General features: G+C 45.9%; 2 protein-coding genes and 1 long non-coding RNA gene across 4 annotated transcripts; 2 read left to right on the top strand and 1 right to left on the bottom strand.

Annotated features, from left to right (window-relative positions):
* Window positions 1–22,311: 22,311 nt before the first annotated feature.
* Window positions 22,312–26,073, top strand: LOC123115620 (uncharacterized). 2 transcript variants are annotated; one of them, XM_044536736.1, is made up of 3 exons: window positions 22,312–23,777; window positions 24,808–24,890; window positions 25,891–26,073. In XM_044536736.1, the coding sequence occupies exons 1-2, from the start codon at window positions 22,369–22,371 to the stop codon at window positions 24,860–24,862; spliced, it is 1,464 nt and encodes a 487-aa protein (XP_044392671.1). In that variant the 5' UTR covers window positions 22,312–22,368; the 3' UTR covers window positions 24,863–24,890; window positions 25,891–26,073. The 2 variants fall into 2 exon arrangements, with proteins under 2 accessions (XP_044392671.1, XP_044392670.1); XM_044536735.1 differs by having other exon boundaries at window positions 22,313–23,777; window positions 25,871–26,073.
* Window positions 26,074–35,510: 9,437 nt separating this feature from the next.
* Window positions 35,511–38,056, top strand: LOC123115619 (peptide-N4-(N-acetyl-beta-glucosaminyl)asparagine amidase A). Its single transcript, XM_044536734.1, has one exon. The coding sequence runs from the start codon at window positions 35,669–35,671 to the stop codon at window positions 37,307–37,309; it is 1,641 nt and encodes a 546-aa protein (XP_044392669.1). The 5' UTR covers window positions 35,511–35,668; the 3' UTR covers window positions 37,310–38,056.
* Window positions 38,057–44,460: 6,404 nt separating this feature from the next.
* LOC123110331 (uncharacterized) lies at window positions 44,461–46,639 on the bottom strand. The gene is made up of 2 exons (XR_006453306.1): window positions 45,825–46,639; window positions 44,461–44,652 (listed from the first exon to the last, which is right to left on the bottom strand). It is a non-coding gene; the product is annotated as an uncharacterized lncRNA (long non-coding RNA).
* Between the last annotated feature and the right edge of the window lie 25,450 nt (window positions 46,640–72,089).

Genomic DNA, 72,089 nt, shown 5'->3' with positions numbered 1-72,089 from the left:
GCGCCAGGAACGCCGAACAGCCACGACGAGCACGGCCTAGACCTGCTGTCGGACAATGCCCGGGACATCATCTCCGAAGCAGCCTTGGATCTAAATCCAGGGTAGGTTGTGTTGCCTATGGACGGAGGGCTGGACCCCGCTCCGCAGGCCGCACACTTATCGGCGGTAGAGCCGAACACGGGTCCCACCGCTGTGGAGGCCTGTAATCCCGGACCCCCGGACTCATATCCGGCTGTTGGTCCTGGTCCGCTCACTCTCGAGCCGGTCGAGCCAGGTTGGGCTCCGGTAATGGAGTTTACCGCTGCGGACATCTTTCAGCACTCACCCTTTGGTGACATGCTGAACTCATTGAAGTCTCTCTCTTTGTCAGGAGACTCTGGGCCGAACTATGTCCGGCTGGAGTGGGAAGCAGGCGACGAAGGAATTCGCTGCCCACCCACCACCCACTTTGTCGCCACGATCGATGATTTAACCGACGTGCCCAACTTTGACTTCGAAGACATCGACGGTATGGACGAGGATGTAGGAGACATACAGGAGCCACCGCTCACAGGGCGGTGGACAGCCACCTCTTCAAATGATATATACATGGTGGACAATCCGAAAGAAACCAATGGCAATGAGGCAGTGGAGGACAACCCCTCGGGAGGAAAAGCAAAACATGGGTGTCTCCGACGCCACTCCAAGCCCCGCCACATCAATACTGGTCCCGGAGATGATCCGGATAGTACCGAAGAGGAATACAGTCCTGATCAGCCGACCATCAAGCAGGCCGTACAGGCCACGGTGGGATACTTGGAGAGGAACAACTATACACCCCCCTCCGAAGACAAGGTAAGCCTCGACAATGATGAATTCGGCGTGCCTAAAGACCCAGTGGAACAAGTTCGCTTTAGGCGACGACTCATAGCCACTGCAAAGAGTTTGCAAAGGAAGCAAGAGCAGCTTAAGGCTGAACAGGATTTGCTAATAGAACGGTGGACCAAGATCCTGGCTGCCGAGAAGTACGGACTCGACCGCCCTAACAAAGGGCACACGCGGCACAATTGGCTACCCCAACCTAAGCAGGAAAATCAAAGGCACACAACCCGACGTCCGCACACCAGTACAGTCCAAACCAGCAAGAAGGATACACGAAGAAGCAGCCTCAAGCCCCGGTGCAACGGTCATAAACGGCAAATCAGGGAAGCTGGTATTAAGTTTAGCAAATCCCAGTCCGGTCAACGGACAAGGAACAGCTCAAGCCTATTCAGCCCAAGCCACAAACTCGATCAGCCGTGCGAAATTCACGGTACTCCAAAGAGAACGGCAAAACATACTAATAGAGAATGTCGGATCTCCAAAGTAAAGCAACCGGGCGTGTGCCGGAAACATTGAGGGGAGGCGCTTAGTCAAAAGCCCCCCCCCCAGCACAACAGTACGGCCGATCGCCCCCTACCATAAAAACCATAGCAATTCAATTGCATACCCCCAGACCTAACAATCCAGGGGCTCCTCAAACAATAAAAGCCCGCCCAAGCGAGCGTACAAATAAACACCTTCTACAAGGTGCCAGGCACAAAGGCCAGGATCATTGGCCCGCCGCCCTAACGGTTGTTTTCAGATAACCAAATAAGGCCGCGCCATCGGCGCATTCCCCCTATACGGTATCACACCGTATGCTAACAAGATGAACCATGTTGGCTAGATTCCACGTGGTAAATCATCAGGCCGACACCGGTAATACACTCACGCCTACGTGCAGAGCCAAACCCCGCCCTCAGAAGGGGGGATCATACAGCTGCAAGAGTAGCAAGTCACGCATGCCTGTCAATATTTTGATATGACGGCCAACTATCCGGACACCAACCGAGGAGTCCGGGATGCTTCTCGAATAGCGGCTGGGGTCACCAGGGTCCAATCAGGAACCTTTGGACCAACCACAGGAGGACGTTCGACGCCCTCCGCTCACTTACCTTCACAAACTAACTCTTATGCAGAACAGGTTTGGCGGCGTGAAGTCGGCCCGGACACACAAGGACAGGACCATGCAGGTAGACGGCAATTCGGATTCACTTTCGATCCATTCACAGCCCCCTCCAGTCCGGCCACCACAGGTTCCGCCAGAAAACCATCTCTTTTTCATAATCATAAATCACATTCATATGCATGGACATATCATATTAATGCAATGTGTAGACTTAACTAAACATGCACCGGTCGTCGTTTATCATCGACACCTCTTTGCCATAAAAGTGGCAGCCACGGTTCGCGTTACGCCCGGTTATGCCAGGGGCTCCACAGTACGGCAATAAAGTCCGACCACCTTCTCGGTCGCTCGGCACCCCGAACTTATAGCACCATATGCATCAGCTCCGAATCATGTCTTGGGTCATTGGTTGGGTTTGCCCGGCTCCCATGTTTTGGTACCTTACGTTCCGTTCCATCGGCTAAGGTAGCACTGGGAGAACTACTGTGATTGTGTCCCGGATCTGCCGGACGAGCACCTCAGTAGAGAAAGCCGAAAATCGACTGTCATGATGCGGCAAGAGCTAGTCAGCTGTTCGAGAGGTTGCAAAATCCTTAAAGATTCATTCCGCATAACGCCACTATAAAATGCAGATTGCGACGGATTGGTCTACCGATCAGGCGTCAATAAAGCCCCTAGTCCGGTCTTCCGGACACTAGGGGCTGCGCTGACCATACTCGTATTCCTATGGCTAAGTGAGAGTAGTAAAGCCCTATAGTCCGATTGCCTGGTTCGTGGTGAGAAACGCCTCCTTATAAGGACCCAACAATGGGATAAAGAGTGTTCATAAATACCCCGAACACCCTCGTACTTCTCTCGTGGGGGCTGAAGCCGACGACTGGCCAACTCTCAGAATTTATATACAATAAACACCCGCAAAGGAAGAACACATGTTCAAACCAAATAGGCAACATATAATAAAAGTGCCATTATCCCATATTACAAATGATGGCAAAAACGCCCTCGGGGAAATATAATGTCTTTGGTGCACTTGTCCGCCACCAGGCGGGCACCCTTCATTACACCTTCATAATACAGTTTGGGCTTGCGATGCTCCTTACCCTCTAGTGGCCCCTCAGTTATCAGCTTTTCTGCATCAAGCTTCCCCCAATGCACTTTTGCATGGGCAAGCGCCATTCGTGCACCTTCTATACAGACTGATCGCTTGATAATATCAAGACAAGGACAGGCGCCCACAATCCGCTTGACGAGTACGAAGAAACTGTTGGGAATTGGCTTGGCAGGCCACATCCGGATGACCAAGTCCTTCATGGCTAGTTCGGCCGCCTCGTGCAGTTCGACCAGCTGTTTCAGCTGATCGATAAAAGGCACCGGATAGTTCGACGCTAGATATTGCGACCAGAAGTTCCTCCCCGCAGACTCCCTCTCCTCGGACCGGTAAAATTGGGCCGCATCTGATATGCTATGAGGCAGATCCACAAATGCCCCTGCAAAATCAAGAATTCAGCTTGCCGCTTAGAGTTCTCCATATTATAACATCATAACGGCCATAGATACAACAGGCCTTACCAGCCACAACTTTCCGGGCCTCCTGAAAGTCCCGTACAGCACCTCGGGCTTCTTCCCGAGCATCTTCCGCGGCTTGGAGAGCTTGGGCGAGTTCGGATTCTTTCCCTACTAAATTCTGCTCAAGATCCTGCTCAGCCATGACGACCCTGGCCTCGTGTTTTTCACACAGAGCCTGTTCGGCGGCAGCCTTCTCTTGGGCATCAGCGCCTCATATTCGACACTCGCTCCTAGGACGCATAACATAAATACTTTTCAAATAGGCACACTTATTGATTTGTGCCCAACGCAAGACAATGTCCAAACATACCTTGCCTCTCCTCCAATTGCTTCTTCACACGGCCAAGTTCTTCTTCGGCCCGTCTCAGGCTCTCTTTCAGCTCGGACACTTCCGCATCATGAGCGGCCGTCCTCTCCACAGACGCGTGTTTTCAAAAACATGGGTATACATCATTAAAAGGTTCCCATTACAACTGAGGATTTGATCCCCTACCCAGCTTTCTTTTTCCGGACAGTGCATCAGGGGCTACTCCTCATATCATACTAATTCTTTAAGGTTCCTTAGAAACCATACCTCAAAGGCCTTTATAAGGCCAAGACAGGACTCATTCAGCCCGCTTTTGGCAGCCTGAATCTTTCCAACCACCGCACACATAAGGGCCCGATGTTCATCAATGACGGATGCGTTCCTTAATGATGTCAACAGACCGCCCGACAGCTCGGCATATACTGAGGTGGCCGGCGGAGTAGGCAAACCTCCCTCCATGGAGGATGGCCGCTGGCCCGATCCTGGAGCCTTAGGGGCCTCCAGAACTTTATCCGGCCCCGAGTCTCTTTGAGACGACACCTCAGTGTCGTGCCCGGACTTCGGAAAAGGAATCCCCGAAGGCGTCTCGATCGCCACAGCATTCGAGCTCAACGAATCCTCCGATGAGAATTGTCCGGCAGGAGACCTTGTCGGGTTGTGTGAGATGTGGCGACAGTTAAAACTACAACACCCGGACAACCCTTGATACATAGGCATATTTGGATTTCGGTTACTTATGATTTTCCCAGGGGCTGGGCCTCGAGATCCCACTCTGGGCTGTTATCGGCAGCCGAGGTGGATGCCTCTGGAGGGGAACCTCGCCTTCTCTTGGGCGACTCAGCCTCCAGGGATGGGGAAGTTGCACGCTTCTTCCCGCTGGCAGAGCGAGGCTCGTCCTCCTCTGCCTCCTCCTCTTCGTCTTTGGAAGAAGGAGCTTCACTAGAGCCTTAGGACCGGGTGTCCGGAGCCTCGCGACAATGGAGGCCACTCCGGGTCTTCTTGACCTACTTGGGGGCCTCCTTCTTGGGCGCCTTGTAAGGTGCAGGGACCAGCATCTTCATCAGAATAGGTCCGGCCGGTTCCTCCGGCAATGGGGCCGGACATTGTATCCGCTCCACTCTCTTTATCCATCCCTAAAGACATAATGAAGCACGATTAAAATGCCCCCCCCCCTCATGATATGCCGGCTGAAGCCTGGACGGACGGGACGTGGCTATAACTTACCGGGCTTGCAGAATGGGATAATTGATACCCCCGGTCCTCAGAAGAGTCCGGCCATGATTTGCTGGACTTAAAGAGCACCTTCTAGATATCCTCGTGGGAGGAATCATGGAGCTCCCGGAGGGTTTGGTGCTCGGATGGGTCGAATTCCCATAAAGTACAGGCTCGACGCTGGCAAGGGAGAACAAGGCGAACTAGCATCACTTGGACCACGTCAACAAGCTTGACGTCCTTGTCGACCGTATTCCGAACACGCGTCAGGAGCAATGACAACTCATCGGACGAGCACCAGTTCGGGCCCTTCTTGGGCCAGGACGTAAGCCGCAGCGGAGCTCCGGATCTGAACTCAGGAGCTGCTGCCCATTCTTCGCCGTGTGGTTCGGTGATATAAAACCACTGCTGCTGCCATTCCTTGACGGAGTCGTTAAAAGTGCCCTTCGGCCAAACGACCTTGGGCATCTTGCTCACCATTGCGCCGCCGCACTCGGCGTGTTCGCCACTCACCACCTTGGGCTTCACATTGAAAATCTTCAACCACAGGCCAAAGTGAGGCGGAATCTGGAGGAAGGCCTCACATGCGACGATGAACGTAGAGATATTGAGAATGGAGTTGGGGGAAAGATCATGAAAATCAACCCCATAGTAATACATGACTCCACGTACAAATGGGTGGAGGGGAAACCCGAGCCCGCGGACAAAATGGGGAAGGAACACGACTCTCTCGTGGGGCTCCAGAGTAGGGACAACCTGTCCCGCCGGTGGGAGACGGTGGCCAATCTCCTTGGCTAGATACCCGGCTTCCCGGAGCTTCTTGATATCCTTCTCCCGGATGGTAGAGGCCATCCATTTGCCTCCTACTCGGGATCCGGACATCTTTGTAAACCCTCTCTTTGATGGAAAAGAAAGGCGCTCGGGCGTTAGGGCTCGAGCAGAGGGAAGTGAGTTAGCGGAAGGAGAAGGCGTGGGTAAAAGAGGAAGATGCCCTATCTCTTTATAAGAGAAGGTAAGGGCTTTTTGCGCCTCCCCACTTGCCTGGTGGAACCCGCTCACCTCCCGCTTGCCGTGCTTAGCAGTACGGTTGGATTACCCATACCCGTATTGATGAGAATCCCGTGATAAGGGGACACGATCTTCGCTTCGACAAGACGTGCTCAGGAAACCGCCTCACAGTATACGCTATGGCTGGTTGTGGGAAAAACGGTTCGAATAATAACCCGACCGTAATGACATATCCCGTCGTCTAAAAAGTTGTCAGCTGAAGTATCATTCTCTCTACGGTGGTATGTGAAGATCATTTTGCAGATCCGGACACGGTCTATGTGTTTGATGATAACCTTGGAGTATTCGGAAGGAGGAACCCGCCTTGCCGAAGACAAGACTGCGTGCCGGACTCATCGTCATTGAAGCCTGGTTCAGGGGCTACTGAGGGAGTCCTGGATAAGGGGGTATCCGGACAGCCGGACTATATACATCGTCTGGACTATAGAAGCGTCAAGATACAAGACTCAAGACTTCGGCTCGTGTCCGGATGGGACTCTGCTTTGCGTGGAAGACAAGCTTGGCGATCCAGATATTATGTTTCCTTCCTTGTAAACCAACTCCATGTAAACCCTAGCTCTCCGGTGTCTATATAAACCGGAGAGCATGGTCCTTAGAAGGCCGATCACAATTACAATCATACCATCATAGGCTAGCTCTTAGGGTTTAGCCTCTACGATCTCGTGGTAGATCTACTCTTGTATTCCACATATCTTCAATATTAATCAAGTAGGAAGTAGGGTTTTACCTCCATCGAGAGGGACCGAACTTGGGTAAACATTGTGTCCCTTGCTTCCTGTTACCATTAGCCTAAGACGCACAGATCAGGACCCCCTACCCGAGATCCGTCGGTTTTGACACCGATAGCGGGGCTTGGAGCGGCGCTGGCCACACCCATGCTTTGCCTTCTTCTTGGAGGGGTTTTCCTCCGTTGCCTCATCGCCATTCGTTTCTTTCAGAGTGTCCACCATATATATATATATATATATATATATATATATATATATATATATATATATATATATATATATCGTATGAAGAGGTGGTTGTCCACCGTCCTGTGAGCGGTGGCTCCTATATGTCTCCTGCATCGTTGTCCATACCGTCGATGTCTTCAAAGTCAAAGTCGAGCACGTCGGTTAAATCATCGATCGTGGCGACAAAGTGGGTGGTGGGTGGGCAGCGAATTCCTTCATCGCCTGCTTCGCACTCCAGCCGGACATAGTTCGGCCCAGAGTCTCCTGACAAAGAGAGAGACTTCAATGAGTTCAGCATGTCGCCAAAGGGTGAGTGCTGAAAGATGTCCGCAGCTGTAAACTCCATTACCGGAGCCCAACCTGGATCGACTGGCTCGAGAGTGAGCGGACCAGGACAAACAGCCGGATATGAGTCCGGGGGTCCAGGATTACAGGCCTCCACAGCGGTGGGACCCGTGTTCGGCTCTACCGCCGATAAGTGTGCGGCCTGCAGAGTGGGGTCCAGCCCTCCATCCACAGGCAACGCAACCTGCCCTAGATTTAGATCCAAGGCTGCTTCGGGGATGATGTCCCAGGCACTGTCTGACAGCAGGTCTCGGCCGTGCTCGTTGTGGTTGTCCGGCGCTCCTGGCGCAGGCTCAAATCCGTCGAAGATCAAGTCTCCGCAGATATCCGTCATGTAGTTCAAGTTTCCGAACCTAATCTGGTGGCTAGGGGCGAAGCTGTCGATCTGCTCCAATTGGCCAAGCGAATTGGCCCGCAGTGCGAAGCCGCCGAACACAAAGATCTGTCCGGGGAGAAAAGTCTCACGCTAGACCGTGTTGTTGACGATTGAAGACGCCATCAAGCCTCGAAGTGACGACACAGAGGAACTCTCAATGAAAGCACCAATGTCGGTGTCAAAACCGGCGGATCTCGGGTAGGGGGTCCCGATCTGTCCGTCTTGGGCTGATGGTAACAGGAAGCAAGGGACACAATGTTTACCCAGGTTCGGGTCCTCTCGATGGAGGTAAAACCCTACTTCCTGCTTGATTAATATTGAAGATATGTGGAATACAAGAGTAGATCTACCACGAGATCGTAGAGGCTAAACCCTAAGAGCTAGCCTATGATGGTATGATTGTAATTGTGATCGGCCTTCTAAGGGCCATGCTCTCCGGTTTATATAGACACCGGAGAGCTAGGGTTTACATGGAGTCGGTTTACAAGGAAGGAAACCTAATATCCGGATCGCCAAGCTTGTCTTCCACGCAAAGGAGAGTCCCATCCGGACACGAGCCAAAGTCTTGAGTCTTGTATCTTGACGCTTCTATAGTCCAGACGATGTATATAGTCCGGCTATCTGGATACCCCTTATCCAGGACTCCCTCAACCGCCACCTGGAGTGGTGGTAGGATAACAGCGGCCGCCATCAGCCAGCTGATGTCAGTCCACGTGGCGTAACGGTCCTACCGCCATAGGTCATGGTGGTAGAATAGCTACGGCTACCACCACGGTCTGCGGCGGTAGGATCGTGCAAAGCATCGGGTGTTGTGACGAGGAGTTCGTTTTTCCTGGCGGTAGGGTACCACACCCTACCGCCGAGCCCCACGGCGGTAGGGTCGCGCCCATGCACTCCTTTCTGTGACGAGAAATGTGTTTCCCCTGGCGGTAGGGTACCACATCCTACCGCCATAGTGCTTGGCGGTAGCATGGCCGAACCTACCGCCGAGTTCCCTGGCGGTAGGATGTTTGCCACTTATTTCCTGCACAATTATTTGGTCCTTTCAGTCACAAAAATATAAACAACACAAAATTGTAGATAGCAAATTATGATGGTCTCACACATTATAGATAGCAAACAGGTTCAACATAATATGAAAGTAGCAAAACAACATCGCCAACAAAGCTTAAAGGTACCAAATAGACATCACTAACATAGCATGCCAGTTCTTGCTCTAAATGACATCACCAAGACGACCTATCACTTGCTTCTCCCCCTCTTAGTGGTACACTCCTCGTTTCTCTTCGAGCGGGCTTTGTCCAGCTTCTTCGTGCGACGACGAGGAACCAGTTTCTGAAATGGGGATGGGCTCAAAACATCCTGGTTCGGATGAGATACCCTCTTCCCTTGGCTTGGCTGCGTCGGTGGAGGTCCGTCGTCGTCATACTCCTCCTCTTCCTCTGCGGTATCCTCTTCCTATTCCTCCTCCATTTCTTCTTCGTCTTCCTCATGATCTTCTTCATCTTGCTGCTCAACAACACGAGATGACGAGGCTCCACAGGCGTGGCTTGATGAAGCTCCACCAGCATGGCTCGATGACGCGATGGCACACATCGACCCTCCATGAGCAGGATCATGGACGTTGGTTGCACGAGCGCACCCAAGCATACCCACTAGCTTACGACAACGGGTCATGAATTTCTACAAAAGTAGACAACCGAAAACATAACAAGGATCAACTCAAGCGTGCCCAGGGTTCACGTGAAGGAAATATGCCCTAGAGGCAATAATAAATTTGTTATTTATATTTCCTTATATCATGATAAATTTTTATTATTCATGCTAGAATTGTATTAACCGGAAATTTAGTACATGTGTGAATACATAGACAAACAGAGTGTCACTAGTATGCCTCTAATTGACTAGCTCGTTGAATCAAAGATGGTTAAGTTTCCTAGCCATAGACATGAGTTGTCATTTGATTAACAAGATCATATCATTACAGAATGATGTGATTGACTTGACCCATTCCGTTAGCTTAGCACTTGATCGTTTAGTATGTAGCTATTGCTTTCTTCATGACTTATACATGTTCCTATGACTATGAGATTATGCAACTCCCTAATACCGGAGGAACACTTTATGTGCTACCAAACATCGCAACGTAATTGGGTGATTATAAAGGTGCTCTACAGGTGTCTCCGATGGTGTTTGTTGAGTTGGCATAGATTGAGATTAGGATTTGTCACTCCGATTGTCGGAGAGGTATCTCTGGGCCCTCTCGGTAATGCACATCACTATAAGCCTTGCAAGCAATTTGATTAATGAGTTAGTTGCGGGTTGATGCATTACGGAATGAGTAAAGAGACTTGCCGGTAACGAGATTGAATTAGGTATTGAGATACCGATGATTTAATCTCGGGCAAGTAACATACCGATGACAAAGGGAACAATGTATGTTGTTATGCAGTTTGACCGATAAAGATCTTCGTAGAATATGTGGGAGCCAATATGAACATCCAGGTTCTTCCATTGGTTATTGACCGGAGACATGTCTCGGTCATGTCTACATAGTTCTCGAACCCGTAGGGTCCGCATGCTTAACGTTCTGTGATGATCGGTATTATGAGTTTATGTGTTTTGATGTACCGAAGGTAGTTCGGAGTCTCGGATGTGATCACGGACATGACGAGGAGTCTCAAAATGGTCAAGACATAAAGTTTGATATATTGGACGGCTATATTCGGACACCGGAAGTGTTCTGGGAGGTTTCGGATAAAACCGGAGTGCCGGAGGGTTATCGGAACCCCCCGGGAAGTTATTGGGCCCTTATTGGGCTTTAGGGGAGAGAGAGGGCAGGAACTAGGAGGTGGCGCCCCCCTCCCCAAGGGAGTCCGAATTGGACTAGGGGAGGGGGGCGCGGCCCCTCTTTCCCTCTCCCCCCCTCTCCTTCCTTCCCCCTTCCCCCTCCTAGTTGGACTAGGAAAGGGGGAGTCCTACTCCTACTAGGAGGAGGACTCCTCCCCTCCTTGGCACGCCCTAGGGCCGGCCGGCCTCCCCCTTGCTCCTTTATATACGTGGGCAGGGGGCACCCCATAGACACAACAACAGACATTGTCTTAGCCGTGTGCAGTGCCCCCCTCCACCATAATCCATCTCAGTCATATTGTTGAAGTGCTTAGGCGAAGCCCTGCATCGGTAGCTTCATCATTACCGTCATCACGCCATCGTGCTGACCAAGCTCTCCCTCGACACTCAGCTGGATCAAGAGTTCGTGGGATGTCACCGAGCTGAACGTGTGCAGATCGCAGAGGTGCCGTACTTTCGGTACTAGGATCGGTCAGATCGTGAAGATGTACGACTATGAGGGTACGTGGATAACAATCTCCCCTCTCGTTGCTATGCATCACCATGATGGATCTTACGTGTGCGTAGGAATTTTTTTGAAATTACTGTGTTCCCCAACAGTGGCATCCGAGCCAGGTCTACGCGTAGATGTTATATGCACGAGTAGAAAAAAAATGAGTTGTGGGCGATAATAGTCATACTGCTTACCAGCATGTCGTACTTTGATTCAGCGGTATTGTTGGATGAAGCGGCCCGGACCGACATTACGCGTACGCTTACGCGAGACTGGTTCTACCAACATGCTTCGCACACAGGTGACTGGCGGGTGTCAGTTTCTCCAACTTTAGTTGAATCGAGTGTGGCTACCCCCGGTCCTTGTTGAAGGTTAAAACAACACACCTGACGAAAAATCGTTGTGGTTTTGATGCATAGGTAAGAACGGTTGCTCAGCCCATAGCAGCCACGCAAAACTTGCAACAACTAAGTAGAGGACGTCTAACTTGTTTTTGCAGGGTGCGTTGTGATGTGATATGGTCAAGACATGATGCTAAATTTTATTGTATGAGATGATCATGTTTTGTAACACAGTTATCGGCAACTGGCAGGAGCCATATGGTTGTCGCTTTATTGTATGAAATGCAATTGCCATGTAATTGCTTTACTTTATCACTAAGCGGTAGCGATAGTCGTAGAAGCAATAGTTGGCGAGACGACAACGATGCTTCGATGGAGATCAAGGTGTCAAGCCGGTGAAGATGGTGATCATGGCGGTGCTTTGGAGATGGAGATCAAAGGCACAAGATGATGATGGCCATATCATATCACTTATATTGATTGCATGTGATGTTTATCCTTTATGCATCTTATTTTGCTTAGTTCGGTGGTAGCATTATAAGATGATCTCTCACTAAATTTCAAGGTACAAGTGTCCTCCCTGAGTATGCACCATTGCGAAAGTTTGTCGTGCCGAGACACCACGTGATGATTGGCTGTGATGAGCTCTACATTCACATACAGCGGGTGCAAGCCAGTTTTGCACATGCAGAATAATCGGGTTAAACTTGACGAGCCTAGCATATGCAGATATGGCCTCGGAACACTGAGAGCGAAAGGTCGAGCGTGAATCATATAGTAGATATGATCAACATAGTGATTTTCACCATTGAAAACTACTCCATCTCACGTGATGATCGGACATGGTTTAGTTGATTTGGATCACGTGATCACTTAGATGATTAGAGGGATGTCTATCTAGGTGGGAGTTATTAAGTAATTTGATTAATTGAAGTTTAATTTATCATGAACTTAGTACCTCATAGTATTTTGCATGTCTATGTTGTTGTAGATAGATGGCCCGTGTTGTGTTCCGTTGAATTTTAATGCATTCCTAGAGAAAGCTAAGTTGAAAGATGATGGTAGCAACTACACAGACTGGGTCTGTAACTTGAGAATTATCCTAATTGCTGCACAGAAGAATTACGTCCTGGAAGCACCGCTAGGTGCCAAACCCGCTGCGGGAGCAACACCAGATGCTATGAATGTCTGGCAGAGCAAAGATGATGACTACTCGATAGTTCAGTGTGCCATGCTTTACGGCTTAGAACCGGACTTCAACGACATTTTGAACGTCATGGAGCATATGAGATGTTCCAGGAGTTGAAGTTAATATTTCAAGCAAATGCCCGTATTGAGAGATATGAAGTCTCCAATAAGTTCTACAACTGCAAAATGGAGGAGAATAGTTCTGTCAGTGAGCATATACTCAAAATGTTTGGGTATAACAATCACTTGACTCAACTGGGAGTTAATCTTCCAGTTGATAGTGTCATTGACAGAGTTCTTCAATCACTGCCACCAAGCTACAAAAGCTTCGTGATGAACTATAATATGCAAGGGATGGATAAGACAATTCCCGAGCTCTTCACAATGCTAAAGGTTGCGGAGGTAGAAATCAAGAAGGAGCATCAAGTGTTGATGGTTAACAAGACCACCTATTTCAAGAAGAAGGATAAAGGGAAGAAAGGGAACTTCAAGAAGAACGTCAAGCAAGTTGCTACTCAAGTGAAGAAGCCCTAGTCTGGACCTAAGCCCGAGACTGAGTGCTTCTACGGCAAAGGGACTGGTCACTAGAAGCGGAACTGCCCCAAGTATTTGGCGGATAAGAAGGATGGCAAAGTGAACACAAGTATATATGATATACATGTTATTGATGTATACCTTACTAATGCTTGCAGTAGTGCCTGGGTATTTGATACTGGTTCTGTTGCTAATATTTGCAACTCGAAACAGGGACTACAGACTAAGCGAAGATTGGCTAAGGACGAGGTGACGATGCGCATGGGAAATGGTTCCAAAGTCAATGTGATCGCAGTCGACACACTACCTCTACATCTACCTTCGGGATTAGTTTCAGACCTGAATAATTGTTATTTGGTGCCAGTGTTAAGCATGAACATTATATCTGGATCTTGTTTGATGCGAGACGGTTATTCATTTAAATCAGAGAATAATGGTTGTTCTATTTATATGAATAATATCTTTTATGGTCATGCACCCCTGAAGAGTGGTCTATTTTAGTTGAATCTCGATAGTAGTGGAACACATATTCATAATATTGAAGCCAAAAGATGCAGAGTTGATAATGATAGTGCAACATATTTGTGGCACTGCCTTTTGGGTCATATTGGTGTAAAGCGCATGAAGAAACTCCATTCTGATGGACTTTCGGAATCACTTGATTATGAATCACTTGGTACTTGCGAACCATGCCTCATGGGCAAGATGGCTCCGTTCTTCGGAACAACGGAGTGAGCAACAGATTTTTTGGAAATCATACATACTGATGTATGTGGTTCGATGAATATTGGGGCTCGCGGCGGGTATCGTTATTTTCTCACCTTCACAGATGATTTGAGCAGATATGGGTATATCTACTTGATGAAACATAAGTCTGAAACATTTGAAAAGTTCAAAGAATTTCAGAGTAAGTAGAACATCATCGTAACAAGAAAATAAAGTTTCTACGATCTGATCATGGAGGAGAATATTTGAGTTACGAGTTTGGTCTTCATTTGAAACAATGCGGAATAGTTTCGCAACTCACGCCACCCGAAATACCACAGTGTAATGGTGTGTTCGAACGTCAAAACCGCACTTTATTAGATATTGCGTGATCTATGATGTCTCTTACTAATTTATCACTATCATTTTGGGGTTATGCTTTAGAGACGACTGCATTCACGTTAAATAGCGCACCATCTAAATTCGTTGAGATGACACCTTATGAATGTGGTTTGGCAAGATACCCAAGTAGTCGTTTCTGAAAGTTTGGGGCTGCGATGCTTATGTGAAAAAGCTTCAACCTGATAAGCTCGAACCTAAATCAGAAAAATGTGTCTTCATAGGATACCCAAAGGAGACTGTTGGGTACACCTTCTATCACAGATCCGAAGGCAAGACATTCATTGCTAAGAATGGATCCTTTCTAGAGAAGGAGTTTCTCTCGAAAGAAGTGAGTGGGAGGAAAGTAGAACTTGATGAGGTAACTGTACCTGCTCCATTATTGGAAAGTAGTTCATCACAGAAATCTGTTCCTGTGACTCCTACACCAATTAGTGAGGAAGCTAATGATGATGATCATATGACTTCAGATCAAGTTACTACTGAACCTCGTAGGTCAACCAAAGTAAGATCCGCACCAGAGTGGTACGGTAATCCAGTTCTGGAGGTCATGTTACTTGACCATGACGAACCTACGAACTATGAGGAAGCGATGATGAGCCCAGATTCCGCAAAATGGCTTGAGGCCATGAAATCTGAGATGGGATCCATGTATGAGAACAAAGTGTGGACTTTGGTTGACTTGCCCAATGATCAGCAAGCCATCGAGAATAAATGGATCTTCAAGAAGAAGAATGACGCTGATGGTAATGTTACTGTCTACAAAGCTCGACTTGTTGTGAAAGGTTTTCGACAAGTTTAAGGAGTTGACTACGATGAGACATTCTTACCCGTAGCGATGCTTAAGTCCGTCCGAATCATGTTAGTAATTTTTGCATTTTATGATTATGAAATTTGGCAAATGGATGTGAAGACTGCATTCCTGAATGGATTTCTGGAAGAAGAGTTGTATATGATGCGACCTGAAGTTTTTATCGATCCAAAGGATGCTAACAAAGCGTGCAAGCTCCAGCGATCCATTTATGGACTGGTGCAAGCATCTTGGAGTTGGAATAAACGTTTTGATAGTGTGATCAAAGCATATGGTTTTATACAGACTTTTGGAGAAGCCTGTATTTACACGAAAGTGAGTGGGAGCTCTGTAGCATTTCTAATATTATATGTGGATGTCATATTGTTGATTGGAAATGATATAGAATTTCTGGATAGCATAAAAGGATACTTGAATAAGAGTTTTTCAGTGAAAGACCTCGTTGAAGCTGCTTATATATTGGGCATCAAGATCTATAGATATAGATCAAGACGCTTAACTGGACTTTCACATAGCACATACCTTGATAAAGTTTTGAAGAAGTTCAAAATAGATCAAGCAAAGAAAGGAATCTTGCCTGTGTTACAAGGTGTGAAGTTGAGTCAGACTCAATGCCTGACCACTACAGAAGATAGAGAGAAAATGAAGGTCATTCCCTATGCTTCAGCCATAGGTTCTATCATGTATGCAATGTTGTATACCAGACCTGATGTGTGCCTTGCTATTAGTTTAGCAGGGAGGTACCAAAGTAATGCAGGAGTGGATCATTGGACAGCGGTCAAGAACATCCTGAAATGCCTGAAAAGGACTAAGGATATGTTTCTCATTTATGGAGGTGACAAAGAGCTCGTCGTAAATGGTTACGTCGATGCAAGCTTTGACACTGATCCGGATGACTCTAAGTCACAAACCGGATACGTATTTACATTGAACGGTGGAGCTGTCAGTTGGTCTAGTTCTAAGCAAAGCATCATGGCGGGATCTACGTGTGAGGCGGAGTACATAGCTGCTTCGGAAGCAGCAAATGAAGGAGTCTGGATGAAGGAGTTCATATCCGATCTAGATGTCATACCTAGTGCATTGGGTCCAATGAAAACTTTTGTGACAATACTGGTGCAATTGCCCTGGCAAAGGAATCCAGATTTCACAAGAGAACCAAGCACATCAAGAGACGCTTCAATTCCATCCGCAATCAAGTCAAGAAGGAAGACATAGAGATTTTCAAGATACATACGGATCTGAATGTTGTAGACCTGTTGACTAAGCCTCTCTCATGAGCAAAACATGATCAGCGCCAAGACTCCATGGGTGTTAGAATCATTACAGTGTAATCTAGATTATTGACTCTAGTGCAAGTGGGAGACTGAAGGAAATATGCCCTAGAGGCAATAATAAAGTTGTTATTTATATTTCCTTATATCATGATAAATGTTTATTATTCATGCTAGAATTGTATTAACCGGAAACTTAGTACATGTGTGAATACATAGACAAACAGAGTGTCGCTAGTATGCTTCTAATTGACTAGCTCGTTGAATCAAGGATGGTGAAGTTTCCTAGCCATAGACATGAGTTGTCATTTGATTAATGAGATCACATCATTAGAGAATGATGTGATTGACTTGACCATTCTGTTAGCTTAGCACTTGATCATTTAGTATGTTGCTATTGCTTTCTTCATGACTTATACATGTTCCTATGACTATGAGATTATGCAACTCCCTAATACCGGAGGAACACTTTATGTGCTACCAAACGTCACAACATAACTGGGTGATTATAAAGGTGCTCTATAGGTGTCTCCGGTGGTGTTTTTTGAGTTGGCATAGATCGAGATTAGGATTTGTCACTCCAATTGTCGGAGAGGTATCTCTGGGCCCCTCGGCAATGCACATCAATATAAGCCTTGCAAGCAATGTGACTAATGAGTTAGTTGCGGGATGATGTATTACGGAACGAGTAAATAGACTTGTCGATAACGAGATTGAACTAGGTATTGAGATACCGACGATCGATTCTCGGGCAAGTAACATACCGATGACAAATGGAAGAACGTATGTTGTTATGCGGTTTGACAGATAAAGATCTTCGTAGAATATGTGGGAGCCAATATGAACATCCAGGTTCCGCTATTGGTTATTGACCGGAGACGTGTCTTGGTCATGTCTACATAGTCCTCGAACCCGTAGGGTCCGCACGCTTAACGTTCTGTGACGATCGGTATTATGAGTTTATGTGTTTTGATGTACTGAAGGTAGTTCAGAGTCCCAGAGATGATCACTGACATGACGAGGAGTCTCAAAATGGTCGAGACATAAAGATTGATATATTGGACGGCTATATTCAGACACCGGAAGTGTTCTAGGAGGTTTCGGATAAAACCGGAGTGCCGGAGGGTTATCGGACCCCCCCGGGAAGTTATTGGGCCCTTAGTGGGCTTTAGGGGAGAGAGAGGGCAGCAGCCAGGAGGTGGCGCCCCCCCCCCCCCAAGGGAGTCCGAATTGGACTAGGGGAGGGGGGCACGGCCCCTCTTTCCCTCTCCCTCCCCCTCTCCTTCCTTCCCCCTTTCCCCTCCTAGTTGGACTAGGAAAGGGGGAGTCCTACTCCTACTAGAAGGAGGTCTCTTCCCCTCCTTGGCGCACCCTAGGGCCGGCCGGCCTCCCCCCTTGCTCCTTTATATACGAGGGCAGGGGGCACCCCATAGACACAACAACAGACATTGTCTTAGCCGTGTGTGGTGCCCCCCTCCACCATAATCCACCTCGCTCATATCATTGGAGTGCTTAAGCGAAGCCCTGCGCCGGTAGCTTCATCATCACCGTCATCACGCTGTCGTGCTGACGAAGCTCTCCCTCGACACTCAGCTGGATCAAGAGTTCGTGGGATGTCACCGAGCTGAACGTGTGTAGATCACGGAGGTGTCGTACTTTGGGTACTAGGATCGGTCGGATCGTGAAGACGTACGACTACATCAACCGCGTTGTCATAATGCTTCCACTTTCGGTCTACGAGGGTACGTGGACAACACTCTCCCCTCTCGTTGCTATGCATCACCATGATAGATCTTACGTGTGCATAGTTTTTTTTTGAAATTACTGCGTTCCCCAACATCACGACGTCAAGCTTTTGCAATGGTATAACATGGCTAAGGAAGCTCGATGTTACCTTCATCGTATCCCTCATCTTGGTGTTGGATTCCAAGGTTCCGGCTTCATACGAAAGCGCGTTCGAGCCTTCAATAATGCTTCTGTTGAGCTCCGAAGCCTGCACATGTAAGCATTGTGTTAACGGCCAAGTTTTCACTCAACCGCTCATAGCTAAAATTAAATGAGAACACCACTTACCACTCTATTCATCAGGGGTGCATACTCCCTCAAATCACCTTCGAGATCTCTGAGCCGCCCACGGTATGCTTCGTCCTCGCTGTCATCCTCCTCCAATTCGGCGATATTGTCTTTCGTCCACTACGGCCTCATGCATGTACAATACTTGACACCCTCGTCATACCACTTCATGTGGTCTTCACAATAGGAGGTCATCTTAGACACTCTCCTCTCGCCGTCTTTGCGATACCTCCTCTTGTCCCATGCTTGCACATGGTCCTTGTGCTCGTGCCTCCAGTCTGTGATGGACTGACAATTCTTTCTACCCTTCGTGCAAGGCATAGGAAGCAGCGGACGTCATGACAACGTCAAACATAAATGAAAATACAATAAGTAGAGAACAATGCCCTCCCCAGTGAAGGCCGGAGCCGCCCGTGTTGGTGGGTTGACCTAGTGGGGTATGCTGGAAGATCCCAAACTGTGTGGCCACACGCTGTAGTAAGTGCCACTCGACGGCATAGACACATATCAAGGGCACAATGCACCGCCAGGCAAGCCGATCCTCCTCGCACATCGAGTTGAGCTTGAACCCCCATTCTCGGTTGTGGTATGACCTCCAGTTAACCTACAGAAGGATTGTTAAGAACAATGAAAGTTGCTACGAAACGATTGATAAGCTACTTGGTATACCTGAAATTCCGGTTAGGTTGTCCAACTCATTGGTGAAGATCTTGTACAGCGTACTGGCCTTGCCTGTGTAGACCTTCACCTTGTCCTAGGTGTACGCGACCGCCGGGTACCGAGCACTGTTCCCTTCTTCGCCATAATCCATCCATGCACGCGAGCGAACTCTCTATGGACGGCCAACCGGCAACCGCCCCCACATCCAAATTGAAAGGGCCCAAACAAATCCACACACGCTAGAGGTCTCTTCGGTCCTCTGCGTCGCGCCACACAGCTGCAAACATGAAGTGATGATGATCAGATAGCACAATCTCAAACAACATACATAGGTCGAAAAATGAGTACTGAGATTATTATCTTACCGAGCGGTATAGGTAAGCTAGGCCGGCGGACCCCCAGTTGTACTCCGCATCCCAGTCATCCAGGAAGCCGAGATACATCCATAGGGCGCTATCCCCCGTGCAGTCTGGAAAGACAACCTCCGTCAGAAGGTACAAGAAATAGGCCCTCGTGTACTGCTCCACGGTCTGCTCATCGACACCCTGCAGGCATACGGACGGTTCTTGAGGAGCCACTTGAGTCGCACAACAGATGTTCTGTTCCCCTTCATGGGAGGGCAGTCGCTGATGAGGGTGATCACCCTCTCCTACCAATTGGTCCTCTCCACTCGCCTAGTGAGAGCACAGCCCTGGATTGGTAGGTCCATGATCATGCCGAAGTCCTCGAGAGTCACTGTCATCTCACCACGGGGAAGATGGAAACTGTGCGTCTCGGGGCGCCACCGGTTGATCAATGTCGTGAGCGCCGAGTGGACGAGCGTCGACGGGTGTCTTTTAAACTGAAGAACGAAACCCAACACCCATGCTCTCCTAAAGTATGGAGTGTAGTGCTCGTCGTACTGCATCTCCACAGCCTTCGTGTGGCCCTCATCCGCAATGGGGGCAGCATCTTTCCAAATGTTAACGGAATTGTTAGTGACTTATTCTTTCATAACAAACAATACAACAAATTGATGTTAGACATTACCACTTCATTCTCCATAAAACGGGCGCGGTGACCATTGTCGAAAGCATGCTCAAGCATGGTGTACTTCACGCCAATTTCTGGCGCAAGGGGGGCGCCTATAACAATTGGAAATGATGTCATTTTCAACTACCTTGTATCATTTTAAACAAACATGAAACATATCAACTCCAAAAATAAATGAATCATATTCAACCGACATGAATCATATCATTTTCATCATTTTGAACAAACATGAAACATATCAAGTCCAAGTATAAATGAATCATATCATTTTCATCAGTTATCACTTATTCAACCAACATTCATCAATGCGAATGAATCATATTCAACCAACGTCTTTCATTCAACAACATTCAACAATGCATCATATCATAATTTTGTTTAACAAAAAAAAATATGAACTAGGGTTCATCTTGAGGGTTCACTGTCATCTCACCACAGGGAAGATGGAAACTGTGCGTCTCGGGGCGCCACTGGTCGATCAATGTCGTGAGCGCCGAGTGGACGATCGTCGACGGTGTATTTTAAACTGAAGAACGAAACCCAACATCCGTGCTCTCCTAAAGTACGGAGTGTAGCGCTCGTCGTACTGCATCTCCACGGCCTTCGTGTGGCCCCTCATTCGCAATGGGGGGAGTATCTTTCGAAATGTTAATGGAATTGTTAGTGACTTATTCTTTCATAACAAACAATACAACAAATTGATCTTAGACATTACCACTCCGTTCTCCATAAAACGGGCGCGGTGACCGTTGTTGAAAGCATGATCAAGCATGGTGTACTTCGCGCCGATTTCTGGCGCAATGGGGGGCTATAACAATTGGAAATGATGTCATTTTCAACCAACTTGTATAATTTTAAACAAACATGAAACATATCAACTCCAAAAATAAATGAATCATATTCAACCGACATGAATCATATCATTTTCATCAATTTGAACAAACATGAAACATATCAAGTCCAAGTATAAATGAATCATATTAACCGACATGAATCATATCATTTTCATCAGTTATCACTTATTCAACCAACATTCATCAATGCGAATGAATCATATTCAACCAATGTCTTTCATTCAACAACATTCAACAATGCATCATATCATAATTTTGTTTAACAAAAAAATTATGAACTAGGGTTCATCTTGAGGGTTCACCATTTTTCTCCAACAACATCCACTACTTGCATCATATAACATCCACATGCATCATATATCAAAACAAATTCCTCCAACATGCATCATATCATATCATAATTTCTTTAAACAAAAAAAATTATGAACTAGGGTTCATCTTCATAGTATCATTCGAACTAGTGAGTAGGGTTCATATTCAACACCACTAGTGATTAGAGAACATCTAAAAGCAACCTAAAACAATCCTAGGTTAAAAAATCAATCTTAGGTAAAAAATAGGGGTGATTTGAAGCAAAAAATGCATCGAATCGGAAGCTATTTTACTAAAAGTAATTGGAGGGATCGGATGAGCTTACTTTTCTTTCTTCGGAGCCATCTCGATCCGCAAAAACGGTGTAGAAACGGTGAAGATCCAAGGGGAGGAGTAGAGAGGGCGAGAGAGAGGAACTCCCTCTGTTCTTGGCGGCTGGGAGGAGAGGGGAATGGGGCAGATGGGGCGGGGGCGGGGGCGTCGGCCCGTATAACTGCTCGCACCCTACCGCCAGGGACCCCGGCGGTAAGGTTATACAGCCTACCGCCAGGGATAGTGGAGGTAGGGGGACGGAGGGGGCGGCGGCCGTCGAGGGCTGCTGTTCAGGGTTACCGCCGTTGCCCCTGGCGGTAAGAGAAGGGGTCAGATCTCAAAAAAATTCACAACTAGGGTCCGATCTCGATTTTCTCCGCTAAAAGGGTCAAAACACGAAATTTTGCCCCAGCCGGCGCGGCGCGCTTTCAACCACAACACCACACACTCTCGCCCAGCTCCTAGGGGCGGATTGAGCGCGTGCCTCGTCGCCTTCCCCTGACGGCGTGGATTTGGACGAGCTCGAGCTGTCCACCAACAGCGAGGAGTGGCACAAGAATTCATTCATGGCTTGCATCGACTTGTTTTTAAATTGGAAAATGGGGTACGGTTTTGGATTCAAATTTCAAATTGACACAAGTCACACACACACACACAGCCTGGTCAAAAAGGAGGGAAAAGACCAATGAGCGGGCACGCAAAGTCGCAGACAGGTGTACAGTCTCCAGGAGCCAATGAGCACGCAACCTCTACACCCCTGCAGACTGCAGTGTACAGGCTACGCTCCAACGGACCGCACCAAGCTCGAGGCCGCCGCCGCCATGCCCCTCCGGCGCCTCCTAGGCCTCTCCGGCCGCCTCCGCCGCTCCCTCTCCACCGTCTCCTCCTCGCACCTACCGTGCCACCACACCCTCTCCACCGCCGCCTCCTCGGACCCACCGTGCCCCGCCCTCTCCACCGACGCCGCCTCCTCGAACCCGCCGCGGCGCCGCACCATCTCCACCGCCGCCTCCACGCTCCCACCATGGGTCATCATCGACAGCACGTCGCCCGTCGACGAACCGTCGTCGGCGCCGAGCGCGCGTCTCCGCCCCGTCGACCCTCCGTGCGTCTCCAGCATCTCCGTCCCGGCGCACCTCATCAACGCCAGGGAACGCCCCGCCGCCGACAGCAACGTCGTCCAAGTCCTCGGCGGCAGCGTCGACGCCGCCAGCGCCGACGGCCACCTCCTCCTCACCTACTACGACATCCTCGGGCCCGAGGATCCCCGCGAGTCCTGGAACCTCACCGCCGACATGGAGGCCGAGCGCTGCATCTGCAACCCCATCACCGGCCAGCTGCTCCGCCTCCCGTACCCCGACGGGTCCAGGAAGAGGCTGGAGTACCACCACATGGGCCTCCTCACCAAAGCAGGCGGCGGCGGCGGCGGGGACGCGCCTCACCGGTTCGCCGTCGCCGAAATCGTGCACCAGCGTGACCGCGTCATCGACCGGTTCCTCCCGGAGATTGGCCGGTGGGAGTTGGTGCTTGGCCTGCCGTGCAAGCCGCCGCTCAAGTGGGAGATGGAGATGAACCAGGAGACGGTGGCCTTCGGCGACAGGCTCTGGTGGGTCGACCTCACCCGCGGCGCCATCTCCGTCGACCCCTTCAGCTACCGGCCGGAGTTCCGTTTCGTCGAGCTGCCGGAGGGCAGCAGCCTCACGGACTTCCTCGCACAGTTCAAAGAAGCCCCCACCGCGACGTTCATGAAGGAGATGGGCAAGTACCGGCGCATCGGCGTCAGCGAGGGGAGGCTGCGCTACATTGAGGCTTCTCTTCACGACCCGTTCCTGCTCAGCTCGTTTGTGCTCGACGACGAGGGCAGGAGCTGGACGCTGGAGCGCCAGGTGGAGCTCAGGCAGGTCTTGGAGGATGGAGGCCACCCGTGCGAAGAGGGGAAGAGGCCGCCGCAGATTGCCGTCATCGACCCGCTCAACGCCGATACCATCTACATCACCGTCGGCGAGCAGAAGCACATCGTCGCCGTGGACATTTACCAAGGCAAGGTGATCGCGAGCTCTCCGCTTCAAGACGGATACCATTCGCTTGTACCATGCGTGCTTTCACCATCGCTTGGATCAAGCCAGATCCCTACCTTCGGCAGGTAATCGGTCACCTCCTTGTTCTGATTGAGGCTTGTGCATTTCAGATAGTAAATTTGGCTGCGAGTGCTGATTTGTTGGTAGGATTGGTGCCATTGATCTGCTTACACCGTCTTACTGTAGATTGACAGTTCTCTGTTTGGTACTAGTAGCGTTCACTCAAGCAAGTGCACATCATCTTTCTATTTGTCATTTGTGCTTGCTCCTGTTCTTATTTTCGCAGATTGTTTTCGATACTAGATGATCACAATGGCACATACTCTTCTTTTAGGGTTAAAAAATAATGTATGTTTTTTTTTGGACGGAAGGAGCTCAAAGCTCCCAATCTCATTGCCTGAAATTGATAAACAGTTAAATAATGTATGTGCGCCCAGGAACTATGTTCATTCACAGGACGTATCTATGCATGTTATTTCAATCATGTATTTCAAATGTACAATTTTCTACAACTACATTATATATTCATGAATCCATCTCTCAATAATCTTGTTCAGAAAGGTACCTGAAAGGCTGTTGTTTTTACATAAGCACTCCTGTGCAATTATTCAGTTAACTGACCACCCAAGTTTTGTCCTCTGAATAAATTAAATCTCCTGGCTGGTCACAGGCTATGTGTCACCTGTGATGAACTCTTCATGTTCTGTTGTAGTATGTTTCAGTTCTGTTCCCTTCCCTGTCACAATTGTTATCAGCAATTCATACTGTACGTAAACCATGAAGCTGTGATGTTTCAGTTCTGGATCTTTTCTTTAGTAACGAAGGGCATCTGAAGTAAAACAATTAATCCCACTTTGACAAAAGATGCAAATCATGTTAATGTTATGATAGTGCTAGCAATTTGATGTTGCGGTATGGTGCATGGTCTGGGCATATGCTACGGGTATTATTTCTGAACTTTGTTACTAGTAAAGAAATAACCAGTCTAAGGCAGCACCCATGCTTCTTTTTCGTAATTATGTTGACATATCTAATTGCCCAAACCGAATGCAGAGTTGCAACTTAAAGTTAGCCTGATGTTTTCTCCCATTGTAGGAACCCTCTCCATGACTTCAAAATGGCCACTGGGCCATCATCAACGCCATTTTAGCTAGAATTCTTCTGAGAAAGTACCCAAGGTATTTCTTACCAGAGTAGATTCTGATGTAGTTTGTCCTGTTTTACTATGTCATGATCTAGCTTTTCTGTTTAAGAAATGCCATAGTCTTCGAGAGCATGCTAAAATGAAAACAATAATGCTATTACCATTGAATATTTATTCTTTAGTGTTGGTAGCGTTGAATTGTGTTCAATGTTTTAAATAGCGGGCTATGCCAAATAGCGGCGGACCTCAAAATCAGCTATAGCGGGGCTATAGCGGGCTATAGCAGACTATTTATACATGAAACCATTTAGCGGCACCCTGCTGAAAAGGCTATAGCATGGCTATAGCGGGGCTATAGCCGGCTATTTAAAACTATGATTGTGTTTGGAAAACCTCGGCCTCGGGTTGAACGGCAGCCGTGTAGTCAAGTGACTACACAGCTTCTATGTGACTTCGCTACTAAATGACATCACCATGATGATGCTCCTGCCCCCACCTGTAGACCGCATATTTTGCGGTACAGTAGAGGAAGGGAGCGCCGTCCACACCATTTGCATAGGTGTCATACCTCTGGAAGACGATGCCGATTTATTTGCATCTGAAACACTTGAACTACCATTCTTAGCCTACTTATTCTTGGCTCACCACGTTCATGGTTCCCGTGGTGCTGCTGTTAGTCCCCCAAAGGGGCAATAGTGCAATATAGAGGACAAAGAATACATGAGAAGATGCAAACACAGACTCAAGTACAATAGCTTTAAATTGTTTTAGTACATCCATTAGAACGATAAAGGAAAAAGGCATTTTCCATTTCTTGGGCCTGCAGCTGGTGCTTTTTAAGCCATTTGTTCCAAGAGGTCCTTTTGCGGTGTATATATTGCTCGGGTAATTGATTGATTCGCCGCTAGATTTACATATAAATGTCTCATGATTGATTCTATGTGTTCTCACTGACTGCACTGCGAGGCTTAATAGTTTGTCACTGATGATATTTTCTTGCTGATTCTTACGTAGGTATCTACCCTTTTTGCTAGGCCGGGAGCTGAAGACAGGAAGAAGAGGCAACACTGAGACGCACATTCAGTTATCCAAGGGAGGAGTCTAAATTCAGTCATTATCTTGCCAATGCAACTTGGTTATTCTCATAACGTATTTACAACTTGGTGATGCAACTGACTATATAGTCTATATATATATATAAGCTGTACTGTTCGCAATGAAAGGGTGGGAAAGAAAAGCATCAACTAAGTAATTTCCCTAGATTAGTTAACTGTAGTTTAGTGGTAGTGGTGTTATCCTCTTCAGTTATCCCTGGATACTTGATAGGTCATGGCTGTAGGAAGAAGCTAAGCTAGAACATCAGTTAACAGCAACACTTCTGGGACGCGTCGACGTTCTTGTTTCGATCTTTTGGAGAGCAAGCTCGCTTCTAGTTGTACAGCTACAAAGAAGAAACTCTAGAGCTAAGCTACACCACCAGTACAGTTACAAAGAAATTACAACAACAGACGACGCAGGGGCTATCGGAAAGAAAGAACCCAAGCCTCAAAGGAATTATACCACTCCCCCTTAAATAGCTCCCTGAATAAGCCATTTGATTTCTTCTTCGAACATTGCGCTACTAGTGTATAAATAAATCAGGCTGGATCCTGGATGGCTTTGAAGATGTATTCGCTCCTTGTGCTCCAAATAGCCATGTGACAAGAGTGATAATCTCAAGCAAAAACTGGCTTTAAGAAAGAGATAAATGTGATTGATTTGTTCCCTGATAGAGGCAGCCAAACACAAGTAGACCCAACAAGCAGCTGCAGATTGACAGTGGAGGAATAGTTGAACTCTAGTTTCCAAAGCAACGCAAGTAAAATCGGGTATGAATAAAAAATTCCACTGTCATATATGAATGAATATGTAGGAAGACAAAACAAATCTATTAATACTATCTAAATATTGTTAAAGCACCAACTCCGGCGGGAAGAGCCACATGACATTCCATCCCAGGTAGCCAGGCTCGTAAAACCTAGCCGGGTTAGCATTCTGAGTTTTCATATTGAACACCTCACCCGACTCGACAAAATAGATCACATCCTCCTTGATATCTCCACAAGGTGCAGAAACAAACTTGGAGAAGTGGTGGTGGATGAATAGTGCTCGGCCGCCACCGAGCCCATTAGCCATGGGCACCCATTTGCGTTTGTCAACATCGGCCATGAAAACATCAACCTGGCGAATGGACAAGGAATGGTCTGGAAGGATATGGATGTGTGGCTTCACCATGAGCAGCTTCCCGTGTGACTGGACTAGGTGCCAGCGAGTGTATTCTTTTTCGTTCATAAGCCCAACATGTGAGACATTCCGATCATCATCATCATCATCATCCGGCATGAAGGTGGGGTATTCCGAGCGACCTTCGGTGGGTGTGATGACTTCGCCGTCGGAGAAGACGATCCATGGTAGCTGGGCTTCCTGGGGACCATGGCGTCGCACGGCGGAGTGCCATGAACAGCACACGGTGCGGCAACGGGCACAGTCGGCGGGGTTAGGGAGGCCGGCGACGACAAGGTCTAGGAGATCCGGTGGGAGGTCCGCCCACGACGCCATAGGAATCGGTCGTTGATAGATTGTACCAAAGGTGGGGTACTTATTGTAGTCTTGCACCGTACGTAGTACGGGCAGAGACAGAGTCATGCACGTCTCCGGCGGCCAAGCGCCAATCTCTTGCCATAGTTTGTATTTTTTGAGGGAGGGTCATCATAGCTAGCTTTATTGCAATTTAAAGAGGTAAAACATCATTCACAAGTCTGGAGACAAGACATCCGAAACTTGCCATAGTTTGTATTGACGTCCATCTAATGCATGATTTGTTCTGTCAAACTTTGCTAATTGTGATTCTAAAAAAAATCCTAATTGTGCATGTTGTCAGTTGTCACGTCCAGGATTATATTAGAACTTATTTTCCTTCATTGATCGGCTTTAACTGGGTACTTATATTCCCCTAATTCCCTAAAAAAAACTGGGTACTTATATAGAAAAAACTGGGTACTGATACTATCATGTGAGACGCCGTATCAATCATAAATTTCTGCAAGCACGAATGCATACAATTTTTTTTCCGCCCAGACATACCATACCATACTTTTCTATGGAGTAGAATGCAGAAAAATATATAAAAAACTATAACTTGTTAACGATGCCTTTTTTTGAGGGTTAACCATGCCAAAAACTATAACTTGTTGAGAACAACAAGTATAGTTGAAACTCCACACCAAGCTAATCAAAAAATTAGTCACGGCAACTAATTTTTTTTAACACAGTACAGATGCAAGCGCTCATATACACCACAGTCCCTCTAACTATCCAATCACAAGTTGGTTCGCGACAACTATTCTGTCTGTACTCCTAGTTGGGGAGTTGGTAGGTGGTATCGTTGCTTCATACCCCCAATCGATTCTCGTCGCTCCCTTCTCGTACGATATCCATTGTCCACCGATTTCTTTCCCACCGAACCTCATTTAGACTTTTTTTTATCTCTTCTTTCAATCGTTTTGGATCTGTTTACGGCCTCCTTCCATCAATTGCTCCCACTCAATTCCTGATTTCCTTCCCTCAATCCTTGTCCATTCCCAATTCTGATTTCTTGTTTCCTAACCCGACCGTCGGTGTCAAAACCGGCATACCTCGGGGTAGGGGGTCCCCAGCTGTGGATCTCGGATCATGGGTAACAGGAACAAAGGAGGCGATGTTTACTCAGGTTTGGACTCTCCTGATGGAGGTAAAACCCTACGTCTTGCTCTTGTTTATATTGATGAAGTGGTATCGAATACAGAGTTGATCTACCTCAAGATCGTAATGTGTGGTCTAACTCTAGGGCTAGATAAATGATTTTGTATCGATGTCCCCTCTCCGGGCTAAACCCTATGGCTCATATACACGCCAGGAGGATATCTAGGGTTACAAGGTCGGTAACTAAGAGAGCTAGGCGGTGGCAGAGATCTTGCAGTATACGTCAAGTCTTCGGGGAGAGGCAGTCTTGATCATGCCTCCTGTACGCGGCCTCCGGAGTCCATTTTGACTACGAATGAGGGCTCGTCGACCCAACCCGAGGAGAATGGGCCGATGAAGTTAGTACCCCCTTATCCAGGACACCGTCAGTAACCCCTGAACTGGTCTTCTGTGCCGAGGACGACGTTTCTGATGATAACCACCTCGGATCCGGAGTCCTTGTTTCTATAGACGAGTTTCTCCCTATAATTCTCAAACCACTCCTTCAAGGGGGCGACGCCAGCCAGAACTCGGCCGAACCCGTACCCTTAGCCCAAAGAGATTGGGTGTCTTAGTCTCGAAGGCTAAGCACCTCGGTGTGAATAGTCCCACTTTGTCTAACAACTTTATCGAACCGCCTCACCGCACACCGGGTCGAGCAGTTACTGCTTCCCCCGAATCACGGCCCGAGGCAAACCTTTTTGCTAGCACGTCCCTTGGAATCAGAGATCGTACCCGTTTATCAGGGATATCATTAAGATTTTGTTTCCCCCCGTACGACCAACGACATCTTTGATGGGGGGTGGCGAGCTTATCAGCGCGGCGAGGGGGACTCTTGGCCTTTCACATGCCTATAAGAACAAAAGGGAGGACAACGCAACTGAGCACGCTCCCATTCTCCCCATCTGCTGCTTCGTCTAGCTCCAGTGCCCAGATCCGATTCCACATCCTTTTCTTTAACGAGCCCATCCTCTTACGCCAACCATGGCTGAGACCCTCCAAGGGCACTGGGGTGGCTCCATCGTGACCGAGGAGACCATCCAGGAGCTGCGCAATGCGGGTTACCTGGCCGTCGACATCGCCGCCCGCACTCCCGCCGCTGGCCAGCAGGTGCCCGCTCCAAATGCCGGGGAGCGCGTGGTTTTTGTCCCCCACCTCATGCGAGGGTTGGGGTTTCCGTTGCATCATTTCATGCTTGGGATCATGTATTACCACGGGCTGAATTTTCATCATCTAGCCCCGAACTCCATCCCCCATCTCGCCACCTTCATCATGGTGCGCGAGGCCTTGATACGTATCCAATGTATCTATAATTTTTTATTGTTCCATGCTATTATATTATCCATCTGGGATGTTTTATATGCATTTTTGTGCTATTTTATATCATTTTTTGGGACTAACCTATTAACCTAGTGCCAGTGCCAGTTGCTGTTTTTTTCCTTATTTTTGTCTTTTACAGAAAATCAATACCAAACGGAGTCCAAACAGAATAAAATTTTACGATTATTTTTCTTGGACCAGAAGACAACCACGAAGCTTCGGAAAGAGGCCAGAAGTGATGTAGACCGAACCTCGATGGCGAGATCCAATCTGTTGTTGCAGCCCGACCTTTCACGACACTCCACCTTCAGCAGCAGTAACCTCTCGCCCGCGCACGTGATGTATGTGAAGTAGAGGGATTGAACCTTACGGTCCAGCACGAGAAAACCAATCTCGACGATGGTACTCACGCACAAAACAATTTTCACGAAGAGAAATCGCAACAAAAAGGTTTTCTAAAGCTTCCTCAAAACTTAGGGATTTTTAGACAGCTTCCCCCAAAACTCGATACGGGTATTTACCCTAAAAACACATCGTGTTTATTCATAAAATATAACCTCCCTTTACATCAATGCATAGTTGCTCTTTATATTCTAAACGACCATCTAACTTGGCTTGAAAAGCAAGCCGTCCTAACCAAACCGACAAGTAATTAGATACCTGGACACTATATTTAAATAATAGATTATATGCTTTATAATTTAGCAGTATAATCTTTACAAACGGTGGACTAGGACTCTTTATTTGGATGGTTGCTGGCCTTCTCGTGTGATTTGCAGGTGGACCCCAGCCGGCATCTTTCAAGGACAAAGCACACCACGTACCTAGTAATCTTATTGCATGGTAAATATTTTTCCTACGTGGCAGGAATAAAAACAAGAACCTTGTTTGCACCGTGTGCACTTCAAACCAATCTGTGACCCTTGCATGAATTTTTACACTTGCATGGCACGTAATATTCTCCTTCCCAAACCAGGAAATATGTCCCATAACTCTAATACAAATCAAATTATTTATGTCTTGGCTTGATCTCCCTATAGCACATCTTGTGACCAATCTCAGACTGAGCCCACTTGTTGTATCCATAAAATGACTTGGTGCATGCGAACTTGTAGACGTGCCATGTAGCTTTGGACTAGAGTCACGGCTCATCTCTTGCATAGAATTGGCACGCGCACAAGTTTCACTAATTAGTTGTTCCTTCCCATCGTAGCTTTTCTTTTCTTCAACAACATTAGTGTTAGGCATGATCGTATCATCCTCCCCTCCTTGAAACGAAACCGTCCTCGGTTTCAAGTCTTTCTCTTCAGCAATATTTGTAGACTGAATGGTGGCCACACAAATATCAGTAGCTTCGACCATGTTCTTTTTTGCATCTTCCTCTTCTTTTATCTTTTTCTGATGGTCTTTCCTCCAAGCAATAAAACGCTCCTCATCCATGGGCACGAGGCTGCAATTCTTACCCATCTTGACGGTATATTTTTGTGTGCGAAAATCATATGCAACATTCTGCTCTTTGTACCATGGCTCGCCCAACAATAAGTGGCACGAAATCATTGGTGCCAGAATCACATCGCACAAAACCTCACAAAAATATGTTCCCAATAAAATCGGTACCTTGCTTTGGTGTGTGATATTAAGCACTTCATGACCCCAACGGAACGAGTATGGTTGCGGACGTTGTGTCATAGGTAGTTCCAACTTCTCCACCATCTCGATGCTTGCGGCGTTGATCAAATTCATGTGATCGATTGTCATGGCACATGATCTCTCTCTCACCACCACACGTGTATGAAAAAGTCCTGCCCAACGGCCTTCCTCCTCCAATTGAAATCCATAGCTTAGCTTCCATGATAATCCAGTCATCTCCTCTGTAGTGTCGTGAACAACCTTGCTCTGATACCACCTGATGTGGACCGAACCTCGATGGCGAGATCCAATCTGTTGTTGCAGCCCGACCTTTCACGACACTCCACCTTCAGCAGCAGTAACCTCTCGCCCGCGCACGCGATGTACGTGAAGTAGAGGGATTGAACCTTACGGTCCAGCACGAGAAAACCAATCTCGACGATGGTACTCACGCACAAAACAATTTCCACGAAGAGAAATCGCAACAAAGAGGTTTTCTAAAGCTTCCTCAAAACTTAGGGATTTTTAGACAGCTTCCCCCAAAACTCGATACGGGTATTTACCCTAAAAATACATCATGTTTATTCATAAAATATAACCTCCCTTTACATCAATGCATAGTTGCTCTTTATATTCTAAACGACCATCTAACTTGGCTTGAAAAGCAAGCCGTCCTAACCAAACCGACAAGTAATTAGATACCTGGACACTATATTTAAATAATAGATTATATGCTTTATAATTTAGCAGTATAATCTTTACAAACGGTGGACTAGGACTCTTTATTTGGATGGTTGCTGGCCTTCTCGTGTGATTTGCAGGTGGACCCCAGCCGGCATCTTTCAAGGACAAAGCACACCACGTACCTAGTAATCTTATTGCATGGTAAATATTTTTCCTACGTGGCAGGAATAAAAACAAGAACCTTGTTTGCACCGTGTGCACTTCAAACCAATCTGTGACCCTTGCATGAATTTTTACACTTGCATGGCACGTAATATTCTCCTTCCCAAACCAGGAAATATGTTCCATAACTCTAATACAAATCAAATTATTTCTGTCTTGGCTTGATCTCCCTATAGCACATCTTGTGACCAATCTCAGACTGAGCCCACTTGTTGTATCCATAAAATGACTTGGTGCATGCGAACTTGTAGACGTGCCATGTAGCTTTGGACTAGAGTCACGGCTCATCTCTTGCATAGAATTGGCACGCGCACAAGTTTCACTAATTAGTTGTTCCTTCCCATCGTAGCTTTTCTTTTCTTTAACAACATTAGTGTTAGGCATGATCGTATCAAGAAGACCGATGAGGGAGCCACAAGCCCTGGGGGGAGGGGGGAGGGTAGGCTTGTGGCGCCCCCCGTGGCTCTCCTAACTCTAATCTCAACTCTATAAATACCCAAATATTCCCCTTATGTCAGACGGCACAAAAAAGTACTTTTCCGCCGCCGCAAGCTTCTGTTCTCGTGAGATACCATCGTGGGGCCTTTTTCGGCACTCCAGCGGAGGGGGATTCAATCACAGAGGGCTTCTACATCAACCTTGCCGCCCTTCTGATGATGTGTGAGTAGTTTACCACAGACCTACGAGTCCATAGCTAGTAGCTAGATGACTTCTTCTCTCTCTCTCTCTTTAATCTTCAATACAATGTTGTCCTCGATGTTCTTGGAGTTCTATTCGATGTAATCTTCTTTTGCGATGCATTTGTTGAGATCTGATGAATTATGGATTTATGATCAGATTATCTATAAATATTATTTGAGTCTTCTCTGAACTCTTTTATCCATGATTAAGATAGCTTTGTATTTCTCTCTGATCTATTGATTTGGTTTTGGCCAACTAGATTGATTTATCTTGCAATGGGAGAGGTGCTTTGTGATGGGTTCAATCTTGCGGTGTCCTCACCCAGTGACATAAGGGGTAGAGAGGCACATATTTTTATCGTTGCCATTAAGGATAGAAAGATGGGGTTTATATCATATTGCTTGAGTTTATCCCTCTACATCATATCATCTTGCTTAAGGCGTTACTCCGTTTTTGTCAACTTGATACACTAGATGCATGCTGGATCGCGGTCGATGTGTGGAGTAACAATAGTAGATGCAGAATCGTTTCAGCCTACTTATCACTGACATGATGCCTTTATTCATGATCATTGCCTTGGATGTCGTCATACTATGCGCTTTTCTATCAATTGCTCTAGTGAAAATTATGGCTCCTAGGTCTATTTTTACCATATTATTTTCAGATCTATAAAACCATAAGCACAAAAATACCTTGCTGCAATTCATTTACCTTTACTTTATTTTGCACTTTTACTTATCTTTTATACATATCTCTATCAGACCTCATTCTTCCAAGTAACTGTGAAGGGATTGACAACCCCTTTTATCGCGTTGGGTGCAAGTATTTGTTTGTTTGTGTAGGTGCAATATTTGGGGACTTGCTTGTACCTCATACTGGATTGGTACTTCGATTCTTCACTTAGAAAAATACCTATCTCTACTTTTCTACATCACCCTTTTTTTCAAGGGAAAAATAACAGGAAGAATTTCTGACACCATTGCTGGGAGGTTCTACAACAAGTCTACCAAGTACCTATCATAAACTCTCATCTCCAGCGGCTGAGCGGCAGCTCCAAGGTTATCAGAATCGTGATTTTGAATCGGATCGGAGCTCTGATGGTAGGATCGCAAATCATAGAATCTTCACTATCATGATCGTAGAAACGTAGATTCTATGAACTAAAATTGTAGAATCATAGGGGGCAATTTGGATCGTAAAGTCGTAGAATCGTATAACAGAATCGCGATTCTAACAACCTTGGGCAACTCGAGCCGACGGACTGAGCTTCCCTACCGTAACTGCAGGTGCCTTTGGGCCATTGACAAGTGGGTCCAACAGTCGGCTGACCCATATGTCACTAACCCAAAGGCATGTGCAGTTAATGCATCGAAGCAATTTCCGGAGCCGACATTGAATGTTTCAGTAGCGGTGGCTACACGAAAATGAGGTGCGACAAGATATATGACTACTAGTATAACGGGCAGATCAATCCAAAGCATAAAACAAGTGTACCATTTGCTCATTGGAAGAGCACGCATACTAGACACTTGTGGCCAAATCTACTCATTAGAAATTTATAGAAGGCGTAAAAAACAAGAGGTCTATACTATACTGGTTCACCTAGGGCTTGATGCCCTGCGATGAGAACAACGTTCTTGTTGCATCGTACTATGTGCCACAGCTTCTTGCAGCTAGCATGCCAATGGCCAAGCAACTGACTCTAGTAGGTGTGCCATTGCACTCCGCTGCCTGCCTGCCTGGTTCCTGCAGCGGTGCACCTAAGCTAGCAAGCAGCTGTCAGCGGCGGAGCTAGCTGTTGCCGTTACCCTTTGTAGCCGCAGCAGTAATCGATCGTGCTTCGAAACTACTGGGCGGACGACAGTGCCCGCCCGAACTATGCACGATGGCTGATTGAACGGCTTGATACAGTATATCTTGTGTAAATGGACGTCTTGATGGGTAGCATCGTGTGTAAATCGTCCATACTTGTCGTGTGTATAGCAGCGTTCATCGTGCTTTGGGGGTCTTGTAGTAGCTCCTTTTAGCTGTTGTTGATCCTCCTGAATTCCTTCATCCATGTAGGATCTTGGTTTGGTTGCTGCCTGCAAACTATGCTTGTCCTCAAAGATGAAAGACTTGCTTTCTCAAAAATAAATAGATAAAATGCTGTTGCAACGACTTGCTTTATCAAGTCACTGGACTAGGGCTCGATTTTTCATTGGTAGGCACTGGACCGGGAGACGCCGCTTGAGCCGGTGTCCGTATGGCCACCGATTTCACGGCCTTAGTTTGAATTTGAATCAACCCAATGGAAGACCTTGAATTTTGAAAGACTTTCTAGGTCGTCCATGAATGGACGCATCGCATCCTCCAGGTTGACGTTGACCTCATGGTCCGTCCTTTTCATGCACCCGCAAAGTTTTAAGCCAAGCTCCTCATCTCACAAGACGAGATACACGTACGGCTACACGCAGTCAGGACTCAAGACTCAGGACTCAGGAGGCATTGCCTCCACTCTGATCTCAAGCCTCAACCATGGCCGCGTCCTGCATTCACCTTGTCTTTCTCCTTTGTCTGGTCCCAGCCACTGTCGCCTCACCTCATCGTAATCTACGCAAATCCCCGCTCGACGTCGCCGCGGCCGCACCGTCTCCGGCAGACGCGTCGCGGCCGACCACCTTCTTCGAGGTGGACCGCCCGCTCCGCCCGCCACCGGGCAGCTCCGGCCCGTGCTCCACGCTCCTGCTATCCAGCTCCTTCGCCTTCACCTTCACCAAGCCGCCCGCCACCGCCGCCTACTCCCCGCCGCCCTGCCTCGCCGCGGTGGGCGGCCGCGCCTCGGCGATCTCCCTCGCCGTCCTCGAGTGGCGCGCCACCTGCCGGGGAGTCCAGTTCGACAGGATCTTCGGCGTCTGGCTCGGCGGCGCCGAGCTCCTCCGCGGCAGCACCGCCGAGCCGCTGCAGAACGGCGTCGTCTGGTCCGTCTCCAAGGACATCACCAGGTACGCTTCCCTCCTCGCCGCCGGCAACTCCACCCTCGCCGTCTTCGTGGAGAACCTCGTCAACAGCCAGTACACCGGCGTGTACTATGCCAACGTGACGCTCCACCTCTACTTCCGCCGCACGCCGACGACGCCGCCGCCCGCCGTGGCTCCCGCCGACCTCATCGTCCCGATGTCCAGAGGCTTACCTCTCAACGACGGGCTCTGGTACAAGATCCAGAACGCCACTGACGTCGCGTCCAAGGGCGTCGCGCTGCCATCCAACACCTACCGCGCGGTCCTTGAACTCTACGTCTCGTTCCACGGGGACGACGAGTTCTGGTGGAAAAACCAGCCCGGTGCCGATGCGAACGGCCCGTTCCGCGAGGTCACTGTCCGTGTTGACGGGGTCCTCGCCGGCGCCGCGTGGCCGTTCCCCGTCATCTTCACCGGTGGCATCGACCCCCTTCTATGGCAGCCCATCACCGGCATCGGCTCCTTCAACCTCCCGACGTACGACGTCGAGGTGACGCCGTTGCTGGGCAAGATGCTGGACGGCAAGGCGCACCTGTTGGCGTTCGCTGTGACCAACGCCGTGGACGTGTGGTACGTCGACGCCAACCTCCACCTCTGGCTGGACCCTGGGAGCACGGCCACGGCGGCGGGCCTCGTGAGCTACGTGGCGCCGGAGTTAGCGGCGGCGACGACGTCCTCCCGCACGACGGCGAGCAGGGAGGTCTCGGCTACCGGATGGGTGAAGTCGTCGTACGGGAACATCACGACGAACGCCACGCAGACGTTCGATTTCGACAGCACCAACGCCGGCGAGACAGTGAACCAGACGACCGTCGCGCACGCCGGCGTCGCCGCCACGGACGTCGCCGGCGTCCTGTACTACTCGGTGCAGACGCACCAGAGGTTCCCGCTTTTCTTGGACTCAGGAGCGGACCAGGTAACCGTCACGCACGGGTTGGAGGAGACGACGGTAGCCGCCGGCCGGTGGTCGTCGGGGCCCAGGTACCAGTTGCTGCGCAACACGCAGCGGAGCAGCGTCGCCGGGGCGTCGTGGGGCATACGGCAGACGTACAGGTACGAGGCCACCGACGGGTGCTACTTGAGGAACGTGACCAGCAGCGGTTACAGCATCGTGACGGACCAGTCCAGTGAGGCGTGCGTCAAGGGGCCATTGCGTTGATCTACAGAATCAAGCAAGAAATAAAGTGTACGGTGTGGTAAAGCCCTAGCAGTTTCTTTTTTTTTGAAAAGCAATGACGTACCATATTTTTAATAGATGAAGCCCGGACAGTTCCTATATTGCCAGTTTATGACAGTCCACAACAAGCCTACGAGCATACAAGCCAACGACAGAATACAATCGGCTCTTGACTGCGGAGAATGAGGAATCATTACATACTTTAGTTTTCGCCCTTGTACTTGAGACAAAGCAAGCAAGCCATGTTGAGAAAGCTATTCTTATCAGCGTCAAAAAGGAAAAAAAAATAAGACGTCGATAAGGACCGAGCGTTCGGTCTGGGGGCCTCCCAGACCGAACGAGGAGTTCGGTACGACAGGCGGCTCCCTACGAACGAAATCGTTCGGGAGGAGAGGCCTCCCAGCCCGAACGCTCCTTCCCATCCCCGATCTTTTCTCTATACAAAAAAAGCCCATAAAAAGAAAAAAGCCCTACAGGCCTTTCCTCTCTACAAAAAGAAAGCCCATAAGAACTAAAAAGCCCTATTTTTGTTGTGAAAAAATAGACATTGTTCGTTTGCACGACAAAAAATGCCATGGTATTGTGCAAAGCTATGAAAAAAGTTGACATGCTCATGTGTCCAGAATGTAAGTACACTAAAATAGTATGGGAAATCTACTAAAAAGTTGTTCAACAATTTGCCATGTTCTGCACAAAAAATGTACGTTATGTTATACGCAAATTTACCATCTTCAATATTTTCTACAAAATATGTCATGTTCCCATGGCAGCTAAGAGAAGTTAATCTAGAGATTTATTTTATGCATCAGATTATATTAGAGGTAAAAAATGCCATGGCAAAAATAGAGTAAAAATTGCCATGGCAAAGAAAGTAAAAATTGCCGTGCCATTAAAAGTAAAAATTTCCATGGCAAAAAAGAGTAAAACCCTCGTGTCACTTTTGCTGGCAGGCCAAAATAGGCCCATTTAGGTAAATAAAAAAACCATCAAAAATATGAAGCCAACTAAAAAACTGAAGAAAAAAAACTTTACAATAAATATCACACAGAAATCTAGATAATTTGCCATGGCAAAAATGTAGAACTTTTGCCATGGAAATAAACTAAAAAATGCCATGGCTACACAAGTATATTTAAGATGCTACATAGTAAAACTTGCCATGTTCTATAAAATGTACATTTGCCATAATATTTAAATTAAAATTGCCATGCTCCTTACAATAAATTTGCCATGGCAACTAAAAATAAAATTTGCAATGGCAACTTAAACTAAAAATTTGCCATGTGAAAACAAAAATATTTTTGGCATGGCAAAAATGGAGTTAAATTTGCCATGTCAAAAAATGGATTAATTATTTCCATGGCAAAAATGGAGTACTTTTGCCATGGAAACAAATTTAAAATGCCATGGCTATACAAATATATTTACCCTGCTACATAGTTAAAATTTCCATGTTCTAGAAAATGTAAATTTGCCATCATTGTTAAAAAAAAACTTGCCATGATCTTTACAATAAATTTGCCGCAACTTAAACTAAAAATTTCCATGGCAACTTACACTACAGTTTGCCATGTGAATAAAAGTATTTTCGCCATGGCAAAAAATGAAGTAAAATTTGTCGAAAAAGGGCATGACAGAAGATGTGGATGTTCTTAACAATTACTAAACTTGCCATGATCTACCAATTTTTTTTGCCATGGTCAATTACTAAATTTACCATGATCGAAAAGGACTTAAAATTTGCCATGGTCAATTAATAAAACTTGCCATGGTCAATAAACTAAATTCGCCCTGGTCAATTACTAAACTTGCCATGGTCGGACTTACAATTTGCCATGACCGGTTAATAAAACTTGCCATGGTCAATAAACTAAATTTGCCATGGTCAAAAAAGAACTTCAAAATTTGCCATGGTCAATTAATAAAACTTGCCATCGTCAATAAACTAAATTTTCCATGGCCAAAACACTAAAATTTTCCATGCTCAATTATTGAATTTGCCATGGTCGAAAAATAGTACTCCAAATTTGACAAGAGCAATAAACTAAATTTGCCATGGTAAGAAAAAACTAAAAAACGCCATGAACACTTTTTCCTTGAAAAAATGCTTTTATGGGACCATATGAATTTGCCATGGCAAATTTGCCATGTGAACAGAAGTTAAGTTGCAGTTGTGTTGAACTGAGCTTCAATTCAGAAAAATCATTCTAACAAAAATACAGAAACGAAAAACATGTTGTCTCAGAAAAAATCATTCTGAAAAATTAGGTATTGATAGCAATCTTACGATCTCACCAGACCAAGAAACAAGCTATGGCAAAAATAATTGCCATCACTAGTGGAACAGAACTATCTAAAAACATGACCAAATAATTGCATGGGAAAACATCTTAAGTTGCCATCACAGAAAAAGGAATTACAAAAAACATGGTTCCTCTAGCTAAAATAAACCCAAACTTGGAGATAACAGAGTACTAGCAAGCAATACAACTGAAGAAACGCGAAAGATACTAGTAGTAGAAAAAATGGCCCTCCACGCACATCCATGGCTCTCCAGAGCTTCACATCTACCGAATCAGATGATTTGTAGGAAAAGAATCTATACTATAAGTTGCCATGGCAATTTTGGAGAATGTGAAAATGGATGAAAAGTTCCATCACATCACGCAATTCATCACTATAATGCCATCGCTACTGGAATAGAACTATATAAAAACATGACCAAATAATTGTCATGGGAAAAACATCTTAAGTTGCCATCACAGAAAAAGGAATTACGAAAAAGATGGTTCCTCTAGCTAAAATAAACTTGGAGATAACAGAGTACTAGCAAGCAATACAACTGAAGAAACATGAAAGATACTAGTAGCAGAAAAAATGAGGACGCACCAACAACAGAAACGATGAGCTAGCAGCCCGCTCGATCCCCGCTCTGCTGCAAGGCCACACGGCCAGCCATCACAGAAGGCACACCTAGAAGTCGTGCGCCATGCCATTCAATTGGTCGCCGCCGTGCAGCCGTCCAGGCAGCCTCTCTCTCACGGTCATCTGAATCGGTGCAGCCCATTACACCCCCGTCGCCATGTGGATATTACGAAGATTGAAATTTACAAAATTTGCCATGTTTTGGAAACATAATGTGTAAGTGAATTTGCCATACAAACTATATATAAATTTGCCAAGTTATGAATGAATTCGATGAACTTCCTACAGAATAATGCATAGTTGCTATGTCCATCATTTACTGAATAAGAAACTGATGGCAATTTTATTAAAAAGTATTTTTTGCCATGGCAATTAACATTACCAATGCATATGGTTCCAGCATCAATTTGGTATGTCAAAAACGGATGATAACTTAATATGCTCTCCACTCTTAAATTTCTCCCTAATATGAAGTACCCATATCATCTGAATATAAATTGTCATGTGCTATCTGAAGACAGAAAAATTCAGACACCAAATGCACAACAAAGAAGAGATCTAGAGCAGGGGGAGAGGGGGGGGGGGGGGGGGGGGGGGGAGGTCGCAGGCGAGCCTGCCGAGCAGGAGGCGGCGATGAGGCAGAGGAAGACACGTCGGGAGCCGGCCTGGCCCTGGGCGACGCTGCGGAAGGTGGAAGCAAGGTTGGCAAAGCCATAATGGATCGACGTTGAACACCCCTGCCTCATCACGCATTCACCGCGCGTTGAACACCCCCTAACCCCCCTGCTTGAGACACACCACTGGTGACAAAAAATGTTGTGATAGCTACAAACGAGAACTGAACTTACTGTACAAATATTCAATTATATATCAAGGCTGCAAATGTTTGTGTGTTCTGTAAAATAGCATGGCAAATTTTTATCTAAAAATGTTTGACTGTTTTTATCTGTCTAAAAATCAGCATGGCAACTTTCTACATGACACAATCTTTGAGCATGGCAAAAATTATTCTAATTCTATGATGGTATCAGGTAAACTTGTATATGGCCGTGGACATTGAAACTGCAATCACAAAATCAGCATGGCAACGTTGTACATGTCACAATCTTTGAGCATGGCAAAAATTACTGCTATGCTCATTTTATGAAGCTACAGTTGTGTACTAAAAATTGCCGTGTTTCCCACACTAAAACTACCATCTCACGGCCTCACCACTCCAACATTTGCCATCTTAATAAGAAAGTTACCATGGTGTTTTCTTTGCTTGTCTAGCCAATTTATATGGATATAATCTCATGCATATCTGCTCTCTCTACTCAAAAACAAAAAATGTTGCTCCTCTACCAATATAGTGAGACTGCAATCATGAAATCTACCGTGCATCTACTGCATCATGGCATGGCAAAAAATTGCAGACGATTAACCGAACAAATATGAAAGAAGGTTCAGCAGGATGCTACCTACAGAGAAATGAATCCAATGGCGGGGTCTTGTGCGGTGAGTCGCCGTGGCTATCTAGCTCGAGTTGCGGCTGTGGCTTTGACCCCGCTTGGGTTGTCAGGAGCAAATCAGGGTGTGCCTTCGCCGCGTCATCAGCCTCCGCGTCGGTGAGGACACGTGGACGACGGCGAGCAGGGACGGCACACGCCCTTGCAGCTCGATGGAAGCAGAGGAGCGCCATGTCCGTCCTCGAGTCCGATCCGTCGCGCCCGCCCAAAGCCTACGGATGCATGGATCGCAGCCCCTGTGGAGTACGTCGGCGTCGCCTCCGCCGTTTCTATGCCCCTCCGCGCCCCGCCTCCTCGAGCAGCGTCGCGGGGACAACTCTGCTCCACCCCCATCCCCGGCCAGCCTCCTCTAGAAGCGCTACCACCTACCTTCCATCTCTCTGGTAACTCCGGCCCGCCGGAATCACCACACCACCACGCGCATGGGCCCTTCTCCGCCGTCGTTGACATGGTCGCAACTCGAGATCCGCTTGCTGCATGACCCGCGCGAGCCTCCACGCCGCGCCATAGGGGTGGCGCTGGGAATCTCCAGCAGTGCCTCCCTGGAGGAAAGGGAGGGGGAGAATGGAGGAATTGATGGTAGTTCCCGGCGGTGGGGAGAGAAGAATGCGGGGGGAGTGAGGGAGAAGGAAGAAAGACAGCGGAGTGGGGGAAGGGAAGCCGTTCGCGGCGATGTGCGTATTTCCCGAACGAAAAAAGGGTCTGACGTGGCTAATCACCTTGCTCCAAGATTCGTGCTAATGATCCAAGGGTATAAAACACGTTCGGGCTGGGATCCTAAAATCCTGACGTTCGGCAGTTATCTTATTCCAAAAAATAAAGAAAGAAAAAAGAAAATTAAAACATGACTAGAAGATATAAAAAATTACTCCCTCCATCCCAAATTATAGATCATCTTGACTGTTCTAGATCATAGATATTATTAAAGTTTTTATATTATTTTAATAGTTAGTTCAATAATCACTCTATCTTCATACTTCTGTCATTTTTACGCATTGTTGGACTATGATCAACAATTCGCCTAAGTTTAAGGACCAATACCATGAACTCCAAAGGAAGAGAGGCCTGAAGACGGCCAAGTTCGCCGGAGGTGGAGATGGCGAGGCGTTGAGAGGCCGAGGGGCAAGACCAACTCCAAGGTTGACGACATTCGTGATGCCTCATCCATGGCATTGCATGACACTTTGCATGGCATGATGTCGCAAAAGGAAGTGAGGGACGAGAAGAAGCGGCAAAGCAAGGACGAGCAAATGAAGCAATACCTAGAGCTTCAAACGAAGAAGCTTGAGATGGAGGAGGCGGCCAAGAGAAGGAAAATCGACATGGAGGAGGCGGCCCGGCAGAGGCAGCTCGACATGGAGGAGGCGGCCCGGCAAAGGCAGCTCAACATCGAGGCCGACAACGTCAAAGCCAGGCAAAGGCAGCTCGACATCGAGGCCACCAATGCCGCCACCAAAGCAAAGGAGGTGGCCCTGGCGATCATGAGCGTGGGCTTGTCGAAGATGAGCGAGAAGACGAGGGCCTGGTTCGAGGCCAGGCAGAAGGAGATGCTCGACGCCGACGGCCTGAACTAGGTCGTCCGATCGGCCGTGGCCATTCTTTTTTGGAGGCTGGCATGGTTGCCGCCCGCCCCGCTGGGCCGCTGGCCATGTGCCGGCGAGAAAAATATTCATTTTGAAGGGCAGCTGTGTTGCCGGCCGCTGGCTGTGTTGCCGGCGAGGACAACCATATATTTTGGAGGCTGGCTGTGTTACCGGCCGCTGGCTTTATTGCCGGCGTGCGTGATGAACAGGGGCAGTAGGGCTTGGCATTTGAAATATTTCTCTTTTTTTTTAAATAGACGCGGACAGGATGGGGTAAAGGATGCGGCCGCGCGCTGGGCGCACGGCCACCGCATCCCAGGACAGGCCCGGACACGACTCCATCCCCCTGCCCAAACGGACAGAATCCGAACAAAACAGACGTCGCACGGTGGAGTTGGCCTTACCACTAGCATTCATATGGCGAGCTACAAGTGCCCAAGTCTCTTTATGACGTCTAAAGTGACGATGAACTTGATCAACACCGTAGGTACTGCCATACTTCTCATTTACTGCTTTTGTACATGCAGTGTGATGCAACTTCTTAAACACCGATCAGCTCCATCTTCTTCTCAATGTACCAATCAAGTTCGAACTCTGATAAAGCTTGAGGCCAATGTATCTTTGGTGCCCTAGGTCCTGATGTCCTAACTCTAGTGCTTCCCTTGGCATTATTATTGCTTTCTCCAATATCCATGGTGTCCTATGTAAAAGGTATCTTGAATCATCATGCAGAAAATAATGGTAGCCAAAAGTTATATATTTTGCTTGAAAATATCAATAATAATAGTACTAGATGACCAGTTGCGCCAAATGACGCAAAGACCCGTTTAAAACCATGTTCGTGTTGAAAATATTTGCATTTTTTCAGTAACTGTATATTTGAGTACATTTGGTAAGAACTTAATTATACCCCTATATATAAAGTAAATTAAATGCAAATATTTTCTTAAGGTAATAATGCCACAAATTAGATCATCGGTAGGTCAAGATAGTCGAGTCTGCAATTAGGAACTCCGAGTAGCTGTAAACTTGCATTAAAAAAGGATTTTAGTGGAAACATATGTTGATCCAACCATGACTTCTATTGACAAATGCTACTTTATCTAAAATATACAGATTTCAGTGCTCAGAAAGTGCAAACAATTTGTACATTGAGAAATCTATCTTGGCATTCAGTTTATAACATAACAAGGAATGAGAGCTTTGACAAGCTTTTACACTTGGTCAGATTTTGCATGCATGATTTGTCAGATTGTAATGTCGTGATTTGTCAATAACTGAATGTTTTCAGTAGGCTGATGTACAAAACCTGAAAAATAAATTCAGTTAAAGCAGAAGTGCAGAGTGTATGTAACAGAAAATTCAGCTATAGAGGAAGCGCAGAGTATATGTAACATAAAATTCAGTTATACTAAAACCTAAATGTTTTCAATATGCTGCTGTACAGTGTATGCATATTTTTAGACTATCACTGAAAATATGCAGTGTATGCATATTTGAAGAGTACTCAAATGTTCTGAAAATTGAAAATAAGATGTGAGACTAATGCATAGATAGACCAATGCCGAGACCAATAAAATTTAGCTAACACTGGGCAGAGATGTCTCCTTGCAACAATCTCTACAGAAAATTCTTGTACTCATCTTAGCTTTTAGCTAATACTGGACACTGGAGTAGTTTCAATTTCTAAAAAAATGGGGTGCAGTACAAGAACTAAGAAACCTCTGCACACCATTTTTAAGCTGTTCTAGAGACAAGATGGCACTGCACCATTTTACAAGCCATTCCAGTGACAAAATTCATGGAATATTTTATTTGATTTTAGTAGTCCAACATCATTCTTTTCCCCAAACTACTTACTTTGTGTGGTGATCAACCAATCCATCAACCCTACAAGACACATGCACATCCTCTTTTTTATGATACATAGCTTTCTTTGTGTGGTTTACCTTCTTGAAACAAAGGTAAACACACACCTCATGAATCATGATGGTTGGCAAGGCACACACACCTCATATGACACTTGCTAATAATAATTCCAAGAAACAACAGGGGCACCCTCTAATACAGAAATACTGAGGTAGTGCTTTACCTTTTCGAGAAATCCATAAACTTTAGTTAATTCAGTTAATTTGAAAAGTTCAGTTTGCACTGCAAATTCAGTTAGCGCGTTCAAATTCAAAATCAGAACATCATGCAACATCACAAAGAACTCTTAACAGTGTGGCAGATTCTTTTGAACTAAAAGTTAATAGAGTTATTCACAATGTAAGCAACTAATTTTGAAAATTCCATGTTGTACAAATATAAGCAAGTCAATAGGAAGGTGAGGTCCTTGACAGTAATGCTAGCATAAAGACCATGCTCTCCTGAGTCTGAGATTCATTTAACAAAAAAAAGAGATGGAAGTAGAGCACATTGCACAAGCTTCCAGAGTTGCAGAAATAAGACGGAGGGGAAGAAGGATTGGGCAAAGCTCACCTTGAGTGTTGAAATCAGCCAAACTTGCGGCCTGCTGCAGCTGCATCAGGTGCCCCGCTAGGACAGACAACGGGCACCCGCGCTGCAAGCAACCCTACCCCTCGAGTGCCTCATCGTGCACCTAGCAGCGGAGGTCGTGTCCTCCACCACGAAGCCTATCCAGGGATGTCATCAAGCATCGCTCGAGCCGTCGATTTCGTCTGGGTCTCCTCTTCTTCCTCCAGATCGGCTGGCATCCAGTCCTCCCCTCCTTCTCCGACCATAGATGGGCGAGACGGGCACCGCAGAGCACGGGGCGGACGCATCTGGGCCACCACGCGACATGGACGAGGCGCGTCTGGCTGCTGCCACTCCTCTCCCTCGGACTGACGATGAGGAAGATGCGGCAGGTCCGGGTGCCGCCATGGAAGGGAAGAGGGAGGAGGATCCAGGCACCGCCATGAGGGAAGGGGGAGGAGGATCCAGACCTTGGCAGGCGAGGACGGCGTTGACGGCATGACCGACTGCTCGGCCTCCTCGTCCGTCTCTGAGCACACGCTGAGGGGGGAGAACGACAGCGCCCCTTTGCCCCTCACCGCCATCCTCGACCATGGGAGAGGAGCAGCGCCGCCGCTGTCGCCCCATCTGCCATCACCACAGCCACTGCGTCCCACCGCCCGAAGAGGCAAAGCCCAGGTGGGAAGGAGGCGGGGCTTGAGGGAGAGGAGGCTGCGCGTGAAGGTGGGGAAGAGGCGGCTGGTTCGACGAGGAGAGGAGGTGGATAGGATGGAGTGGCAGCAGCGAGGAAAGGAGCGCACGAGGGAGAGGAAAGGAGAAAGAGAGCGCCCGGGGCTTATCCCTTCCTCCCACTATTTATAGATGCAAAAAGAAGACATGGCCACAGACGTTAGTTGGGCGCATTCCCTCATCCTTCATATGTTCAATGAAATACTCCCTCCGTTTCTAAATGTAAGTCTTTCTAGAGATTTCAATGTAAACTACATACAGATGTATGTAGACGCACTTTAGAGTGTAGGTTCGCTTATTTTGTTCTGTATGTAGTCTTTAGTGAAATCTCTAGAAAGACTTATATTTAGAAACAGAGGGAGTAACAAACATGCTGAAATGATTAAAAATATTGGTTCCAGATGACACACAGTAGTTAATTCAAATGTAAGTCTCCCATAGCATACAATAGTTTTACATATCAGATGACAATACAAATACTCTTGCCACATCCACTCAGCTAAATGATCTCCTTTTGCAACCCGCTGCCTATGTTCTTGCCCTTGGTCCGTAGCTATCTGAGCTGACCATGGTGGGCTATTATACCAAACCACTTCATCATAAATAATTTTGTCAGGACCATTATCAAGGATCCAGTTGTGCAACATGCACTACTAAAAATACCTTATGGGTAGCAACTTAACAGTAGCGAGGGGTAAAAGCCCCGCTCCTGTTAACTAGTAGCAGTGCGGGCTTAAAGCCCACACTATAGGTAAGACTTAGTAATAGCGCGGGCCCATGGCCCAAGCACTGCTGCTAAGTGGGCCACAACGTAGCCCCCGGTTCTAGCCTTAGTAGCAGCGTGGGCTGGGTAACCCGCGCTATAACTAATATGTTAGCTAGCGTCGGGTGCACGGACCATGCTGTTACTAAAACTGTACGTGGGCAGGTGGTGGGCCCAAATTAGCAGTATCGCTAGGCCTTGTAATGCTGGAATTAGCAGTACCGCGCACCCTACCCCTATGAGCACCCTAGAGACCGAGCTTGCATGTCATCTTGAAATTTATGAAGTCACTGTAGACGCCTCGTCGTCGACGTGAACGTATCCTCGCACTGAAAGCGTATCACCAAAATCCTGAAATAAATCCAGAAATAATGCGAGCACCAGGACTTGAACCTGGTGGACTGGGGATACCACTGTCCCTCTAACCATCCAACCATAGGTTGGTTCGCTTGATATAACGTAATTGGATGTTTAATTTGGTTATGCAATCATGTCATTATACATATATATGTTGTTGTTCTGTAGACAAAGTATAGATGTTGTGCAGACTGAGCAAATCACATCGCATACGGATAAACTACAGAACCCGTCGTTGATTATTTCATCAATTGCTGACAATTGTTTACTATCAACCATTTGCCCACAACACACACAACTTATTTGGAGCAATCGTCTGTGTTATTATCGGTCTTCCCACATATTTCTGATTACTGACTTGTTTGCCTCATATCATAGTAATCTTCTTAAGTTGAACCATTTCTGTTGTTTTGGCTCATCACAAACAATTCATTCAAGTGAATTGTATACCCTATGTCGCACACACCTTCATCTGGCTGGCCGCCTCTCTTATGTTGGGTAATCACAAACAGTTCATCGACCTGAACTGTATGCTGTCTATCGCAAACACCTTGATATGGCTGACCGTTTTTGTTGTTCTGGTTCATCGCAAATAGTTCATATGGATCAACTCTATGCCACTTATCGAACACACAACTCTAATATGAATCATGTTTGATGTCTCGAAGATCACAAACAGTGCCAAAAACTGCTCCTTCACGCAGATGGCAAAAATCTGTCCTAGATGAGGCCCATGCTCGCCACAAAACACAAGCTCCCAGTCCGAGGCGATGTCGGATAAGTTCTCAAGAGGAAAGTTGTCTAGAACCGCAAACCTAGAAGCCAAAAAAGAGGGAACAATGGGGGACGAGGAAGTACCTGGACCGAGGCAGCAAGAAGTAGCCCGCAAAGGCTGCCTTCCTGGGAGCTGTGAGCTCGTGATCCCCCACAACCAACCTGGAGCCGCCCAGACGCACACTCTAGCGAGAGGCGGTGGGCGGGGAGGTAGCCGAGCAGAGGGGAGTGTGTGCCTTGGGGCCAACCACGGGAGAATCACCGTAGGTTGTGGTCACCCCAACCCAATCTGAGACGACACGGGCTCCAAGGCCAGGGACCCTAAGGCTGGTGAAGGTGGGGACCCCAATGACTAGGAGTAGCAGACCACCCTAGGGGGCATGGGGACGACGGCAGGCAGACGTTTGTCCCCACACTCAGAGTATCCTCCTCCACCTCCTCGGCCGGGGCAACAAGTGACCCGGCGGTTGGGACTAGTGGAGGCGAAGCTGACACGACGGTCAGAGGAGCTGGCGAATATTCCTGAGCGGTGCCCAACACAAGGGCAATGGTCCTGGCAGGGAGGACGGTGGACCCGACCGAAGCGTAGGGCCCCAACTGAAGGTGAGGAAGCTGCCTTGTGCCCTCCTCCTCAGAGGAACTCCCTCCGTGGAGTCGCCTCACATGCCCCGCCCCCAGGGGGGAGGGGACCCCATCGAGACCCTCTTGGTCTGTCAGATCTAGCTCAAAGGTCAACTGTCGTCTTGTCATGCCGAAGTAGAAAGGCAAGACCAGGCCATCCAATCGCCCAGGACCCGGGCAGAGGACCTTGATGCGCACCAGGCCATTGCCCTCAAGTGAACACATGTCGACCGTCACCAACTTGCACACGGGCTCCGAGATAGTGTTGAGACAAGTCCTCTTGAGCCTCTATCGGCAAGCCGTAGATGACGACCCAATCCATAGACAGAGAGAGAGAGAGAGAGAGAGAGAGAGAGAGAGAGAGAGACCTCTTCCTCCGGGGCCACAGGGAACTCACGAATAATCACCACGAAATTGTTGAGCTTAAACTTGGTCTCCTCATTATGTATGCACAGGCAGAGCAGCTTCACGGAAGGGAAGGGCACCGCAAAATCTAGCGGGGAGATCTCTCGAACCTCCAAGAGAAGGTGATGTCATAGTAATCCCCGATGTAATTGCACAATTCGGCCTTGATGAGATCGTCGATGATCTCGGTGGTCGACAGCGGTACCCAGGAAGGCGCCACAAGAGTTAAAGTGTTATAACCATAATAATACAAGTCATGAATTGGGTAATACATAGGGTACAAATAAAAATAGAATTATGTATAGATGGGATCTCAAAGCTACTTACATAATAAACTCATGAATTCTCTATTTTTTCAAATGGATTCTATTTTTAGAAAATAGCAAATTGTATGAGCATTGTATTGATTTTTTTTGTTTGGGACCATTTCAGTGGATTAATACATGGAACCAACCGACTTACATATGCATCCAACATGGAATCTTCTATATCTAAATATCTAGCCTCCACTCCACTAACATATTTCTCTCAACATGCAAGCATGCCACCTCATCATTCAACATGCAAGAATGCCACCTCATCATTCAACATGCATAGGAAAAAACCCACCTCAACATGTAACTATGCATATTAAAAAACCACTTCAACATGCCAACATGCATGCATTTAAAATTCCATTCTATTATTTTATTTAGATTTAATTCTCTTATACTTTCAAAAACTATTATTTCATTCATGTTCCGTATAACAAAAACCTTATTGAAATATTGCAAAACATTCCCACAACAATGCGTGGGGCATCATCTAGTTAACAAATGCAAACCAACAATAACTGAGAAATACAATTTTGTTTCTTCAGTTTGAGAATCGTAGCTGGCTTAAGGTCCCAACTTTATGAGAGAAAAGCCTCTAGTGAAAACTATGGCCCCCGGGTCTACTTTTATCATATTAGAAAAACTAAAAATACCTTGATGCTATTTTACTCTTTCTATTTTACTTTTCAATTTATTTATCTACCATTATTAGATTTAATCCTTGCAAGTAACGAATTCAAGGGGATTAACAACCCTCTTACCCTCATTGGGTGCAAGTATTTTCTCTTATGTGTGTAGGTGTTGTTCTCTAGGCGTTTGCTTGGTTCTCCTATTGGTTTGATAACCTTGGTTCTCACTGAGGGAAATACTATCTACTACTATATTACTTCACCCTTCCTCTTCAGGGAAAATCCAAACGCAGCTCACAAGTAGCAATGCACACAAGCCTTTTTTTGACCATTGCAAAAGTTGTTGAGAGGTATGATGACTTGTTCAAGCTCTGGAGAAATGCATGTGGAGAGATAAGTGCAAGTCCTCTGATGAAGTGCATTGCGGCTGTTCGAATCTTGACGGGTGTTTGACCAATGCAATTGATGACTATGTCCGCATTGGTGAAGACACAATCTTGGAGGCTGTTCGAAGGTTCACTAAAGCAGTGATCGATGTCTTTGGCCTAGAGTACTTGAGAGCACCAACCGAGGAAGACACACTACTAGGGAAAAGCCTAGCAGCAGCGCGGGTCCATGCGCTACTGATAAGGCGCTATAGCTAATCCGTAGTAGTAGCGCGTGTGCGCCCACGCTACTACTATACAAGTGTAGTAGCAGCGTGCTCTATGGAAGCTCGCTACTGCTAATAGCTCTAGAGCGCGTTGCCTGGACGCGCTACTACTACTGGCACGCTGCTGCTAACTTTTCTCCACTCGCTACTGCTAATTTTAGTAGTTTTTGATTTTTTTTCTGCATATTTGTTTTGTATTTGAACAGGCTTTATACAATAATCTTTAGCACATACAAATGTCATCATGATACACATACAAATGGCCGCGAGACCACAAATGTAATCATAGCATATACATACAAATAGTCTAATCATAATCATCATCCAACACAAAGTCTTATCTCATCATCATCTCGAAAATAGAGATACATGCAAGTCTCGAATATTTGCAACTACAACGTCATCCATCTAAATAGTGATATACGCGAGAAGAGCTATCACTATGACTGAGAGCGGAACTATGCATTACATGAGGCGGTGGTTACGAGTCCTCTCTCGCGCTAGCGTGAACCTCAAGTAACTAGCTTCTCCTTCTTGTCTGCTTTTGAAGCCTTTATGGCTGGCGCCCAAGACCCCACTCACTTGCGCCTGACACTCAGTCCACTCGTTGTACACCCCCGGAACCTTCTCTTTGTATACGACATAGCACTGTCATCTCGCCATCAAGAAGCTAGGTACCTGTTAGAGATGCATCTTCATCAAGAGGATGTACAATCATATGCAACAAAATATACTATAGCAACACGAAAAAGAAAGGGTTAGCAACTGGATGCAACATACAGTACACAAACTAATTAACTAGAGGTACGCAGATCATCATACCCAAACTAACAAAGTAGCTTACGCAAGTTTGGCAGGGACCATGGACATCACAAAGTGTCATCGCTACAGAAAGTATACAAGTTCAACCGACACATATCATCATCATCGGCATCGTAAATCACTAGAAGTTCCATACTTCCATATCATCGAGGATGGACCCTAGCTTCTTGAACGGCGTGAGGTCATGACGTTGCATGCCTATGCGAGTTCGGACGTCAGCTCGCGATATAGGGCCGTGGTGGAACATCCCCTTCTCATCGACGACTTCTTTCATGATGATCGTCACAATGTCCCTTTGGATGCGAAAGAAGCCATCTCTAAGTTTATAATCTGCTTCTCCATGAGATTCTACCCACTTGTGGATATGATCATCATTTCCATTTGTGATGCGAAGCTTTTGGTGATCCGTGCTGAACTCAATCATGAGATGGAGGATGTAGAATCCATCTGATACGTCTCAACCGTATCTATAATTTCTGATTACTCCATGCTACTTTGTCCACTGTTTTGGACCATATTGGGCTTTATTTTCCACTTTTATATTATTTTTGGGACTAACCTATTAACCGGAGGCCCAGCCCAGAATTGCTGTTTTTTGCCTATTTCAGTATTCCGAAGAAACAGAATATCAAACGGAGTCCAAACAGAATAAAACCTTCGGGAACGTGATTTCCTCACCGAACGTGATCCAGGAGACTTGGACCCTACTCCAAGAAGTGCCAGAGGCAGTCATGAGGGTGGAGGGCGCGCCCCCTGGGTGCGCCCCCCTACCTCGTGGGCCCCTCAGAGCTCCACCGACATACTCCTTCCTCCTATATATACCTACGTACCCCCGTCAGATCATATACAGAGCCAAAAACCTAATTCCACCGCCGCAACCTTCTATATCCTAGAGATCCCATCTTGGGTACTGTTCCAGAGCTCTGCCGGAGAGGGCATCTACCACGGAGGGCTTCTACATCAACACCATAGCCTCTCGGATGAAGTGTGAGTAGTTTACTTCAGACCTTCGGGTCCATAGTTATTAGCTAGATGGCTTCTTCTATCTTTTTGGATCTCAATACAATGATCTCCCCCTCTCTTGTGGAGATCTATTCGATGTAATCTTCTTTTTGCGGTGTGTTTGTTGAGACCGATGAATTGTGGGTTTATGATCCAGCTTATCTATGAACAATATTTGATTCTTCTCTGAATTCTTTTATGTATGATTGAGTTATCTTTACAAGTCTCTTCGAATTATCCGTTTGGTTTGGCCAACTAGATTGGTAGTTCTTGCAATGGGAGAAGTGTTTAACTTTGGGTTCAATCTTGCGGTGTCCTTACTCAGTGACAGAAAGAGTTGCAAGGCACGTATTGTATTGTTGCCATCGAGGATAACAAGATGGGTTTTTTATCATATTGCATGAATTTATCCCTCTACATCATGTCATCTTGCTTAAAGCGTTACTCTGTTTTACTTAATACTCTAGATGCATGCTGGATAGTGGTCGATGAGTGGAGTAATAGTAGTAGATGCAGAATCGTTTCGATCTACTTGTCTTGGACGTGATGCCTATATACATGATCATACCTAGATAATCTCATAATTATTCGCTTTTCTATCAATTGCTCAACAGTAATTTGTTCACCCACCGTAGAATACTTATGCTCTTGAGAGAAGCCACTAGTGAAACCTATGGCCCCCGGGTCTATTCTCATCATATCAATCTCCATTACTTTATTTACTTGCTTTGTTTTTACTTTGCCTTTTACTTTTTACTTTGCATCTATCTATCAAAAATACCAAAAATATTATCTCTATCAGATCTCACTCTCGTAAGTGACCGTGAAGGGATTGACAACCCCTAAGCGTTGGTTGCGAGTTGCTATCGTTTTGTGTAGGTACGAGGGACTTGTGCGTGATCTCCTACTGGATTGATACCTTGGTTCTCAAAAACTGAGGGAAATACTTACGCTACTTTACTGCATCATCCTCTCCTCTTCGGGGAAATCCAACGCAGTGCTCAAGAGGTAGCAAGAAGAATTTCTGGCGCCGTTGCCGAGGAGTTCGCGCAAAAGTCAACTATACCAAGTACCCATCATAATCCCTATCTCTCGCATTACATTATTTGCCTCTAGTTTTCCTCTCCTCCACTTCACCCTTGCCGTTTTATTCGCCCTCTCTTTCCCAATCTCCTCCTCTCTTTCTCTTTTGCCTTTTTCTCGTTTGCCTTTGCTTGTGTGTTGGATTACTTGCTGCCATGGCGCAAGATAATACCAAATTGTGTGATTTCTCGAATACCAATAATAATGATTTCCTTAGTACTCCGATTGCTCCTCTTAATAATGATGAGTCTTGTGAAATCAATACCGCTTTGCTGAATCTTGTTATGAAAGATCAATTCACCGGCCTTCCTAGTGAAGATGCCGCTACTCATCTAAACAATTTTGTTGATTTGTGTGATATGCAAAAGAAGAAAGATACGGATAACAATATTGTCAAATTGAAGTAATTTCCGTTTTCACTTAGAGATCGTGCTAAAATTCGGTTTTCGTCTTTGCCTAAAAATAGTATTGATTCTTGGAACAAGTGCAAAGATGCTTTTATCTCTAAATATATTCCTCCCGCTAAGATCATCACTCTTCGGAACGATATTATGAATTTCAAACAACTTGATCATGAGCATGTTGCCCAATCTTGGGAAAGAATGAAACTGATGCTTCGCAATTGCCCTACTCATGGTTTGAATTTATGGATGATCATACAAAAAATTTATGCCGGATTAGACTTTGCTTCTAGAAATCTTTTAGATTCGGCCGTGGGAGGCACGTTTATGGAAATTACGTTAGGAGATGCTACAAAATTGCTTGACAATATTATGGCTAATTATTCTCAATGGCATAGCGAAAGATCTTCTAGTAAAAAAGTGCATGCTATAGAAGAAATCAATGTTTTGAGTGAAAAGATGGATGAACTTATGAAGATGTTTGCTACTAAAAAGACTTCTCTTGATCCCAATGATATGCCTTTATCTACTTTGATTGAGAATAATAATGAATCTATGGATGTGAATTTTGTTGGTAGGAATAGTTTTGGAAATAACGCGTATAGAGGGAATTTTAATCCTAGGCCTTATCCTAGTAATCCTTCTAATAATTATGCAAATTCCTACAACAACTCTTATGCAAATTTTAATAAGATGCCCTCCGAATTTGAGAGTAGTGTTAAAGAGTTTATGAATTCACAAAAGAATTTTAATGCTTTGCTTGAAGAGAAATTGCTTAAAGTTGATGATTTGGCTAGGAACGTTGATAGAATTTCTCTTGAAATTGATTCTTTAAAGCTTAGATCTATTCCTCCTAAGCATGATATCAATGAGTCTCTCAAAGCTATGAGAATTTCCATTGATGAGTGCAAGGAAAGAACCGCTAGGATGCGTGCTTCCAAAGATGCCTTTATTAAAGCGTGTTCTTCCGATTCCTATGAAAATCAAGATGAAGATCTAAAAGTTATTGATGTGTCCCCTATTAAATCTTTGTTTTGCAATATGAATCTTGATGAAACTGAATATGATCTTCCTTTACCTAGAAGGCGTTCTAAGAATTCTGAGTTTCTAGATCTTGATGATGAAATTGATGAAAGTGGGATTGAAAGAAATAAAAATCTTGATGTTGCTAAACCCACTATTTTGGATCTCAAGGAATTTAATTATGAAAATTGCTCTTTGATTGGTTGTATTTCCTTGTTGCAATCCGTGCTAGATTCTCCTCATGCTTATAGTCAAAATAAGGCCTTTACCGAACACATTGTTGATGCCTTGATGCAATCTTATGAAGAAAAACTTGAGTTGAAAGTTTCTATCCCTAGAAAACTCTATGATGAGTGGGAACCTACTATCAAAATTAAAATTAAAGATTATGAGTTTCATGCCTTGTGTGATTTGGGTGCTAGTGTCTCCACTATTCCCAAAACTTTGTGTGATTTGCTAGATTTCCGTGACTTTGAAGATTGCTCTCTAAATTTGCATCTTGCGGATTCCACTATTAAAAAGCCTATGGGAAGAATTAATGATGTTCTTATTGTTTCCAATAGGAATTATGTGCCCGTAGATTTTATCGTTCTTGATATAGATTGCAATCCTTCATGTCCTATTATTCTTGGTAGACCTTTTCTTAGAACGATTGGTGCGATTATTGATATGAAGGAAGGGAATATTAGATTCCAATTTCCCTTGAGAAAGGGTATGGAACACTTCCCTAGAAAGAAAATAAAACTACCATATGAATCTATCATGAGAGCCACTTATGGATTGCCTACCAAAGATGGCAATACCTAGATCTATCTTCGCTTTTATGCCTAGCTAGGGGCGTTAAACGATAGCGCTTGTTGGGAGGCAACCCAATTTTATTTTGTGTTCTTTGTTTTTGTTCCTGTTTAGTGTTAAGTTTTGTTTCTACTTTCTGTTTAGATGTGGTTTTGTGTTTTAATTAATGTTTGTGCCAAGTAGAACCTATAGGATAAGCTATGATGATAGTTGATTTGATTCTGCTGAAAAACAGAAACTTTGCGCTCACGAGAAAAAAATCAATAAATTACAAAAACGTGCTTTTGCATTGATTCTTTTTGATGCTGATCAATAAACAAATTTTCCAGTACTTCCTATTTTGGTAGAATTTTTAGAGTTCCATAAGTTTGCGTTAGTTACACATTGCTATAGACTGTTCTGTTTTTGACAGATTCTGTTTTTTGTGTGTTGTTTGCTTATTTCAATGCATCTATGGCTAATAAATTAGTTTATAAACCATAAGGAAGTTGGAATACAGTAGGTTTAACACCAATATAAATAAAGAATGAGTTCATTACATTACCTTGAAGTAGTCTTTTGTTTTCTTTCACTAACGGAGCTCATGAGATTTCTATTGAGTTTTGTGTTGTGAAGTTTTCAAGTTTTGGGTGAATTCTTTTGATGGATTATGGAACAAAGAGTGGCAAGAGACTAAGCTTGGGGATGCCCATGGAACCCCTAAGATAATCCAAGGACACCAAAAAGTCAAAGCTTGGGGATGCCCCGGAAGGCATCCCCTCTTTCGTCTACTTCAATCGGTAATTTACTTGGAGCTATATTTTTATTCACTACATGATATGTGTTTTGCTTGGAGCGTCTTTATTATTTGTGTCTTTGCTTGTTAGTTTGCCACAATCATCCTTGCTGTACACACCTTTTGAGAGAGCCATACATGATTTGGAATTTGCTAGAATACTCTATGTGCTTCACTTATATCTTTTGAGCTTGATAGTTTTGCTCATAGCACTTCACTTATATCTTTTGAGCGTAATAATTTTTGCTCTAGTGCTTCACTTAGATCTTTAAGAGCACGGTGGTGGATTTGTTTTAAAGAAACTATTGATATCTCATGCTTCACTTAGATTATTTTGAGAGTCGTTAATAGCATGGTAATTGCTTAATGATAATATACTTGGTGTTCAAGATATGTGAAACTTTCTTTTGAGTGAATTGAATACTAAGATAAGTTTGATGCTTGATAATTGTTTTGAGATATGGAGGTGATAATATCAAAGCAATGCTAGTTGGGGTGACCATGAATTTAAAGAATGCTTGTGTTGAAGTTTGTGATTCCCGTAGCATGCACGCATGGTGAACCGCTTGTGATGAAGTCGGAGCACAATTTTATTTATTGATTGTCTTCCTTATGAGTGGCAGTCGGGGACGAGCGATGGTCTTTTCCTACCAATCTATCCCCCTAGGAGTATGCGTTTAATGCTTTGGTTTTTGATGACTTCTAAATTTTTGCAATAAGTGCATGAGTTCTTTTGATTAATGTTGAGTCCATGGATTATACGCACTCTCACCCTTCCACCATTGCTAGCATCTCTAATACCATGCACTTTTCGCCGGTATCATACACCCACCATATACCTTCCTCAAAACAGCCACCATACCTACCTATCATGGCATTTCCATAGCCATTCCGAGATATATTGCCATGCAACTCTCCACCGTTCCGTTCATATGACACACATTACTTTTGTCATATTGCTTTTTGCATGAACATGTAGTTGACATTGTATTTGTGGCAAGGCCATCTTCATAATTTTCATACATGTCACTCTTGATTCATTGCATATCCCGGTACACCGCCGGAGGCATTCATCTAGAGTCATATCTTGTTCTAAGTATCGAGTTGTAATTGTTGAGTTGTAAGAAAAATAAAAGTGTGAGGATCATCATTATTAGAGCATTGTCCCAGTGATGAAAGAATGATGGAGACTATGATTCCCCCATAAGTCGGGATGAGACTTCGGACTTTATAAAAATAAAAATAAGAGGCCAAAGAAGCCCACCAAAAAGAAAAAAAAGAAAGAAAAAATAAATGAGAGAAAAAGAGAGAAGGGACAATGCTACTATCCTTTTTCCACACTTGTGCTTCAAAGTAGCACCATGATCTTCATGATAGAGAGTCTCATATGTTATCACTTTCATATACTAGTGGGAATTTTTCATTATAGAACTTGGCTTGTATATTCCAATGATGGGCTTCCTCAAAAGTGCCCTAGGTCTTCGTGAGCAAGCAAGTTGGATGCACACCCACTTAGTTTCTTTTGTTGAGCTTTCATATACTTATAGCTCTAGTGCATCCGTTGCATGGCAATCCCTACTCACTCACATTGATATCTATGATGGGCATCTCCATAGCCCATTGATACGCCTAGTTGATGTGAGACTATCTTCTCCTTTTTGTCTTCTCCACAACCACCATTCTATTCCACGTATAGTGCTATGTCCATGTCTCACGCTCATGTATTGCGTGAAAGTTGAAAAAGTTTGAGATTTCTAAAGTATGAAACAATTGCTTGGCTCGTCATCGGGGTTGTGCATGATTGAATGCTTTGTGTGATGAAGATAGAGCATAGCCAGACTATATGATTTTGTAGGGATAACTTTCTTTAACCATGCTATTTTGAGAAGACATGATTGCTTTGATTAGTATGCTTGAAGTATTATTATTTTTATGTCAATATGAAACTTTGTCTTGAATCTTTTGGATATGAATATTCATGTCACAATTAAGAAGATTTACATTGAAATTATGCCAAAGTATCACTCCGCATCAAAAATTCTTTTTTATCATTTACCTACTCGAGGACGAGCAGGAATTAAGCTTGGGGATGCTTGATACGTCTCCAACGTATCTATAATTTTTGATTACTCCATGCTACTTTGTCTACTGTTTTGGACCATATTGGGCTTTATTTTCCACTTTTATATTATTTTTGGGACTAACCTATTAACCGGAGGCCCAGCCCAGAATTGCTGTTTTTTTGCCTATTTCAGTATTCCGAAGAAACAGAATATCAAACGGAGTCCAAATGGAATAAAACCTTCGGGAACGTGATTTCCTCACCGAACATGATCCAGGAGACTTGGACCCTACTCCAAGAAGTGCCAGAGGCGGTCACGAGGGTGGAGGGCGCCCCCTGGGAGCGCCCCCTACCTCGTGGGCCCCTCAGAGCTCCACCGATGTACTCCTTGTTGGGGAACGTAGCAGAAATTCAAAATTTTCCTACGAGTCACCAAGATCTATCTATGGAGAGACCAGCAACGAGGGGAAGGAGAGTGCATATACATACCCTTGTAGATCGCTAAGCGGAAGCGTTCAAGAGAACGGGGTTGATGGAGTCATACTCATCGTGATCCAAATCACTGGAGATCCTAATGCCGAACGGACGGCACCTCCGCGTTCAACACACGTATAGCCCGGTGATGTCTCCCATGCCTTGATCCAGCAAGGAGAGAGGGATAGGTTGGGGAAGACTCCGTCTAGCAGCAGCACAGCGGCGTGGTGGTGGTGGAGGAGCGTGGCAATCCTGCAGGGCTTTGCCAAGCACCGCGGGAGAGGAGGAGGACTTGGGAGAGGGGGAGGGCTGCGCCAGAACTTGGGTGCGGCTGCCCTCCCACCCCCACATATATATAGGGGTAAGGGAGAGGGGGCACAGCCCCCTCAGATCCAATCTGAGGAGGGGCGGCGGCCAGGGGGGTTGCCTTGCCCCCCAAGGCAAGGGGGCGCCCCCCTTTAGGGTTTTCCCCAAGCCCTAGGCGCCTTGGGCCTTGGTGGGGGGGGGGCACCAGCGCACCTGGGGCTGGTCCCCTCCCACACTTGGCCCACGCAGCCCTCTGGGGCCGGTGGCCCCACTTGGCAGACCCCCGGGACCCTCCCGGTGGTCCCGGTACATTACGGATAACACCCGAAACTTTTCCGGTGACCAAAACAGGACTTCCCATATATAAATCTTTACCTCCGGACCATTCCGGAACTCCTCGTGACGTCCGGTATCTCATCCGAGACTCCTAACAACATTCAGTAACCATGTATATCTATTCCCTATAACCCTAGCATCATCGAACCTTAAGTGTGTAGACCCTACGGGTTCAGGAATCATGCAGACATGACCGAGACAGCTCTCTGGCCAATAACCAACAGCGGGATCTAGATACCCATGTTGGCTCCCACATGTTCCACGATGATCTCATCGGATGAACCACGATGTCGAGGATTCAATCAATCCCGTACTCAATTCCCTTTGCCTAGCGGTATTATACTTGCCCGAGATTCGATCGTCGGTATGCCGATACCTTGTTCAGTCTCGTTACTGGCAAGTCTCTTTACTCGTTCCGTAACACATCATCCCGTGATCAACCCCTTGGTCACATTTTGCACATTATGATGATGTCCTACCGAGTGGGCCCAGAGATACCTCTCCGTCACACGGAGTGACAAATCCCAGTCTCGATTCGTGCCAACCCAACAGACACTTTCGGAGTTACCCATAGTGCACCTTTATAGCCACCCAGTTACGTTGTGACGTTTGGTACACCCTAAGAATTCCTACGGTATCCGGGAGTTGCACAATCTCATGGTCTAAGGAAATGATACTTGACATTAGAAAAGCTTTAGCATATGAACAACACGATCTTTGTGCTTGGCTTAGGATTGGGTCTTGTCCATCACATCATTCTCCTAATGATGTGATCCCGTTATCAACGACATCCAATGTCCATGGTCAGGAAACCGTAACCATCTATTGATCAACGAGCTAGTCAACTAGAGTCTTACTAGGGACATTGTGTTGTCTATGTATCCACACATGTATCTGAGTTTCCCATCAATACAATTATAGCATGGATAATAAACGATTATCATGAACAAGGAAATATAATAATAATAACTAATTTATTATTGCCTCTAGGGCATATTTCCAATAGTCTCCCACTTGCACTAGAGTCAATAATCTAGTTCACATCACCATGTGATTAACATTGACAGGTCACATCGCCATGTGACCAACATCCAAAGAGTTTACTAGTGTCACTAAACTAGTTCACATCACCATGTGATTAAGATTCAATGAGTTCTGGGGTTTGATCATGTTTTGCTTGTGAGAGAGGTTTTAGTCAACGGGTCTGCAACATTTAGATCCGTATGTATTTCGCAATTCTCTATGTCATATTGTAAATGCTGCTTCCACGCTCCACTTGGAGCTATTCCAAATGGTTGCTCCTCTATACATATCCGGTTTGCTACTTAGAGTCACTCGGATAGGTGTTAAAGCTTGCATCGATGTAACCCTTTACGCCGAACTCTTTATCACCTCCATAATCGAGAAACATGTCCTTATTTACTCCAAGGACAATTTTGACCGCTGTCCAATGATCCCCATTCCTGGATCATTCTTGTACCCCCTTGCCAGACTCATGGCAAGGCACACTTCCGGTGCGGTACACAACATAGCATATTATAGAGCCTACGTCCGAAGCATAGGGGATGATCTTCATCCTTTCTCTCTCTTCTGCCGTGGTCGAGCTTTAACTCTTAACTTCATACCTTACAACTCAGGCAAGAACTCCTTCTTTGACTGATCCATCTTGAACACCTTCAAGATCATGTCAAGGTATGTGCTCATTTGAAAGTACCATTTAGCGGTTTTGATCTATCCTCATAGATCTTGATGCTCAATGTTCAAGCAGCTTAATCCAGGTTCTCTATTGAAAAGCACCTTTCAAACAACCCTATATGCTTTCCAGAATTTCTACATCATTTCCGATCAACAATATGTCAACAACATATACTCATCAGAAATTCTATAGTGCTCCCACTCACTTCTTTGGAAATACAAGTTTCTCATAAACTTTGTATAAACCCAAAATCTTTGATCATCTCATCAAAGCATACATTCCAACTCCGAGATGCTTACTCCAGTCCTTAGAAGGGTTGCTGGAGCTTTGCATGCTTGTTAGCATCTTCCAGGATTGACAAAACCCTCTGGTTGTATCACATACAACCTTTCCTCAAGAAAATTGTCGAGGAAACAATGTTTTGACATCCTATCTGCAAGATTTCATAAATAATGCAGTAACTGCTAATCCAATTCCAACAGACTCTTAGCATCGCTACGAGTGAGAAAGCCTCACCGTAGTCAACTCCTTGAACTTGTCGGAAAACATCTTAACGACAAGTCGAGCTTTCTTAATGGTGATACTTACCATCATTGTCCGTCTTTCTTTTAAAATCCATCTGTACCCAACAGCCTTACGACCATCAAGTAATTCTTCCAAAGTCTATACATGGATCCTCTCTCGGATTTTATGGCCTCGAGCCATTTGTCAGAATACGGGCCCACCATCGCTTCTCCATAGTTCGTAGGTTCATTGTTGTCTGGCAACATGACCTTCAAGCCAGGATTACGCACTACTCTGAAGTAGTACGCATCCTCGTCGACCTATGAGGTTTGGTAGTGACTTGATCCGAAGTTTCATGATCACTATCATAAGCTTCTACTTCAATTGGTGTAGGTGCCACATGAACAACTTCCTGTGCCCTGCTACTCACTGGTTGAAGTGATGGTTCAATAACCTCATCAAGTCTCCACCATCCTCCCACTCAATTCTTTCGAGAGAAACTTTTCCTCGAGAAAGGACCCGTTTCTAGAAACAATTACTTTTGCTTCCGAATCTGAGATAGGAGGTATACCCAACTGTTTTGGGTGTCCTATGAAGATGCATTTTTATCCGCTTTGGGTTCGAGCTCATCAACCTGAAACTTTTTCACATAAGCGTCATAGCCCCAAACTTTTAAGAAACGACAACTTAGGTTTCTCCAAACCATAGTTCAAACAGTGTCGTCTCAACGGAATTATGTGGCGCCCTATTAAAGTGAGTGCGGTTGTCTCTAATGCCTACCCCATGAACGATAGTGGTAATTCGATAAGAGACATCATGGTACGCACCATATCCAATAGGGTGCAACTATGATGTTCGGACACACCATCACACTATGGTGTTCCAGGCGGTATTAATTGTGAAACAATTTCCACAATGTCTTAATTGCGTGCCAAAGCTCGTAACTCAGATACTCATCTCTATGATCATATCATAGACATTTTATCCTCTTGTCACAATGATCTTCAACTTCACTCTGAAATTACTTGAACCATTCAATAATTCAGACTTGTGTTTCATCAAGTAGATATACTCAACATCTACTCGAATCATCGCCCGTGCATCTCACCGAGCTCATGGTGACTCCAGGAGGCTGCGCAGCGCTTTACTTCGCTCGCCCGTGCTCCGCAACGCCGTTTTCGCCGAGGTCCGAACTCCGACGCCGCCGCGAGCTCCATTCCGGTGAGCTCCGGCCACCCCAGCTCGAGCTGTTGCCACCCCTGGATGCGCGCGAAGCCCAGCAACCCATAGCCGCAAACCACGCCCGAAACCATTCCCTGTAACGCTTTCCCATGGCGTTTCCGTCGTCGGATTTGGTCGCCGCCGTCCGAACTCCGGTGGCCGGTGACGTGGCACGTCATTAGCCACTGATGACCCCACTAATTAACCTCCAGTGAAACTGACAGTCGGGCCCCACATCCTAACTAACTGGCTAACTAAACTAGATTAAGTTTAATCTAATTACCCTGGACCCACACGTCAACATTGACTGTGCTGACGTGTCCGTTGACTGGGCCCACCTGCCAGCGACCTAAACGAGCCCTAAGTCACTGACTAATGGGACCCCCTGGTCAGGTTTGACCCGGGGCAGCCCTGTTGACTTGCTGATGCAAGCATGACGCAGTGCTGACGCCATAACTCATTTTCTGGATTAATTTTAATTCAGGAAATTCCAGAAAATAGTAAAAACTTCTAAAATTCATAGAAATTCAACTGTAACTCCAAATGAAATAATTTATATATGAAAAATTATCAGAAAAATCCAATCTATCAATCTGTACCATTTTCATGCATGTTAGAACAATTTATGACTACTTTTTAGGACAATTCAATTAAATGGCATTTAAATAACCACATGTGGAGTTTGAATTTGAATCCTGGGTTCAAACCAACTTCATTTAATCTGGTTTTAGTTGCATTAGCACCAACCACAACATATTGCCAAGTCACATTCATGCATCATATTGTTGCATTGCATTGATTGTGTATTTTCCTGTTTGCCGGTATTTGTCCCCTCTCAATAGACGACGTACTGACAATGAGTTCGATGACACCGATGAAGAGCTATACTATCTTCAGAAGTGCCAGGCAACCAAAACCCCCCTTGTTCATTCTGATAAAATCCCACTCTCTCGCCCCTGCTCTCTGTTACTGCATTAGGACAACACCGATTCATCTGTTATTTACTGCGGTAGCTGAACCCCTTTATCCTCTGCATGACCTGTCATTGCCACAGTAAATAGATGAAACCCACTAGCATGAGTAGGAGTTGTTTGAGCCCTGTTGTGCCTACTCATTCATGTTTGTTTGTCATGCCTGCTATTGCTTAGAGTTGAGTCAGGTCTGATTCATCGGGGATGAATCAGAGGTGTGTGAACATGTCCTACTGTGTGTGAGCTAAGTGTGTGAACACGATTTGGTAAAGGTAGCGGTGAGAGGCCATGTAGGAGTACATGGTGGGTTGTCTCATTGCAGCCATCCTCAGAAACTGAGTTCTGTGTTTGTAATCCATGAAACAGCTACTACCACGCATTGGGCCCGAAACCAATGGACCCTCTCGGCTTCTTAATCACCCTTGTTCTATGTCCAGGAGTTGCAACTAGTTTCTGGTGTTTGTAGGTTATGTGTTGGAGGCCGTGGGCAGTGCTGACCCAAGGGGTGGGCTGTGATGCGGTAGATACACCATGGCACGGTGTACCGGGCGCCCGTTTGGTGTCTCGGGAACCCTGTTCACATCGTTTGGGCTGTGAGCGAAACCCTGGCCGGATCTCCTCATGGATGGAACCCGAATAGGCGATAAACCTAGACTAGAGACTTGAGTGTTTAGGTAGGCCGTGGCCAACACCCACGTTGGGCTTCCACTTGAAGGTTGCCGAGTACATGTCGTGTAAACGGCGGTAAGTGGTGAGAGCGTGTGTGAAGAAGTACACCCTTGCAGGGTTAATATGATCTATTCGAATAGCCGTGTCCGCGGAAAAGGACTTCTGGGTTGCCTGTACAGTTCATAGATAAGTGAAAGTGGATACTCTAGAATGCACAAGATAAGTGTGAGTGCTATGGATGGCGTTCTCGTAGGGAGACAGGAGCGGATCCATAGTGGTGTATTGATATGGTGAATATGTGGACTCGTGTGCGCCACCTCAAAAGAGTTACTTGCAGTCGTAGTTCAGGATAGCCACCGAGTCAAAGCTGGCTTGCTGCAGTTAAACCCCACCATCCCCTTTGTTGATAATGATGCATATGTAGTTAGATCTGATGTAAGTCTTGCTGGGTACATTTGTACTCACGTTGCTTAATTTATGTTTTTGCAGAGAGACGTCAGTCTCGCTAGTAGTACCACGTGGACTTCGACGTTTAGATTGTTACCTCAGCTACGATCTTGTGCCTCAGCAGGATCTAGTAGATAGTCAGGCTTCTCAGCCTTTTTCATTTCTAGATGTCTGTACTCAGACATGTTAAGCTTCCGCATGTGCTTTGACTTGTATGCTCTGATTGTTGGGTCATGAGACCCATGATTGTAATATCTCGCTCCTCGGAGCCTATTGAATAAAATGCTTGAGTTTTAGAGTCATGTTGTGATGCCATGTTGTATTTGCACATATCGAGCATATTGTGTGTATGTTATTGAAATGCTTGGTATGTGTGGGATCTGACTATCTAGTTGTTTATCCTTAGTAGCCTCTCTTACCGGGAAATGTCTCCTAGTGTTTCCACTGAGCCTTGGTAGTTTGCTACTGCTCCGGAACACTTAGGCTGGCCGGCATGTGTCCTTCTTCGTTCCTGTGTCTGTCCCTTCGGGGAAATGTCATGCGATGAATACCAGAGTCCTGTTAGCCCGCTACAGCCCGGTTCACCGAAGTCCTGCTAGCCCAGTGCTACAGCCTGGATTCACTCGCTGATGTCCGACACGTTCGATGTTGGGTCATGGATGCCTGTCCCTGTAAGTTTGTGCCACTTTGGGTTTACGACTAGCCATGTCAGCCCGGGCTCCTTATCATATGGATGCTAGCGACACTATCATATACGTGTGCCAAAAGGTGCAAACGGTCCCGGGCAAAGGTAAGGCGACACCCGTGGGGATATCGTGCGTGAGGCCGCAAAGTGATACGAGGTGTTACATGCTAGATCGATGTGGCATTGAGTCAGGGTCCTGACAAAGTAAGAACATAACGATATTCACTGCATGCCTCAACACTCATTGGACTGCACACATCAAAATGTGTTACTTCCAACAAGTTGCTATCTTGTTCCATATTACTGAAAAACGAGGCTCTTCAGTCATCTTGCCCATGTGGTATGATTTTCATATATCAAGTGATTCAAAATCAAGTGAGTCCAAATGATCCATCTGCATGGAGTTTCTTCATGCGTATACACCAATAGACATGGTTCACATGTCTCAAACTTTTCAAAAACGAGTGAGTCCAAAGATCCATCAACATGGAGCTTCTTCATGCGTTTTACACCAATATGACTTACATGGCAGTGCCACAAGTAAGTGGTACTATCATTACTATCTTATATCTTTTGGCATGAAAATGTGTATCACTACGATCGAGATTCAATAAACCATTCCTTTAGGTGCAAGACCATTGAAGGTATTATTCAAATAAATAGAATAACCATTATTCTCCTTAAATGAATAACCGTATTGCGATAGACATAATCCAATCATGTCTATGCTCAACGCAAACACCAAATATCAATTATTTAGGTTTAACACCAATCTCGATGGTAGAGGGAGCATGCGATGCTTGATCACATCAACCTTGGAAACACTTCCAACACATATCGTCAGCTCACCTTTAGCTAGTCTCCGTTTATTCTGTAGCTTTTATTTCGAGTTACCAACACTTAGCAACCGAACCGCTATCTAATACCCTGGTGCTACTAGGAGTACTAGTGAAGTACACATTAACATGATGTATATCCAATATACTTTAGTCGACCTTGCCTGCCTTCTTATCTACTAAGTGTCTAGGGTGGTTCTGCTTTAGTGTTCGTTCCTCTCATTACAGAAGCACTTAGTCTCGGGTTTGGGTTCAACCTTGGGTTTTCACTAGAGCAGCAACGTTTTTGCCGTTTCATGAAGTACCCCTTCTTGCCCTTGCCCTTCTTGAAACTAGTGGTTTTACTAACCATCAACAATTGATGCTCCTACTTGACTTCTACTTTCGCGGTGTCAAACATCGCGTATACTTCAAGGATCATCATATCTATCACTGATATGTTATAGTTCATCATGAAGCTCTAGTAGCTTGGTGGCAATGACTTTGGAGAAACATCACTATCTCATCTGGAAGATTAACTCCCACTCGATTCAAGTGATTGTTGTACCCAGACAATCTGAGTACAAGTTCAACGATTGAGCTTTTCTCTCTTAGTTTGTAGGCTAAGAATCTCGTCGGAGGTCTTATACCTCTTGACGTGGGCACGAGCCTGAAATCCCAATTTCAGCCCTCGAAGCATCTCACATGTTCCGCGACGTTTCGAAATCGTCTTTTGTGCCTCATCTCTAAACCGTTTAACTGAACTATCACATAGTTATCAAAACGTGTATGTCAAATGTTCGCATCATCCACAGACAACGTTCGAGGTTCAGCACACCGAGTGGTGCATTAAGGACATAAGCCTTCTATGAAGCAATGAGGACAATCCTCAGTTTACGGACCCAGTTCGCATAATTGCTACTATCAGATTTCAACTAAATTTTCTCTAGGAACATATCTAAAACAGTAGAACTAAAGCGCGAGCTGCGACATAATTTGCAAGAATCTTTTGACTATGTTCAGGATAATTAAGTTCATCTTATGAACTCCCACTTAGATAGACATCCCTCTAGTCATCTAAGTGATTACATGATCCGAGTCAACTAGACCGTGTCCGATCATCACGTGAGACGGACTAGTCATCATCGGTGAACATCTTCATGTTGATCGTATCTACTATACGACTCATGCTCGACCTTTCGGTCTCTTGTGTTCCGAGGCCATGTCTGTACATGCTAGGCTCGTCAAGTCAACCTAAGTGTTTCGCGTGTGTAAATCTGGCTTACACCCGTTGTATGTGAACATTAGAATCTATCACACCCGATCATCACGTGGTGCTTCGAAACGACGAACTTTCGCAACGGTGCACAGTTAGGGGGAACACTTTCTTGAAATTTTAAGGAGGGATCATCTTATTTACTACCGTCGTTCTAAGCAAATAATATGCATAAACATGATAAACATCACATGCAATCAAAAAGTGACATGATATGGCCAATATCATTTTGCTCCTTTTGATCTCCATCTTCGGGGCTCCACGATCATCATCGTCATCGGCATGACACCATGATCTCCATCATCATGATCTCCATCATCGTGTCTTCATGAAGTTGTCTCGCCAACTATTACTTCTACTACTATGGCTACTGGTTAGCAATAAAGTAAAGTAATTACATGGCATTGTTCAATGACACGCAGGTCATACAATAAATAAAGACAACTCCTATGGCTCCTGCCGGTTGTCATACTCATCGACATGCAAGTCATGATTCCTATTACAAGAACATAATCAATCTCATACATCACATATCATTCATCACATTCCTTATTGGCCATATCACATCACATAGCATACCCTACAAAAACAAGTTAGACGTCCTCTAATTGTTGTTTGCATGTTTTACGTGGCTGCTATGGGTTTCTAGCAAGCACGTTTCTTACCTACGCAAAAACCACAACGTGATATGCCAACTGCTATTTACCCTTCATAAGGACCCTTTTCATTGAATCCGATCCGACTAAAGTGGGAGAGACTGGCACCCGCTAGCCACCTTATGCAACAAGTGCATGTCAATCGGTGGAACCTGTCTCACGTAAGTGTACGTGTAAGGTCGGTCCGGGCCGCTTCATCCCACAATACCGTCGAAACAAGATTGGACTAGTAACAGTAAGAATATTGAACAAAATCAACGCCCACAACAACTTGTGTTCTACTCGTGCATAGAAACTACGCAATAGACCTAGCTCATGATGCCACTGTTGGGGAACGTAGCAGAAATTCAAAATTTTCCTACGAGTCACCAAGATCTATCTATGGAGAGACCAGCAACGAGGGGAAGGAGAGTGCATCTACATACCCTTGTAGATCGCTAAGCGTAAGCGTTCAAGAGAACGGGGTTGAAGGAGTCGTACTCATCGTGATCCAAATCACTGGAGATCCTAGTGCCGAACGGACGACACCTCCGCGTTCAACACACGTACAGCCCGGTGACGTCTCCCATGCCTTGATCCAGCAAGGAGAGAGGGAGAGGTTGGGGAAGACTCCATCCAGCAGCAGCACAACGGCGTGGTGGTGGTGGAGGAGCGTGGCAATCCTGCAGGGCTTCGCCAAGCACCGCGGGAGAGGAGGAGGACTTGGAAGAGGGGGAGGGCTGCGCCAGAACTTGGGTGCGGCTGCCCTCCCACCCCCACATATATATAGGGGCAAGGGAGAGGGGAGGCCTGCCCCCTCAGATCCAATCTGAGGAGGGGCGGCGGCCAGGGGGGTTGCCTTGCCCCCCAAGGCAAGGGGGCGCCCCCCTTTAGGGTTTCCCCCAAGCCCTAGGCGCCTTGGGCCTTGGTAGGGGGGCGCACCAGCCCACCTAGGGCTGGTCCCCTCTCCACAATTGGCCCATGCAGCCCTCTGGGGCCGGTGGCCCCACTTGGTGGACCCCCGGGACCCTCCCGGTGGTCCCGGTACAATACCGATAACACCCGAAACTTTTTTGTGACCAAAACAGGACTTCCCATATATAAATCTTTACCTCCGGACCATTCCGGAACTCCTCGTGACGTCCGGGATCTCATCCGGGACTCCGAATAACATTCGGTAACCACGTATATCTATTCCCTATAACCCTAGCATCATCGAACCTTAAGTGTGTAGACCCTACGGGTTCGGGAATCATGCAGACATGACCGAGACAGCTCTCTGGCCAATAACCAACAGCGGGATCTGGATACCCATGTTGGCTCCCACATGTTCCACGATGATCTCATCGGATGAACCACGATGTTGAGGATTCAATCAATCCCGTATTCAATTCCCTTTGTCTAGCGGTAATGTACTTGCCCGAGATTCGATCGTCGGTATGCCGATACCTTGTTCAATCTCGTTACCGGCAAGTCTCTTTACTCGTTCCGTAACACATCATCCCGTGATCAACCCCTTGGTCACATTGTGCACATTATGATGATGTCCTACCGAGTGGGCCCAGAGATACCTCTCCGTCACACGGAGTGACAAATCCCAGTCTCGATTCGTGCCAACCCAACAGACACTTTCGGAGATACCCGTAGTGCACCTTTATAGCCACCCAGTTACGTTGTGATGTTTGGTACACCCAAAGCATTCCTACGGTATCCGGGAGTTGCACAATCTCATGGTCTAAGGAAATGATACTTGACATTAGAAAAGCTTTAGCATACGAACAACACAATCTTTGTGCTAGGCTTAGGATTGGGTCTTGTCCATCACATCATTCTCCTAATGATGTGATCCCGTTATCAATGACATCCAATGTCCATGGTCAGGAAACCATAACCATCTATTGATCAACGAGCTAGTCAACTAGAGGCTTACTAGGGACATTGTGTTGTCTATGTATCCACACATGTATCTGAGTTTCCTATCAATACAATTATAGCATGGATAATAAACGATTATCATGAACAAGGAAATATAATAATAATAACTAATTTATTATTGCCTCTAGGGCATATTTCCAACACTCCTTCCTCCTATATATACCTACGTACCCCCGTCAGATCATATACAGAGCCAAAAACCTAATTCCACCGCCGCAACCTTCTGTATCCGCGAGATCACATCTTGGGGCCTATTCCGGAGCTCTGTCGGAGAGGGCATCTACCATGGAGGGCTTCTACATCAACACCATAGCCTCTCTGATGAAGTGTGAGGAGTTTACTTCAGACCTTAGGGTCCATAGTTATTAGCTAGATGGCTTCTTCTCTCTTTTAGGATCTCAATACAATGATCTCCCCCTCTCTTGTGGAGATCTATTCGATGTAACCTTATTTTTGCGGTGTGTTTGTTGAGACCGATGAATTGTGGGTTTATGATCCAGCTTATCTATGAACAATATTTGATTCTTCTCTGAATTCTTTTATGTATGATTGAGTTATCTTTACAAGTCTCTTCGAATTATCCGTTTGGTTTGGCCAACTAGATTGGTAGTTCTTGCAATGGGAGAAGTTTTTAGCTTTGGGTTCAATCTTGCGGTGTCCTTACCCAGTGACAGAAAGAGTTGCAAGGCACATATTGTATTGTTGCCTTTGAGGATAACAAGATGTTTTTTTATCATATTGCATGAATTTATCCCTCTAAATCATGTCATCTTGCTTAAAGCGTTACTCTGTTTTACTTAATACTCTAGATGCATGCCGGATAGCGATCGATGAGTGGAGTAATAGTAGTAGATGTAGAATCATTTCGATCTACTTGTCTTGGACGTGATGCCTATATACATGATCATACCTAGATAATCTCATAATTATTCGCTTTTCTATCAATTGCTCAACAGTAATTTGTTCACCCACCGTAGAATACTTATGCTCTTGAGAGAAGCCACTAGTGAAACCTATGCCCCCCGGGTCTATTCTCATCATATCAATCTCCATTACTGTATTTACTTGCTTTGTTTTTACTTTGCCTTTTA

This window comes from Triticum aestivum, chromosome 5B (genome assembly GCF_018294505.1).
Source record: "Triticum aestivum cultivar Chinese Spring chromosome 5B, IWGSC CS RefSeq v2.1, whole genome shotgun sequence".
In the NCBI taxonomy this organism is placed as follows: domain Eukaryota; kingdom Viridiplantae; phylum Streptophyta; class Magnoliopsida; order Poales; family Poaceae; genus Triticum; species Triticum aestivum.
Note: the sequence above shows the minus strand (reverse complement) of the source record. Positions and strands in the feature narration are given on the sequence as shown.

Excerpts from the sequence above, each read along its gene's own strand:
- LOC123115619 (XM_044536734.1), top strand. The coding sequence starts at position 35,669 with ATGGCCGCGTCCTGCATTCACCTTGTCTTTCTCCTTTGTCTGGTCCCA.
- LOC123115620 (XM_044536736.1), top strand. The coding sequence starts at position 22,369 with ATGAGCACGCAACCTCTACACCCCTGCAGACTGCAGTGTACAGGCTAC. Across the intron at positions 23,778-24,807 it reads CAGATCCCTACCTTCGGCAG|GAACCCTCTCCATGACTTCA; the intron begins GTAATCGGTCAC and ends CTCCCATTGTAG.